We start from the raw sequence: 70,458 nt of genomic DNA, 5'->3' as shown, positions 1-70,458 counted from the left end.
ACCAGGACCAAATCACTGTCCGCTTTCTCACCTTGCTGCCTGTCTCCTCCTATGCTCCAACCACCCCGGCGGGCCCAGCTCTTAACAGATGGGGCACAAAGGGCCGTGGCCTTAATTCTCCTTCTATATGGTTGTTTATAAAGGGAGAATTTTTTAAAGAGTCCAAACCAAAAGGTGCATCTTAATTAGGGAAGACGTGCAGGGAGGCCAGACTGAGCCCTGCTGGGCACCAGCCCTCCACTCTGTGAGAACAAATGCTTTTAACGCAGCCCCGTTGCCATGGCGATCACCGCATCTCAGCCTTCTGAGGTGGCATTGCAAATCTGTGGGGAAAGAACAAATTATTCAATAAATGATGCCGGGACATTTGCTTCGCTATTCAGAAAGAAATAAAATTAGCTCCTTCCTTCACACCGCACTCCAATATGAATTCCAGGGGATTCAAAGAATTAAATGTAAGAGAGGAAATCATTAAAAACTAGAAGAAATTATAGACAAATATTTGATCTCTGGGTGAGGAAAGACCTTCTAAACATAAAAGCAGTGGGGGGAAATAACAAAGAATAAGATAAAATTTAATGCTTGAAAATTTAAATACCTTTATGTTTTTAAAAAGCCATTTAACTAAAGTTGTTGGAACTATAAGGATAACAGCTGCAACAAATATGACAAAGGGTTAATACTTCTAATATATAAAAAGCAATTACAAATCAATAAAATGAACATTCCAATAGAAAAACAGTCAACAAGAAATGTGCAACAGAAAATTAAAATATGTAATGGACATATTTTAAAATATTAGGCTTCGTTAGTAATCAAAGAAATGGCCATTAAAACAGTAATGAGATTTTCCCCTCTCATATTATCAAAAATTGTTTAAAATCATAATACCCAATCTTCTTGAGTAGAATGAAACTGCACATTTATTTTTATTTATTTATTTTCTTACTGTTTATTTATTTTAGAAGGAGTGAGAGAACGCATGAGCGAGGGAGACACAGAATCCAAAATTGGCTCCAGGCTCTGAGCTGTCAGCACAGAGCCCGATGAGAGGCTCAAACTCACAAACCCCAAGATCACTCATGACCTGAGCTGAAGTCGGACGCTTAACCGACTGAGCCACCCAGGCACCCCAAAACTGAACATTTTAAATTGTGAGGGTACAAATGTGAGAGTAGACATTGGTATACAATTTCTAGGGGAAAACTGGCTTTATACCAGAAAGTTCTAAAAGTGTTCATACCATTAACTTGGTACCCCCACCTCTAACACACTTGAAGAGGGTCACGATTGAACCTAAAATGTGAATGCAATAATATTTATTGTAAGTAATTAAGATAAATTTGTAATCCACTCAAACTCAAGGGCATGGCTAAATAAATTACAGTACATAAATATGAAATATTGGGCAGCTATTAAACTAATATTTTGAACATATTTAATGGCACAAAAATATGTCTAAGATATAATATTCAGTGGAAAATAGTATATCATGCAGCACCTGGCTGGCTCAGTTGGTGGAGCATGCAACTCTTGATCTTGGGGTTATGAGTCTGAACCCCATGTTGGGTATAGAGATTACTTTAAAATAAAATCCTTTTTGAAAACAAGAAAGAAAATAGTATATCAGTTGGAGTTCTTAACTGCTGGCATTCAGAACTCTCTCCATCTGGCTGGGTAAAGCAGAGAAGGAAATCACCGAGAGAATCTGGAATTGCTCAGAATCAGCAGGTACATGGGAGTGGGGGGTGGGTGGGGCTGGACTGAGAAAATAACCAGGGAGCAAGACAGGCACAAGCACAGCTCGAGTTGGAAGCTTCTGGTAAAGAAACTGCTCAGAGACTGCCCTGCACAGAATACTGCTTGCTGCAGTTGCCACTGCCTTCCCTGCGGTTCTGATTGGTCAAACCTCACCAGCAACGCGCCCATGATATGGTTACGTGTTCTATCCATGTCTGTTGGGTTACTAGTGTTGTTCATTAGACACAGTCCCCTTCGGTTTTTTGCACAGATTTATAATAGTGTATTTAAATTTTTTGAAATGTTTGTTTTTGAGAGAGAGAAAGACAGAGAGTGAGCGGGAGAGGACAGAGAGAGGAGACACACAATCCGAAGCAGGCTCCAAGCTCCAAGCTGTCAGCACAGAACCCGATGCGGGGCTCAAAACCACAAACCGTGAGACCATGACCTGAGCGGAAGTTGGACGCTCAACTGACGGAGCTACCCAGGCGCCCCTATAATAGTGTATTTAGTCTTTGTCTAGTTAAGTACAGTGTTTGGGGTCCCTTGGGAACAGGTTTGTGTCACTGGACCATACTTTCTTGTTTTATGCATGGGTCCTAAATTTTTGTTGAAAGTTGGACATTCAAATAACATAATGTTGCAAATCTGAAAGTGGATCTCCACTTCCCAAGAGTTTGTTGTTACTACAATTTGCTCTTGTCACTACTGCTGTTGGTTCTGTTAGTAACTTTCCTGGGTTAATTTTGTAAAGTTTGTGTTCTTTGCTGTGTTTAGCCACTGGAATTTCTACTCGGTTAGCTTACTGGTCAGCTACTAATTGGCTAGAGATTTCTTTAAATCCCTTAAACCAGTAAGTCTCAGCCCTTGTTAAGAGGCACTGTGTGGGGGCGCCTGGGTGGCTTAGTCGGTTAAGCGTCCGACTTTCGCTTAGGTCATGATCTCGCGGTTCGTGGGTTCGAGCCCCGCGTCGGGCTCTGTGCTGGCTGCCAGCTCAGAGCCTGGAGCCTGTTTCAGTCTGTGACTCCCTCTCTCTCTGACCCTCCCCTGCTCACGCTGTCTCTCTCTCTCTCCTAGAAATAAATAAAACATTAAAAAAAAAAATTAAAAAAAAAAAAAAAGAGGCACTGTGTGGATGTTGGGGTGTTTTCACTGCTCTAGCAAGGAACCAACAACTCTGTCCTAACCTTCACTTCCTACCCGTGCAGAGCCTCAAGGTCAGCCAGAGGTGACACATTCACATTTTCACAGATCTTTTTCAGGTGTGTGCACAGCTATGCACCTGTATGTGACCTTGGAGCCTTTTAAAGCCCCTGTGCACATCTCATTCTCTAATTTTTACTGAACCTCTCTTCAACCCCAGCTCATATCACCACTTCAGGAAGCTACAGTGTTAAACAGTTGTACCTAATTGTTTTTCACAAATGCTTTGGACTATTACTGTTCATACAAGTTCTAAGGCAGGTCAAGTAAAGACGATCCCAAGAATGGAGTATTTCAGGGAGTTGCCAGACAGGTCAAATGGCGACCTTGGGTATGGGCTTCTTTAGAAGCTCCAAACCTTTTCATTGTCTTCTAGTGGCTGCAGGGCTGCTGATTGTCCTGGTGACCATAGTTGTGAGGCTGTCATTTTTCAAGCCCACAGTGGAGCTGGGGAGAAGGAAATGGAAATAGGGGAAGTTAAAACTTCACAAAGCTTGGGGTGCCTGGGTGGCTCAGTCGGTTAGGGTTCCAACTTCGGCTCAGGTCATGATCTCGTGGTTCATGAGTTCAAACCCCACATGGGGCTCTGTGCTGACGGCTCATAACCTGGAAACTGCCTCGGACTCTGTGTTTCCCTCTCTCTTTGCCCCTCCTCTGCTTGCGCTCGCACTCTCTCTCTCTCAAAAGTAAATAAACATTTAAAAAAAATTTTTAATAAAAATGAACTGATCTTATTAAATAAAAAACTTCACAAAGCTTGCTGTTCTCACTACGACTCAGCCATATTTTAAAAAATAAATAAACACTCCCCATATTGTCACAAGCCTTTGGTTAATTTCCAAAGTCATTAAAAAGTTGATTCTGATCATTTTTGCCAGCATTCTCGTTGCTTTTACAACGAAGCATATTTTTGGAAGCCCGTACTCTGTCATTCTCGAAGTGCTTCGCCCCACCTGTTTGTATACAGAAAATTTTATTGGAATCCAGCCATGGCCCATTCATTTGTATATTGTCTATAGCTGCTTTCACACTACAATTGATGGGCTGAGTAGTTGCAACAGAAACCATATGGCCCGCAAAGTCTAAAATGAGTACTATCTGGCCTTTACCAAAAAAGTTCACCCAGCCCTACAGCAAAGGCAAGAAAATGATACAAGATCAGAGGAAGTAAACTGCCATTATTCATGGATGAAATTATTTTGCATTTAGAAGGCTTTAAAAATTTGTGAACGGCTTGTTAGGATTAATAAGTGCTTAGCAGGATAGGTGTTCCGGATTCAGTGAAGATAGCGTAAGCCCACTCCAGCCTACCTCTCCCACCAGTTACAGCTCAGATGCCCGGACAGGATACATATCTGGGGACTCTCCATATGTGAGGACTCTGAAAAATAAATCAGAGCAAGTGGATTGGGCAGGGGAAACCAGTTATTTTAATCTTACACGTTCATTGTGGGTTTTTTTTATTTTGCTCCACATTAAATTTGAGTATAGCTCAAATTCTGGAATGGTGAAGAGGGTGGAAACAGAATAAGCTCTAAGAAAAACCCTGTCTTTGTGACCAGAAGAATGGGGGTAGGACAGAGAACGTGGCAGGAAAGGCCCCCCCCTTTCTTTCATGTTGGACTGTCCCTGTCCTGAGGCAAGCCCCAGTCATGAGTCTGCATTCTTGGGGTGTCACCAGCCAATCCCACAAGCACCTAAAACTGAAAGAAAACATTGCTCTCTGTCTTTCAAAGATGGTGAGGAATCCCCATGTCCTTCTCTTTTTTCTGTTATCAGTATGGCCCAGGGACAGAAACCTGTCCCCGAGGGAGCCTAAAAGACTTCTCCCTGAGGTGACCCATTTGTAGGGAATGCCAGATCACACAGAGAGACTAAAACACTGGCTTCCCCCCCCCCTTTATTTGTTTATTTTTAAAATTTTATTCTCAAGTGAGCTAACATACAGTGAATCTTGGCTTCAAGAGTAGGTTCCCATGATTCATTATTTACATACAACACCCAGTGTTCATCCCAACAAGTGCCCTCCTCCATGCCCATCACCCATTTCACCCACCCTCCCCCTACCCTCCACTCCCATCAACCCTCAGTTCTCTGTATTTAAGAGTCTCTTATGGTTTGCCTTCCTCTCTGTTTTTATCTTATTTTTCCTTCCCTTCCCCTATGGTCATCTGTTAAGTTTCTCAAATTGAACATATGAGTGAAATCATATGATATCTGTCTTTCTCTGACTGACTTATTTTACTTAGCATAATACCCTCCAGTTCCGTCCATGTTACTGCAAATGTCAAGATTCCATTCTTTTTCATCACTGAGTAGTATTCCGTTGTATATATATACACCACCTTTTCCTTATCCATTCATTAGTTCAATGACATTTGGGCTCTTTCCATACTTTGGCTATTGTTGAGAGCGCTGCTATAAACATTGAGGTGCATGTGCTCCTTCGAATCAGTCACTCCTGTATCCTTTGGATAAATTCCTAGTAGTGCAATTGCTGGGTCATAGGGTAGTTCTATCTTTAATTTTTTGAGGAACCTCCACACTGTTTTCCAGAGGGGCTGCACCAGTTTGCATTCCCACCAGCAGTGCAAGAGGGTTCCCCTTTCTCCACATCCTTGCCAACATCCGTTGTTTCCTGAGTTGTTAACTTTAGCCACTCTGACCGATGTGAGGTGGTATCTCAGTGTAGTTTTGATTTGCATTTCCCTGATGATGAGTGACGTGGAGCATCTTTTCATGTGTCTGTTGGCCATCTGGATGTCTTCTTTGGAAAAATGTCTCCTCATGTCTTCGGCCCATTTCTTCACTGGATTATGTGTTTTTCGGGTGTTGAGTTTGTTAAGTTCTTTATAGATTTTTTAATACTTATCTTTTATCCCATATGTCATTTGCAAATATCTTCTCCCATTCCATCAGTTGCTTTTTAGTTTTGTTGATTGTTTCTTTTGCTGTGCTTTTTATCTTGATAAGGTCCCGATTGTTCATTTTTGCTTTTATTTCCCTTGCCTCCAGAGATGTGTCAAGTACGAAGTTGCTGTGGCCAAGGTCAGAGAGGTTGCTGCCTGTTTTCTCCTGTGGGATTTTGATGGTTTCCTGTCTCACATTTAGGTCTTTCATCCATTTTGAATTTATTTTTCTGTATGGTGTAGAAAGTGATCTAGTTTCATTCTTCTGCATGTTGCTGTCCAGTTTTCCTGGCACCATTTGCTAAAGAGACTGTCTTTATTCCATTGGATATTCTTTCCTGCTTTGTTGAAGATTAGTTGGCCATATATTTGTGGGTCCATTTCTGGGTTCTGTATTCTATTCCATTGGTCTATGTGTCTGTTTTTGTGCCAATACCATACTGTCTTGATGATGACAGCTTTGTAGTAGAGGTTAAAGTCTGGGATGGTGATACCTCCCGTTTTGGTTTTATTTTTCAGTATTACTTTGGCTATTCGGGGTCTTTTGTGGTTCCATACAAATCTTAGGATTGTTTGTTCTAGCTCTGAGAAGAATGCCGGTGCAATTTTGATTGGGATTGCATTGAATGTGTAGATTGCTTTGGGTAGTATTGACATTTTAACAATATTTATTCTTCCAATCCATGAGCATGGAATGTTTTTTCCATTTCTTTGTGTCTTCCATTTCTTTCATAACTTTTCTATAGTTTCCAGCATACTGCTCTTTTACCTCTTTGGTTAGGTTTACTCCTAGAAATTTTATGGTTTTTGGTACACTGGTAAATGGGATCAATTCCTTGACATCTCTTTCCATTGCTTCATTATTATTAGTGTATAGAAATGCAACCGATTTCAGCAACTTGATTTTATATCTTGTGATGTTGCTAAATTCATGTATCAGCTCTAGCAGTTTTTTGGTGGAGTCTTTCAGGTTTTCCATGTAGAGCATCATGTCACCTGCAAAGAGTGAAAGTTTGACTTCTTCTTTGCCAATTTGGACGCCTTTTATTTCATTTTGTTGTCTGATTGCTGACATCAATCCAATAGAGGTCTTCCAACACTATGTTAAACAACAGTGGTGAGAGTGGACATACCTGTTGCCTGATCATATTCCTGATCTCAGGGGGAAAGCTCTCAGTTTTCCCCCCTTGAGGATGATATTAGCTGTGGGCCTTTGATATATGGCTTTTATGATGTTCCTTCTATCCCAACTTTCTTGAGGGTTTGTATTAAGAATGGATGTTGTATTTTGTCAGTTGCTTTTTCTGCATCTATTGACTGGATCAAATGGTTCTTATCCTTTCTTCTATTAATGTGATGTATCACGTTAATTGATTTGTGAACATTGAACCAGCCCTGCAGTCCAGGAATGAATCCCACTTGATCATGGTGAATAATTCTCTTAATATACTGTTGAATTCAATTTGCTAGTATCTTACTGAGAATTTTTGCATCCATGTTCATCAGGGATATTGGCCTGTAATTCTCCTTTTTAGTGGGGTCTTTGTCTGGTTTGGGAATCGAGGTAATGCTGGCTTCAAAAAATGAATCTAGAAGCTTTCTTTCCATTTATATTTTTTGGAACAGGTTAAGAAGAATAGGTATTAACCCTGCTTTAAATGTCTGTTAGAATTCCATCTGGCCCAGGACTCTTATTTGTTGGGAGATTTTTGATAACTGTTTCAATTTCTTGGCTGGTTATGGGTCTGTCTGTTCAAACTTTCTATTTCTTCCCGTTTGAGTTTCGGTAGTGTGTGAGTGTCTAGGAACTTGCCCATTTCTTCTAGATTCTCCAGTCTGTTGGATACAGTTTTTCATAGTATTCCCTAATAATTGTATTTCTGTGCTGTTGATTGTGATCTCTCCTCTTTCATTCGTAATTTTATCTATTTGAGTCCTCTCTCTTCTTTTTGAGAAGTCTGGCTAGGGGGTTATCAATTTCGTTTATTCTTTCAAAAAACCAGCTCTTAAATGCATTGATCTGTTCTACTGTATTGGGGGGGTCTATATTGTTTATTTCTGCTCTTTTATTATTTCTCTTCTGCTGGCTTTGGGCTTTCTTTGCTGCTGCCTTTCTAGCTCCTTTAGATGTGAGGTTAGGTTGTATTTTGGGGTCTTTCTTGCTCCTTGAGATAGGCATGAATTGCAGTGTATTTCCCTCTTAGAACTGTTTTTGCTGCAGTCCCAAAGGGTTTGGACTGTTGTGTTTCCATTTTCATTTGCTTCCATATATTTTGAAATTTCTTCTTTAATTTCCTGGCTGACCTATTCATTCTTTTGTAGGATATTCTTTAACCTCTAGGTATTTGGGGACTTCCCAAATTTTTTCCTGTGGTTGATTTCACGATTCATAGCAATGTGATCTGAAAATATGCATGGTATGATCTATTTTGGAGAATGTTCCATGTGCACTCAAGAAGAATGTGTATTCTGCTTCTTTTAGATGAAAAGTTCTGAATATATCTGCTAAGTCCATCTGTTATTCAGAGTCATTGTTTCCTTGTTGATTTTCTGCCTAGACAATCTACCCATTGCAGTAAGTGGAGAATTAAAGTCCCCTACAATTATGTTATTATAACCTATACATTTATTTATGTTTGTGATTAATTGATTTATACATTTGGGTGTTTTCATGTTGGGGGCATAACCATTTACAATTGTTAGCTCTTCTTGATGGATAGACCCCTTAATTATTATATAGTGCCCTTCTTCATCTCTTGTTACAGTCTTTGTTTTAAAATCTAGTTTGTCTGGGGGTGCCTGGGTGGCTCAGTCGGTTGGGCGTCCGACTTCAGCTCAGGTCATGATCTCGCAGTCTGTGAGTTCGAGCCTCACATCAGGCTCTGTGCTGACAGCTCAGAGCCTGGAGCCTGCTTTGGATCCTATGTCTCCGTCTCTCTCTGCCCCTCGCTTGCTCACTCTCTGTCTCTCTCAAAAATAAATAAACACAAAAAATTTAAAAAAATATAAAATAAAATCTAGTTTGTCTGATAGAAGTATGGCTACTCCAGCTTTCTTTTGCTGTCCAGTAGCATGAAAGATGGTTCTCCATCCCCTCACTTTCAATCTGCATGTGTCCTCTGGTCTGAAATGAGTCTCTTGTTGGCAGCATATAGATCAATCTTGCCTTTTTTATCCATTCTGATTGGGACGTTTAGTCCATTTACATTCAGAGTGATTATTGAAAGATATGGATTTAGTGTCATTGTGTTATCTGTAGATTTTGTGTTTGTGGTGATATCTCTGGTCCTCTGTAGTCTCTGCTGCTTTCCACTCACAGAGTCCCTCTTAGGATCCCCTGCAGGGCTGATTTGATGGTCATGCACTCCTTTAGCTTTTTTTTTTGTCTGGAGAAGCCTTTATCCCTCCTTCTATTCTGAATGACAGCCTTGCTGGATAAAGGATTCTTGGCTGCATATTTTTCCTATTCAGCACACTTAACCTTGAAGGTTAAGACCCGTTTGTCCCTAGATGCTTTCAGAATTCTCCCTGTATCTTTGTATTTTGCCAGTTTCACTATGATATGTCATGGTGTTGACCTGTTTTTGTTGATTTTGAAGGGAGTTCTCTGTGCCTCTTGGACTTGGATGCCTGTTTCCTTCATCAAATGAGGGAAGTTCTCAGCTATAATTTGTTCAAGTAAACCTCCTGTCCCTTTCTCTCTCTTCTTCGTCTAGAACTCCTATGATATGGATATTGTTCATTTCATTGAATCACTTAGGTCTCTAATTCTCCCCTCATGGTCTAGTAATTTCCTTTCCCACTTTTTTTCAGCTTTACCATTTTCCATAATTTTATCTTCTATTTCACCTCCACCCTCATTGTCACTGTATCTAGTTTAGTTTGCATCTCATGTATAGCATTTCTTAACTCATCATGACTAGGTGTCTGTCTTTTATGTGTTATAACAGCTTGTTCTGTGTCTGTACCTGTGAGTACTACTATATTAAAATGGGGTCACAAGCTGTCCAGGAACGGGCACTTCAGAAAGTGTTTTCAGAGTGTGCTGTGTGCACTCCATTGTTGCATATCTGGCTGCTCTATCCCAGTGGTCAGTCCTCAGCAAAGCTACTCCTTGCTCGTTGTGGAGGATTGTTTGGACCTTCCACCAGATGTGCTTTGATTTGTTCATTGAAGTCACCCTGGAAAAAAGGAAAGGGGGGGAATATGAAGAGAAAATGAGAAAAATGAAAGGGAAGGATAAAAAGACCAAGCAGAGAATCGAAGAAACTATAAGGCTCACTTCAGAGAGAAATAAAGAAGAAGGAGATATAGAAAAGGTGTAAAAAGGATAGAGTAAAAAATGCCCGATTAAACAAACAAAAGAGAAAGAAAGAAAAAAATATATATATGATAAGAAAAATATATATATATATAAGAAAAAAAAAGGCCAAAAATCAAATCAGAAACTATGAGCTTGATTCCAAAGGGGAAAAAAAAGAGGGTAAAAAGAAAAAGAAGAGAAAAGAGAAGAAAACAGAGAAAATAAAAAGAAAGGAATAGACAAACATACAAAACCACAGGACAGTTGTCCGTGGTGCCTGGGATGGGTGTGTGGAGGAGAAACCGTCTGGTTCGGTCAGAGTCCATCCCGCTCCGGGAGGTAAGCAGTTTCTAGACACAGAGGGGTGGGGCTGGTGTAAGTGGGTCCTGCCTCCGCTGAGGGCCGCTGTCCTGTTCCCCAAAGCCCCACAGTGTGGGTGATCAGGAGAAAAATGGCAACACCCCAATCTCTCCTCCCCAGACCAGGCGTCTCAAACCATGCTGTTCATGCAGTTGACAGAGTAGCGCGGGTGGTCAGCTTGCCCTGCTCCAGTGTCCTGCGCCTCCTAAGTGATCGGCTGGGATTCAAAACTTGATGGTTTTTAATTTTTGTCAGAGAGAGGGAGAGCGCAAACAGGGGAAGGACAGAGACGGGGACAGGAAATCCGAAGCAGGCTATGCGCTGAGAGCAGGAAGCCCCATGTGGGGCTTGAACTCACAAACTGGAAGATCATGACCTGAGCTCAAGTCCAACGCTCAACTGACTGAGCCACCCAGGTGCCCCCAAAACCCGATGTCTTAAGTGGCCCTGCACCTCACAGATTCTGTTCTGGAGCGCCACCCCACCGAGGCGGCAAAGGGCCTCTGGCTGGTGCTTGCAGGGTCTTTTGTCCTGCGGGGGGGGAGAGGAGTAATAAACCCTCTTCCCATAGTGCTCAAGAAAGGGGGCTGTTCTCTCCCAGCACTCCCCCCGCCCCGAGATTGCTACTGCACCCTGGGGTCGTCGCCCCTTCCCCCCAGGTGTGGATGGCTGGGCTTTGGTCCGGAGAAAGTCTCGCACTTTGGAGAACTCCGATCTTCAGCTCCTGAAGCTGTTTGCAAAGAGGGACTGGTGCCTTCCATATTTCTCATCCCCCAGTACCTGATCTGGAGACGTCTTCCTCTTGGACCAGCACAGAACCGCTTTCCACAGCCTCTCTCTCTCTCCTTTGTTTCTCCACAGAAGGGGCTCCCTCCCCTCCGAGCCTACTGCACTGTTTCATCTCCCCCAGTTCACATACACCCACCTCTGTCACGCCAGCTGTCTCCCTCCACCAGTGGAGATTTGTCTCTGCAGCTGGGTTTCCTGGGTGTTCGGAGCATTCTGACCTCAACACAGCTGTGTTTGAGGGACGAGGGAAATCCCAGGCTCCCTACTTCTTCACCATCTCTGTTCTTCCCCAAACCCTGACTTTCTGGGGAGAGGACCAGGAAAAGGGGGTCTTGGAGATTTGGAGAGCATAGGGGAAGCCATGGAGAGCATGAGGCTGGGGAAAAGGATTCTTTAAATGTGTGCACGAAGTCCCAAGGCTTGCGCTGTGCTTGCGTGGAACTAACGTGAAACAGCCTAGCAGAGGCTTTGAGAACTGAGACGAGACAGTTTTCTCTGTAAAGGGCCAGATAGTAAATATTTTAGGCTTTGTGAGTAACATATGTTCTTTGTCACATGGTCTGTCTTTCATTTCATCTTTCCTTCCTTCCTTCTTCTCTCTCTCTGTCTCCTACAAATATAAAAACCAGTTTTATCTCATAGGCTGTTCCAAAACCAACCCACAGGCTGGATTTGGCTTGTGGGATGTAGGTGGATGCCAACCTCCAGTGTAGACCACATACCGTGGACCAAAGCAGTGTGGCAGAGGGTTTCCCAGTGGGATTTGCTTTGGAATCCTAGCTCAAAGGAGGAGGATCCCAACTTGGGGTCTGAACCTAGCCACAATGATGTCCTTCTTTTTAAAACAAAATCAATATTTATCAGGAGATTTTAATAGGACACAGAGTTTTATAACATAATACTCAAAATCCCAGGATAAGATCCAAATTTCCTCCACATACGAAGAACCAGGAAAATTTCAATAATTCTTAAGGGAAATGGTAATCAGTGAGCACTGCATCAGTCAGGGCTCTGCAGGAAGAAAGAGGCGGTAGGATATTAGATGTAGATCGGATATAGATATATTTATAGGTATAGATAGAGATGAAGAGGAGATTTGTTATAGGAATTGGTTCATGCAGCCATGGAGGCCCAGAAATCTCGCAGTCGGCCCTCTGTAAGCTGGGGACCCAGGAAAGCTAGTGGTTATAATTCAGTTCAGTGATCAGTTGAGATGAGCAGGTGGTTTTTGTGTTTTTCACTTTGCTCATGTGAGATATTACGCAGATTGATTTTGCTACATCGAAACATCCGTGTGGTTCCCAGAATAAATCCCACGTGGTCACGGCTTATGAGTCTTTTAATAGGCTGCCAAATTTGGTTGGCTAGTATTTTGATGAAGGTTTTTGCATTAAAGTTTGTAAGAAATATTGGTGTATAATTTTCCTGTAGTGTCTTTGTCTGGCTTTGGTATGGGGTAATTAATACTGGCTTCGTGCAGTGAGTGAGGAGGTTTTTCCCTCTGCTTCAATTTCTGGGAAAACTTTGAGAAGGATCGATATTGGGTCTTCTTTCAATGTTGGGAAGAATTAACTGGTGATGCCATCAGGTCCAGAATTTTCTTTGTGGGGAGATTTTTAACTACTGATTCAATCTCCTTACTAGTTACAGGTCTATTAAAAGCTTCTATTTGTGCACCATCATGTAATGCTGTTAGATTTTGTGTTTCCGGGAATTTGTCCCTTTTATCCGGGCTACTGTTGGGAGATGTCATCCAGCAGACGTGACCGCTGGTTGATCCATGAGCTGGACCCCAGCGATTGGAGGCTCCTCACCCCCTCCTTCCATCCTTGGAACATGGGTTCCCCTTGCCTTCTCTGCTCCCAGCGGCTGCTCAAGGACAGAGCCTTGAGATACTGGCTTTGCATCCAGACCGATATATGTGACTGCATGCAGTGAAGGCCTCTATATAAACTTTATTTTTTTAATTAATTTATTTTTTAAAGTTTACTTATTTTTGAGAGAGGGGGAGGGCGGGGGAGGGCAGACAGAGGGACCAATAAAAAAAAAAAGTCAGACTCTTGTAAACAGTTATATAATTGGATTATGTGTTTTTATCTGTTATGCTCTGTCTTTTGATTGGAGAGTTTAATTCCTTTACATTTTGCTACTTGTTTTCTATATGCTTTTTATAGCTTTTTTGTGTCGCTCGTTTCCTGCATCACCGTCTTCTTTGGCGTTTAGTTGAATTTTCTACTGAAATGTTGAAGTTTCTTTCTGATTTCCTTTTGTGTCGAGTCTACAGCTGTGTTCTTTGTGGTTGCTATGGGGATTATATGTAACATCCTAAAGTTATAACACTCGAATCTGAATTTATGCTGGTTTAACATCAATAAAATGCAAACATTCTGCTCTTTTACAGCTCTGGCCCCACCCCTTTCAGGTGCTGATGTCGGAAAATTACATCTTTATACTTTGTGTTTACAAAAAACATAAACTTGTAGTTTCTTTAAATGCATTAGTCTCCTGCATTATGTAGAAAACAAGATTTGGAGTTATAAACCAGAGTTACAGTAATACTAGTTCTTACACTAATTTTTTAAAAACTTCTTTTAATGTTTAATTTTGAGAGGCAAGCGGAGGAGGGGCAGAGAGAGACAGAGACACAGAATCCGAAGCAGGCTTCTGGCTCTGAGCTGTCAGCACAGAGCCTGATGTGGGGCTAGAACTCATGAACCATGAGCTCATGCCTTGAGCTGAAGTCAGCTGCTTAACCGACTGAGCCACCCCCACACTAGTGGTGTTTTTAAAAAATATATTAGTCTCTCTCTTTCTCCCTCTCTCTCTGTCTTTCTCTCTCTCTTTTAAATTCCAGTGTAGTTAGGGGCACCTGGGTGGCTCAGCAAGCATCTGACTTCTGCTCAGGTCATGATCTCACAGTTTGTGGATTTGAACCCCAAATTGGGCTCCTCACTGATAATGCAGAGCCTGCTTGCGATTCTCTCTCTTCCTCTCTCTCTCTGCCCCTCTTCCACTCGTGCTTCCTCTCTCAGAAAGAAAGAAAGAAAGAAAGAAAGAAAGAAAGAAAGAAAGAAAGAAAGAAAGAAAGAAATCTTAAAAAAAAAAAAAAAAACCTTCCAATGTAGTTAACACACGGTGTTACATTTGTTTCAAGGGTACAATATAGTGATTCAATAATTCTGTACATTACTCAGTCTCATCCTGATAAGTATACTCTTACTCCCCTTCACCTATTTCACCCAACCCTCCGCCCCCAAAATATATTAGTCTTTTAAATCGTGTAGAAAACAAACAAAAAATACACTTACGAGCTATTGTTACATTATAACTAGCTTTTATCATGTGCCAATGTTTATTTATCGAGATCTTTATTTCTCCATACATCCTCATGTTACTGTCTAGTGATCTTCAACTTCACCTTGTAGGACTCTCTTGAGCATTTCTTGCAGAGTGGGTTTTATGGCCATGAACTCTCTCAGACTCTTTTTATCTGGGAATGTCTTCATTTCTCTCTCACTTCTGAAGGACAGTTTTGCCAGACAGGATTCTCGGTCAATAGTTTTAGTCCTTTGGCTCCTTGAGTATATGAGCTCCTGGTCTTCTGGCCTCAAAGTTTCTGATGAGAAATCTGCTGACAATCTTACTAAGGACCATTCATGGGTGAAGAATCCCTTCTCTCTCACTTCTTCAAAGATCCTTTCTTTGTGGGCACCTGGGTGGCTCAGTCAGTTAAGTGTCCGACTCTTGGTTTTGGCTCATGTCATGATCTCACAGTTTCGTGAGCTTGAGCCTCGAGTCTCTCTCTCTCTCTCTTCCTCTCTCTCCATCCCTCCCCTGTTCACGCTGTCTCTTTCTCAAAATAAATAAACCTAAAAAACTGTCTCTCTGTCTTTGCCACACAAGGCTTGAACTCACAACCCTGAGATCAAGATATAGATCAAGAATTGGATGCTTAGCCAACTGAGCCACCCAGGTGCCTTCAGCTTTGTCTTTTGAAAGTCTGATTACAGTGTGTCTTGGTGTGGGTACCTTTGAGTTCGTCCTGCTTAAAGTTCGTAAAACTTCTTGGAAATTTAGTCATATCTTTCATCAAATTTGGGAAGTGAAGTTTCTAGCCATTATTTCTTCAAATATTCTCTGCCCCCTTCACTCTCTTCTCCTTCTGGGATTCCCACGGGGCAAATGTTGGTCCTTTGGATGGCGTGCTGCAGGTCCCGTGGCCTCCGGTTACTTTTGTGCAATCGTTTCTGTTGCTGTTCCTTGGCCTGAATATTTTCCACTGCCTCATCTTCAGGGTCTTTTCTTCTGCTTGCTCAAATCTGCTGTGAATCTCTCCAGTGAGTTTTTCTTCCCACTGTCGGACTTTTTAGCTCCAGAATTTCTTTCTGGTTTCTCTGAGGTTTTCTGTCTCCTTGCAGTACCTCCCCTTTGTTCACACTTTGTTGTTTTCTTTACTTTCTCTGCCTCTTGCTGTGGTTCGTTGAGCATCATTAAGACAGATGTTTTATTTTTTTTATTTTTTTTTAATGTTTTATTTATTTCTAGGAGAGAGAGAGAGAGACAGCGTGAGCAGGGGAGGGTCAGAGAGAGAGGGAGTCACAGACTGAAACAGGCTCCAGGCTCTGAGCTGGCAGTCAGCACAGAGCCTGACGCGGGGCTCGAACCCACGAACCGTGAGATCATGGCCTAAGCGAAAGTCGGACGCTTAACCAACTAAGCCACCCAGGCGCCCCAAGACAGATGTTTTAAAGTCTTTGTCTGGTATGTCTGCCATCAGGTCACTTTCAGGGACAGTTTCTGATGGCTTATTTTTTCCCCTTTGATCGGGCCACATTCTCCTGTTTCTTTGGGATGCCCTTAGATTTCTTGTCGTTGTTGAGAACTGGACATTTGAATCTAATCATGTGGTAACTCTGGAAATCTATTCACTCCCTTCCCCTGGGTTTGCTGGGTTTTTCTTTATAATTTATTGTCTTTGTTTTTTTCCCCTATTTTTATAGGCTATCTCTGTGCTGAAGATCAATTTGAAGTGTAAACTTAAAGTGTTTTCAGATCTTTTCTGAGCCTTTCTTTGTGCACGCTGTTCACTTTCTAATTTTCCCCAAATATGCAGTTGTTTTGAATGTCAGGATTTCTGCGCACTTCCACCTCTGGTCCCCAACAGTTATATGCCAGGAATACACGCATAGCTGCCTGGGGATGGGGTGGGGGATGGGTCACTGCTACTGTGCCAAGAGCTTAAAGTAACTAAAGCCAGGGCACCTGGGTGGCTTAGTCAGTGAAGCGTCTTGGCTTCAGCTCAGGTCATGATCTCACAATTAGTGAGTTCAAGCCCCACATCAAGCTCTCTGCTGTCAGCACAGAGCCTGCTTCAGACCTTCTGTCCCCCTCTCTCAGCCTCTCCCCTGCATGCACTCTCTCTCTCTCTCAAAAGCAAATAAACATTTATTTTTAAAGTAACTGAAGTCAACAGTGAAATTTTTTTTTAAAAAACAGCTTTATTGAGATATAATTTCCATGTCACACAACTCACCCACCTAAAGTGTAGAGTTCAGTGGCTTTTAGTCTATTCACGGTGTTGTACAACTATCAGGACAATCAACTTTAGAACATTCTCATCGCCCCCCCCTCACACACACATAAGCCCCTATCACTTATCCATCATCCCTAATCACTCCATACCCTCTGCACCGTCCCTCCCCCACCCCACTCCCAGACTGCTCATCTGCTTTTTGTCTCTAAATTTGTCGGTTCTGGATGCTTCACTTAAATGGAATCACACACTCTGGCTTCTCACTGAGCATCCTGTTGTCAAGGCTCATGCATGTTGTAGCAGGTGCCTCTGCTTTTTCCACTTCATGGTTTAAGAACATTCCGTTGTGCAGAAGAACCACATCTGGTTTATCATTCATCCTCAAATCAACAGCAATTTGCCATCTACACCTTCCCCTGGATGTTGAAGCCTTCAGTAAACACCAGAGCCCCCAAATGTCTACATCAGGCAGATTCTGTCCAGTGCAGTTGTTTTCTAGGCGGAGAGGGAGACTCCGGGTGCCTCCTACCCCATATTCTCCCAGAACCCCACATTAAACTTTTTAGAGATGACGGCTGTCCAGCACCTTGAAGACTCAGTGTCACAGTGGGCTTAATGTGGGCACAAACAGATCTGAGGGTTGCAAGGGGTGGACTGTAGCAGACGTTTTTTTGGGTGGCCCCCGTGTCACCCTCCCCCCACCTCTGATCGCAGCAGCAACTGGGTGGAGGGTTGTAGGCAAGCTTAGGCACTTACATAGTGTCCCATGTAAGCCTGTGACATGTGTCCTTCTGCTCTCTGGCTCAGGGTCCTCTCGCTGAGCAAACACTGCAGGCAGAATCACAGGAGAGTCAAAACTCCCAAGAGAAACACTCAGCCACTGGGGCACAGGAGGCAGCAGACAAGTGCTCCATCCTCCTTCTTCAGAAAAACAATTCCAGAAGGACATTCTGTACTCTTTTCAGGGGTCCCTACAGAACCATGCCCCCATTGCTGACAGCAGTTCTCTGCTGTTTTTCCTCCTTCTCCCTGACCCTCACCTGGCCCCTCCCACCCTGTCCTGAGATCCCTCTCAAATAAGCTCCCAAGACCTTGTCTTAGGCCCTGCTTTGTGGGCCATACAGACTAGGACGTCCCTTTCATCAAGGGGGTCCTGGTGTAGGGTCTCCGGTGTCCGGGCCAGCAAGGAAGTAACCTCCAGCGTGTATGGTGGCACGCTTACTGACACCTACGGAAGAGACTTTCTGCCAATGGGCACTTGGCAGCTCTTTTCAGTCTTGACAAGGTTCAGAGCTTAGCAACGTATCTGCGGGCCTGAGAGCCAAGCCAATGACGCCGTTGACGATCGTTTCTTTCACGGGTTCGTGAAGTCTCAAGAGAAACAGAGCTTTTAGGTGGTCATCTGATTGGGGGGGCCCCCTGGCGTCCAACACGGGCAAAGGAGGTAAGCAATCGTCCTTCGACTAAATGAAGCTTCAGCCGGAAATGTGTCTTGTGTGGTTAGGCCTGACGGTCACGTGGTACCAACATTACATAAGATGCTTCCGAGAATAACCACGGTGATAACAGAAAAATAACCCAACGCCCGTGAGCACTTCAGGAACGCCGGCCGCTGTGCTCCCCACTTCACATGCAGTGTCTCAGGTGCCTAATGACTCTCTGGGGTCCCCGTGGTGTTACTTCCATTTCCTGGGTGGGGAAACCGGGGCTCGGAGAGGTTAAGCCGCTTGCCCAGGAGCTGCCAGCAGTCACGTGACAGAGGCCGTATTCTCGCACTCCCTCTGTTCTTTAGTGTAACTGTGGGTTCTAGTGCCTGGCTCAGGACCTGGCACCCAGGGGTGCAAGCAAGGGCCTCGGAGATGGTTCAGTGCCACACACCGGCTCCAGTGCACTGCCGCGTCCGCCTCTTGAACCTGCGCATGCCCAAGTGAGACCAAGGCTGCCCCGCCCCCTGCCGGCCTCCCTGGGCGACCCGGAGCAGCCTTGAACTCCACTCTGGGTCAGCCACCCTCAATGCAGATGAACTGCTGTTGATGTTCTTCGGACATAATTTTCAGTGAGACAGAATCGTTGGGAAAGTCATAAATACACATTCAGATGCACGCGATGGATAATAAACTCGGCTCCAACGAGTCACTTGAGTCTCCATAAATCTTGGCTGCATTTTCTTCCCCGGTGCCTGTAAATCAGGCCCATCTCCTTCTTCTTCTCTGTCTTCCCGGCCGCCCCTACCACCCGCACCCTCATGCTGCAGGTGGAGCATCTGCGAGCAGGCCCCCTACACTACCCTTAACCCCCTCTCTCCCGCCCCCTGCACAAGCCTGCCACCGTCCTGGGGGGCCCAGGCGTCTCTCCCATTCAAGGCCTTTTTTGTGCTTTGTTAAACAGCCAGCCACACCACGGAGCATGGTTCACACCAGCCTGATGGGGTTTTAACAACATGCAATTCTTAAAAGCTGGTGGTAGGGTCCTGGCCTCTCCCCTCCCCTGGGCCTGGGGCTCTTGGGGCTGTTTCCAAACCGCCAACGACACAAGGGGCAGGGCAAATCTCGCGGGGTCTGGAGCTCCAGACACAGTGGACTGTCGAGGTTCTGTAACTGGGGATTGCAGCCCAGTCCCTCCACTGGGCTTCAGTATACACACCTGCAGGATGGAGACAGTCATCCCTACTTCCCACAGTGGTTTTATTCAGGATCCTAACTTAACCCAGGTAATCTGTATCAGAGAAAGCCTCAAATGTCAGCGGCTGAACCCAACACACAGGGTTTGTTTGTTTGTTTGCTTGGGTTTTTTCCCTTTAAATGTTTATTTATTTTTGAGAGAGAGAGAGAGAGAGCGTACGAACAGGAAAGGGACAGAGAGAGGGAGACAGAATCCCAAGCAGGCACCAGGATCCGAGCTGCCTACACAGAACTGGACACAGGGCTCCAACCCAGGAATCACGAGATCATGCATGACCTGAGCCGAAGCCGGATGCCTCACCAACTGAGCCACGCAGGCGCCCCGTCCCAAGACAAAAGGCTTAGTTTTTGTCCCGCCTGGAGGCTTTCCTCCACCCTTGAGCTTCATTATCTGGAATGTGTGTCCCTTGAAGCCTGCAGCTGGAGAAGAGAGAGATGGGGAGAGAGCACATTGCCTTGGAGCCACCACAAACCAAGCTGAGAAGTGAGGCGAGTTCCCTCACTCACATCCCTGATACAATGCATGCTTTCCGAAGGCCAGGCTCTCTTCCCTCTACTCCCCACCACCTAGCCCTCCCTTGGGCTGGCTGACAGCACCTATGGCCTTTCTTCCAGCCCCTGGCTCCTCCCGTCCTCTGTTGGGACTTCATTAGTCAAGAGGACTCGAGGAAGGTTCCCTGTCTGCAGCTGGGCCCCGCCTGCAGGAAGCCTTCTGTGATTTCCTGGCCTCTCGGAAGTGTGGGGAGAGAGGAGACTGCTGGCGCTCTCTGCACTGTGGCTGGACAGGGAGGAGACAGTCTGGCATAGGAGGGTCTCTCTCATCTCAGGGGCCCACCTGGCTGCCGAACAGCCTTCCCTGCTGCCACATGGTTTAACGGCTGAACTTGCCGTGCATGGTCTGTGCCCCTTGTCAAGCATAGACGCAGTGGGGACATGGTAAGGCTGGGAAGCAGGACATCCGAGAGGGCAGGACCCGGTGTGGTTGGAGGAAACAGACTGATAGAAAACCCTGCTATGAGGGCAAAGGGTCAGAGACCCCCCAGGACCACCAGGCCGCCAGGACTGGAGACCACTGCATTACAGTGAGTCAGTCTGAACTGTAGGGGCAGATGCCCTGAGTTCTAGTCTCGGCCTGGCTGCTAATTTAGCCTGTGGCCTTAAGCCAACCCTTTCATGCCTGAGCCTCAACTTGCACATCTGTAAAATGGGGCTGGTTTTCATCCCACCCACCTTATGAGGTTCTGCGTGGGGATGGGGAGGGGAGGCGTGGGAGGGCCGGACGGAACCCTCTGATAGGGTCTAAGCTCCTGCTTGTGACCAGCTCTGGGCTGTGGCAGCAAGTCCAGCTTCTCCGGAGTCTAGGCGTGGCCCAGAGGCCAGCACTGGACACCCGAGGGGCTATTGGTTCTCTCTCCTTCTTCCCACCCAAGGGTGAAATCTGTTGCTTGTCCTTCATGGAACTCTCTTTTTTCCATCTCCTATTCTCCAAAGTACCCCATAAAATACCAAAAATAAATGCTGTGCATGGCTTTCATTTGAAGAGGGCATGTCTTTCGCCTTTTATTACTTCTTACCACGACATAGCAGCCTTTCATCTTTGCGTGCCTGGGTCAGTGACCCCGGGAGGCCAGCCAAAGTCAGTGTGTTGGGTCTCTTTGGTCAAACGAGGACTTGCTTCTAGGAATGCTGGGGTGACCACAAGGGGCTGCCTGGATGAGGCAGCAAATGTGGAGCAGATGAGGGCACACTGGTTCTGGGTTTTGAAGGATGAGTAGGAGTCTGTCGGGTGGGAAGAAGTGGGGCGGGAGAGCATTCTCAGCAGAGGGAGCAGTGTGTGCAAAGGGATTGAGAAAAAAATGGACCAGCGTGATTTAGGAGCAAATGGAAGTTCAGCAGGGCTGGATTTCAGGGCGTCTGAGGGATGAGAGGGGGCCCAAAGAGGGCAGGAGGTCAGAGTGTAGAGGTCTTGAATGCCAGGCTAAGGAGCTCAGACTTTATCTTGAGGGCCGTGGGGAGCCAAGGAGGAAGGTACGTGAGGTGGGGACAACCAGGGACTGCACCCACCAGGACCCGCCACTTCCTTCCTTGTGGATGGGAGGCTGGAGGTGGGCAAGGTGACCCTTCTCCTGCCCCAATTCAAAGGACGCCTTGAAAAATGTCTAAAAGGAGCCTCCATATAAAACAACTCTTTAAAAAAGTCAACATTTCCGTGATTTTGTAGAAATTAATCAGGAACACATGTGTTCTATTTTTCATAAATTGCAAGAGATCAAAAGGGAAGGAAAAATCTCTTAGGCTAAAAGACAATGTGAGTTCCATCACCAGCCGAAACGCCCCACAGCCCTGCCTTTCCATCCGGCACTTCCCTCCACCCCACACCCCCTATGCCCTGCCCCCCACTCCGGGGGATGTGAGTCTCAGGCTCAGATGCAGCTCATACCCAGGGTGCTCAGAGGAGGCAGGAAGGGGCACCAGTGGTAAGGGGCGATGGCAGTTGCTTTAACTGGGGCTGGAAGGGAAAGTCTGGTGGGGGGGGGGGGAGCTGCAGGAGCCTCAAGCCCAGACAAGTGAGAAAACAGGACAAGGGACAGTTGGAGAAGAAATGAGATGTGGAGCTGGGAACAGATTACGATGGCCTGACAGCACTGCTAACGAATCTGGGTTTCCCTGTGCATTCTCCTTCCAGAGCTTTCTGAGGACCCAGGTTTGGGACGGAAACGCCAATCAGCCTCCCTCTTACTGTGAGACTTTGGCCCACCCCGAGCCTCAACCAGCCACCTGTAAAATGGGATGATGAGGAGACCTACTTCCCCCAGGGGAGCTGTGAGGGGCTGTGGACAGGCAGGCCCTTGCTGGGGCCTCTCTCTCACCACAGCCCAGTCTTTGCTGGCCTCGCCTGGCTTTGTCCTCTGTGGGGGCTACAGGAGAAGCAAGAGAGCAGTCCCGGGGGGCCCCCACGCTGCCAGTGCCCAGTGTGCCCAAGAAGAGGGGCCTAGGCCTCCTGGGGTCCTGACACTCCTGTGTCCAATTGGGTGGAGCGAGGTCAGGAGGCCCAACAGAGATGCGGAGCCTGGAAGGCCCCTTGTGCTTCAGCGTCTGTGCCCCAGAGCAAGGCTCCTCCCTCCCTCCCCGCCCCCACCCGGGGCACTCCCACCCCCCCAACCCCGAACTGAGCAGCACCCAGCCCGCCACCCCATCCGCCCCCGCAGTGGGCGCCGTGCCAGCCCTGCGGGCGGGTGGTGAAATAATCCGGCTAGACGGGCTGCCATCTTGGCACATCCCAAGGCGCCTGGGGCCGCGGGGAGCTTCAAAAGGAAAATTAATGTCTCTTACCAGCAATTAGAGGAAATTATTTAGATAGAAATCTTGTTTTATATCTCCCCATTCTTGTTTTTCAATCCCCAGCCTTTGATTTCTTTCTTCTTCGGGGATTCTCAGAAAGACGCAGAAAGCCTGGGCCGCGCACCGAGGCCTAATGAGCGCCGGGGCGCACCTGGCGTCGCGGCCTCACTCGTGGAGGCGGCTTCTGGGGCGCTGTGCCTCCTGAACCCATCCCTGGGGTCTTCCAGTGCAGCCGGCAGCCCCTTGGCAGCGAGGGCCGCACTCCTGGGGTGGGCAGTTGCGGGTGGGCCTCTGTTCCCGCTGCTTTTCCCTCTGCCCTCAGGGGGCGGGCAGCACCCGGGCCCAGATCTCAGAGTCTGGGGGTGGCTTGGTGCCAAGGGCAGGCCTGAGGGGCAAGGGTCTGAGGAGCAGCCCAGGTGAGGGGCCAACACACTTCTTCCGTCAGTGGGGAGATTCCCTCACACCTCCACTCTTCAGTATCACTCCGCTGCCTCAGATGAGGTCCCTGCTCCACCCTTGGGCATTCAGAGCCCTGCAGACCCAGCCTTGCCAGCTGCCCTGGCAGTACCCCTCTAGCCTCCACCCTTCATCGCCCCCTTCGGCTGCCCGTAATGCCCGGTTTGCCCCAGACTTGAGCCGAGCTGCTGCAAGCCTCGGCCTGAAATCAACTGCCTTATCTTTCTCTACCTGGGTGACTCTGGCGCCTCGTTCTAATTTCAGCCTTGCCTCAACCTCCTCAGAAACTCCAAGTCACCTCCCAGAAGAGTTGGTGTCCCCTGCATTTATAGCTCAGGCCTCCTGATCCTGTCACTATTTTTGGGCCTGGGAGCTCCTCGATGCCAGAGATAGGTCTGCTGTGTGCCTAGGTCCCCAGCACTGGGTGGCCCCCAAGGGGCTTCAGCAAGTGACAGCGACTGCCTGAACAAATGAATGGATGAGGGGATGAATGGAGGTTATTGGGAAAGACGCCAAGAACAGAGTGTCAAGAGACTAATATAGATATGTGTCCGTTGCTTCCTCCCCGTGTGACATGGAGCAAGTCACTTTACTTTCTTGAGACTCAAAGTTCAATTATGTAGAATGAGATTAACGGTGCTAGTCCTGCCTTCAAAACATAATTAGGAGGATAAACCAAAATAAAGAAGTTGAGATGCTTTGGAATTGTTTTAAAGCCATGCACCATCCCTCCTTCCCTGCACCCACCCAATCTGTCCAACGCATCCATTATCAACTCATCTGACCATCCAGTCATTCAATCCATCCACTCATCTATCCTACCACTCACCTGTCCACCCACACACCCATCAATCCTTTTACCCACCCATCTATGCACTCATCCATCCATCCATCCATCCATCCATCCATCCATCCATCCATCTGCCCATCCACCCATCTATCCATCCATCCATCCTTCATCCATTCATCCATCCATCATCCATCCATCCATCCATCCATCCATCTGTCCATCCACCCATCTATCCATCCATCCATCCTTCATCCATTAATCCATCCATCATCCATCATCCATCCATCCATCCATCCATCCATCCATCCATCTGTCCATCCACCCATCTATCCATCCATCCATCCATCATCCATTAATCCATCCATCATCCATCATCCATCCATCCATCCATCTATCCATCCATCCATCATGCATCCATCCATGCTTTTGTCCCTGTTCATTTAACAACCATTCACTGAGCCCTCCTGTGTGCCAAGCATGTGTTAGGATCTGAGGGATTGAGGGGGTCAGAAGCAAGAACTGCCTCCAGGACCCCCTCGCAGGGAGAGGCTGCTGACAGCAGCAGAGAGGCACAGGCAGGAGCTGAGGGAGGAAAAGAGCATAGGACCCAGGACTGCAACCCTAGAGCGCTAATGCTTCTTACCACCGCCGATGCGCCTTCTGCCCTCGGGCTCAGCTTGCTTGGGGACCCCCAGGAGACCAGGAAGATTTCCACCAGGAGTCTACCCAGAGGGCATGGACACGGAGGTGGAGGTGAGGAGGCAGGAAACCCAGGCACAGAGAGGCTAAGTCAAGACTCCATGACTAGGAAGCTGCTGAACTAGGATGTGGGCCCAGAGGCACATTCCTAACCTCTGCCTTGTGCCGATCTGTCAACAGCTTGCACTTAGGGCCCTCGAGTCGAATGCCCAGAAAAGTGCCATCCCGTGCCTGTTCTGCACCTGCTCACACACCTTCCCTGACAAGAAGCTCACTCCATTCCCAGGCAGCAAGGCTCCTCCACCAATATAGCTCTGACTGTGAGCTGTTCTTTCGTGGATGGGGGTCCACATTGGCCCCGGTCTGCCCCTGGATCCTGTATATTCCTGCTGCCCCAGAATGTCTCTGCAAGATAGCGGTGGGATTGCTGAGCCCTCTCTTTCCCTCTCTGCTTCCCCATCCCATGTCCTCCCAGCTGTCAGTCTGGCACAGAAGGCCAAGTGCATCCAGGCCACAAGAGAGGGGAGGCAGCCCCGGACAGCAGAGGGAGGAATGTACGTGGCCACATCCATTTGGATCTTAACCTTGTTCTTGGCTTTGTTCCCACCGAATCCTCACGACACCAGGGCCCATTTTACAGATGTGAAAACTGCTGGCCCTCAAACACCAAGGGAGTATTTCCTGTCTGTCTAGCATCAGACGCTCCAAAATAAAAGTGGCGGTGATTTTTTTTTTCTTGTTTGACCTTTACCACAGCTCTGAGAGGAAGCCATCATTTGCTCTATTTGCCAGTGAGGAAACGGAAGCTCAGAGAAGTCAACCGATCCACCTTGCACATCTGAGTACAAATGCAGAATCCTCTCCCTGAGTCTGGGGAGGGAGGCAAAGTGAGCCCTCCTCGCAGGGGACAAGGAGAGAGCTTCAGGTCCTGTGTCTGTTCCACTCGTGACAACAGGGTGACCCTGGACAAGTCACTTCCCCTCAGCTATGCCATTCTGCCTCTAATGGCCTAGGCCCTGGCATCTCTACTACCTGGACTTTGTCCTGCAGCGTCCCATGGACTCCAGCCCGTCCCAGGTGGGCTCTATTTTCTTCTCTGTGAAATCAGACAAATGACAGTTTCCACTTTACATATTAGGATATTAATGAGGTACAACATCATAGTTCTAACAAGTCCGTTGTAGGTGCCCAATAAATCTTAGCCACTAGGTGGCTAGGAGCATGTCCCCGTGGACCGCTGGCTGTGGTGTTCATGCGTGTCGTCCCTGAACATTCAAGCATCTGACAACCCCTTGAAATCCATAGCAGTTCATCCATCGACCTGTTGACCTTGGCGGCTGGCCTGGTGGATTAAAGACAGCCACAGATTTTTTTGTCACTTCCTTCAAGAGATGGATTTCTTCTCCCTTAGAGTCTGGGCTGGCCTTGTGACGGCTTAACCCACAGAACGCAATGGAATGGACACTGTGCTGGCCCCAGTCTCAGCCTTTAAGAAGACAGGCAGCTTTGGGGCACCTGGGTGTCTCAATTGGTTAAGCGTCCGATTCTTGGGTTTGGCTTAGGTCACGATTTCATGGTTCGTGAGTTCGAGGCCCGCATCAGGCTCTGTGCTGGCAGTACGGAGCCTGCTTGAGATTCTCTCTTTCTGTCTCTCTCTCTCTCTCAAAATAAATAAAAATAAACTTAAAAATAAAAGACCAGCAGCTTCTGATTTCTCCTTCTCAGATGCTCCCTCTTAGAATCTAGCCATCTTGCTCCAAAAATGAGTGGAGAAGCCACATGCAGGCACTCTGTGTGACAACACCCGCTGAGGTTCCAGCCGACAGCCAGCATCAGTCACTGGTCGCGTGAATGAGCCATCTGGGGTGTTCCAGCCCCTAGGGCCCCACATGGCTACAGCTCCAGCTGAACACCGGCCACACTGCACAAAGCAGGAGACCTTCTCAGCTGAGCGTGGTCAGCTCATGGAATCTTGAGATTTAGTGACATTCTTAATGCTGTATTTACCACCTAACATGTGGATGGCTCCGGCAGCCAAAACCTACTGTATACCAATTCGCAACATGTAAAACCTTGGTTTGCGAACATAATTTGTTTTGGAAACATGCTTGTAATCCAAAGCACTAATATAACAAAGCAAATTTTAAGAACCAGTTGTGATCATGTGACATTCCGTGGCAAGTACTGCACATATTTGCAAGTTACAGACCAAGTTACTCCTAGCCCAAGGTTTTACTGTATTTATTTACTAGTTTTTGTTTTTTAATTTTATTTATTTGGGGGTTTTTTAGTGTTTATTTTTGGAAGAGACAGAGCATGAGCAGGGGAAGGGGAGAGAGAGAGAGAGAGAGAGGGAGGGACAGAATCTGAAGCAGGCTCCAGGCTCTGAGCTGTTAGCACAGACCCAACACGGGGCTCGAACTCATGGATTGCAAGATCATAACCTGAGCCTAAGTCAGACACTTAACCGACGAAGACACCCAGGCACCCCTATTTACTATTTCTTAAAAAAGTAACCACTCATGGGGCTCCTGGGTGGTTTAGTCGGTTAAGCCTCCGACTTTGGCTCAGCTCTTGATCTCACGGTTCGTGGGTTCGAGCCCTGCATCGGGCTCTGTGCTGACAGCTCAGAGCCTGGAGCCTGTTTCAGTCTGTGACTCCCTCTCTCTCTGACCCTCCCCTGCTCACGCTGTCTCTCTCTCTCTCTCCTAGAAATAAATAAAACATTTTTTTAAAAATAATAACATAAAAAATAAACATAAAATAAAGTAGGAACCACTCTCTGTATTGAACAGGAGTCAGAAAACTACAGAAAACACCCAGCTGCCCGTTTGTACATATACGCCCTCCAAGGTAAAAATGATTTGGTGACTGGTGAATGAAGATTATATGAAATTCAAAATCCAGTCTCTATCGGCGAGAGGCACGGGCATCGGTGTATGCACAGTCCATGCCCGTCCACACTGCCTTCGTACAAGGGCAGACCCGTATGGTTACAGGCAGAGGCCTGACAGTGGCAGATTTAGTAGCTGGCCCTTTATAGGAAGTGTGCCAGTTCTGCTTCAGAACATTAAATATGTATCACCGTTCCGAACTTAAAACACTACAGGAAAGGATTTGTGTGTGTTTCTGGGCGTTTTATTCACTTTGTCTGCTCAGTAAAAAGAGCAACAGAAAGAACTCACTGTGGACTTTTTTTGCTTACTTGTTTGTTTGTTTCTTTCTTTCAAAGTTTGCAAGTTTTGGGGGCGCCTGGGTGGCTCAGTCATTTAAGCGTCTGACTCTTGATTTCGGCTCAGGTCACGATCTCACGGTTTGTGGGTTTAGGCCCCACATCGGGCTCTGTGCCGACAGCACTAGAAGCCTGCTTAGAATTCTCTCTCTCCTCTCTCTCTGCCCCTCCCCTTGCTCGCAAGTGCACTTTCTCTCTCTCTTTCTGAAAATAAATGAAAAAAGAGTTTGCAAGATTTAAGTTTAGAAATGGGCAGAGGGCAAAAAACCGTAACTGACTGTGGGAGGAATGTGAAGACAGCAGCTCAGGAGAGATCAAATGGAAACTTTCTGATGATGAAGGAAGAGAACAAAGATGGGCAGCTGCACCTCACAGCCTGCCTCACCGGCCCCCAGTGTCCGCTGCCCTGCCCTGGGGGGCTACAACCACCATGTCCCTTTTTGTCCCCAACCAGCTTACCACTAGTGCCTTGGCTCCTAACAGTGGCCTCGTAGGCCTTTGAGTGGGCCAGCCCCCCATCCCCAACCCCCTTCCCACACACACTCCTTACCCATCCATCCCTTTGCCCTCCTGCCTGTTTTTTTCCTGCCCAAAGTCTAGACGGTGCTTGGGCCCCACACTCCGCGAGGTCTTTCCCTACCCACAAGCCCTCATTCATTCCCTTCTGCTCCCGAGGCCGTGGAAGTCCCCCTAAGAGCCCACCTGCATGTCAGATTGCTGAGACCCACTTACTTGTCCCTCGCCCTGGGCTGGAAGCACCTGGAAGGCAGTGATGGGGCAGCAGGGGATGCGTCAGAGCCCAGCTGCTGAACAAAGGAGCCCCAAAGCCCTTGCTGAGCGTTTGGGTACCTGGGAACAGTAGGGCTGACCAAACAGAGCTCGTCTCTGTGATGAGGCAGCCCCTCCCCTCTCCTGCCCCCTGGGGACCGGGGGGTCCCCGACTGGTGGGCACGCTTGGGGCCGAGCCTGAGCTGCCCCCACCCTCCCCTGGCCTCTGGCAGGGCCTCTGGCTCCCCTAAGCAAGCTGCGGGCTGACAACTGGGTCCTGGAGAACAAGAAACCCTTTCAGGGTACAGAGCAGGGTGGGCCCCACTTTCAGGTGTGAGATCTCACCTCACGGAAACCCAGTGGGGCTGCCAGAGTGCCTCATAAAGCCTTTCATGGCGCAGTGTAGATGACACAAGTCACAGGTCACCGGGCCTCCCAGGCCTGGCCAGCACCCCGCTCCAGGGGCAAACAGCTGAGTCCTGAAAGGGGTACAGGTAGATGGGACCGCAGGGTGCTCAGGATGACGCAGGGCCGCCCAACCCCTCAGGGCCTGCTCCCTGCGACCCAGCGGCCTGCGTGCCTTGGCCAGGCAGTGCTGGCAAGGCCAGCTGCTGTCATCAGGCCGAGACACACGCCACTGCAGACTGGTGGCCTCAACATACCGGGTGCAGCCGGGGGCTGGTGCTAACAGGATCTGGGCTTTGTCCCTTGCTGGCTGCCTGGTCCCTGTGGGGAGAGGCACCAACGAGGGGAGTAGTGGCTCCACCTTGGATGGAACCTGCTGAAACTCCTTAGCCTGCAGCTCCCCGGAGGCCCTACTTTCTGTGAGCGCCTGGAACAATGGCCTGGGAGCCAAAACTGACCCAGTACAAATGGAGTTCAGATGGCCAGAGAAGCAATGCCTCCTGCCCTCCCAGCGCGCCCTGCGGGCTCTACTCGAGAAGATGGGGCACGTCCCCGGCTGCTCCAGGCATTCCTGGGACAGGAGCCCAGGGCTGGGCTCACCCCCCCCCAACTGTGCGGGCCCCACGTGTCACCACAGACTGTCACAGGTTACACAGCAGGTGGCCCAGGCCCCTCCGCTGTTGGGCTGTTGGTGACGGGGAGTGCACCCCACCGCTGGCAGGTTTGCCCGGAGACGGCCCCCGACAAGGAATGCCTTCAGGGTTGGTGGTCCCGTGAGCATCGTCAGCCTCCAGTCAGGGCTACTCTGGGTCCAACTTGATCTGTGGTCTCGTCCCAAAGTCTCTGGGCTGGACAGTGGGTTTCTGGGGTGTCTGCTTCCCTTTCCATTTTACTTGGATGTGCTCAAGCCAGCCCGGGGCCTCCAGCTTTTTACAATAGGCTCCTGTCTGCCGGCAGAAGCTTCACGAAGCTTGGGGGTGGGGACGGAAGACGAACTGGTAATTACAGAGCGGATGAGGGCATTTCTGGGACTGGCGCTGCACTGAGTGGGCAGCTCATGGAGAAAGGGCAGAGACTGCACGGACAGGGCCCTCCCTCCCCAGTGGAGGTGTCTCTGGAGGCCAAGAACTGTGTCCCTGGCTAATCCACCCCTCTAATGGGGCACAGTGGGGGGGGGGGGGTGTGACGACTAGAGCCGGAAATGGCTGGAGGGACAAAGTAACCCCATTTGCAGGCCAGGAAGCCAGGGGTCGCAGAGCAGATCACGCGACAGGTGGTGGCAGGCATTTATTTCCTCTCCCCTCCACTGTTGTCCCAGGAGGTGCCCCAAACAGGGTCCCAAGCGGGTGGAAGGGTCAGGGTGAGGCCTCTCCAGGGGCTCAGGCAGCCTCAGTTTACTTTCCTGGACACAGGGGCTCAGGCAGCCTCAGTTTACTTTCCTGGACACAGGAACCAGGACAAAGGTCGCTTCCCCCTGAACACCGAGCCCTTTCCCAATCGCAGACCTTTCTGGTGCTGCAGAGTCACAGGGCAGTGGCAGTGTGAGCATTGGTCCGTGGACCATCTCTGGGCACACGGGAACCTTCCGGGGCCACCTGCTGGGAGCAAGGACATCACTGGTATGTGAGAACCACGGAGAGCTCACTGTCGCGGGCTCCAGGTATCCCTTCTGAGCTTCACCTCTGACCCTTGCGCCAAGCCGTCGAAGAGGACACAGAGGCACCTAGCTCTGGGCAGACAAATTACATTTTTAACCTTGTGCCCAAGCCTCCCAGAAGACGCTGGGGCCCTGAGGAAGCTAGAACTGGGCACAGCTGCTCAACTGTCAGTAGATGGCGCTGTGGGGCCACAAGGGCCACCTCCGAGCCAAAAGCGTGTGTTTGCACATCAGGTCTTGACCAGACTGGGGTCCTCCCAACCCCGGGACCGTACCCTACACAAGGTGGTGCCCTGGAGGGAGGTACCATTTACCCTGTTTCTCTGATAAGGCCAACGAGGAGCCAGAGAGAGTAAGCCACTGGCCCAAGGACACATAGCCTTAAGGGTGGGGGCTCCTCCACCCCAGATGCACCCACTGAGATCCCCAGCCCTGCCTTCATGACACCCACCCCACCTTCACGGGCCCCAAGAGGCCACAGTTACTCTCCGGAGCTTGATGGGAACCAGGCATCCCCCTTTCACCCCCACCACGGCTGGACATTCCAACAAAGCTGAAGCCGCCAGCTTTGAAGTCAGAGCTAAGCCCCAGATTAGGGTGGCTCCAGGCTGGCCTGTCCCTCCCAGCCCCGTCGCCGCGCCCACGCCCACATGCCCCCCCAACACAGTCCAGCGTCCTCTTGGCACAGAAAGGTCTGGGGCCCAGCAAAGGAAGGGACTGCCTAGCAAGACACAGCCCCTCTGCTGGATGCCCTATCCCTGCTAAGGAGCCCCAGGTCCCCCTACGGCCTGCCACAGGCCTGAAGTCCCAGCCCCCTATCAGCGCGCCCCAGGGATCTCATGTTAACGTGTCGTCCCTCTTCCTGGCCCCACTGACTCACGTGCATCAGCACCTCTCACCCCGATAAAGTATCTTGGACAAGACTGTGATCCTGAATACATGCAGAGGTGTGGGGCAACTTGAGGGGGGTGACTGTGCGAGGTCTGGAACTGGGTCTCAGCTTCTTCATCCGCTCACAGTGGCCCTGGAGGGTCCTTCCGGCTCAGCCTGCCGCGGGCACTTTGGCTGGGCCAGAACCATGCCTGGCCACAGGCGTGGGAGAGGAGGGGCACCCACACAGCTTACGCGGCCACAGGCTGGGTGCTTTGCAGACCCTCATTTTTCTGTCCGGAGGAGTGACTGGGTTTCTAGAAGCCGGCCAGTCCCATCCCTGCTGCGTGGCCCACAATGGTCCCAAGTAAACGAAGAATGGAGACGTGACAACCCATCCACTCCATCCTCGCCAAGCAGGTACCAGGCAAGGCCACGAGCAGAGAGTCCCATGTGGGGGGTGGGGCAGGTGGGGTGAGGGAGGTGGGTGCCACTCCGGGCGGCCTTTAGGAGAGCAACAGATGCAAAGTGCCCCAGGACACCGCATCAGTGGGACTGAGCTGGCGCCTGAATCACCCATGGAGTTTGGCTTCAAGACAATGAACTCTGAGCTCATGTGCGTGCCTGGCAACACACTCTCATGTGGCTGAGAGCCCGTCTGCCTGTCTGTCTGTCTGTCTGTCAGCAAGCAGCCACACTCCCTTGGCCCCACCCTGCTGGTTTGGGGTCCCAGATGGAGCCTCTTTGTTTAAGGGGATTTGAAGTCACGACTGAAAGCTAATGCTTTCAGCATAAGGGTTCTAGAACTTGTGTTCCAGAGAGTTTCGGAACATTCGCTTTCAGAATAGTCTCTCCACAGTCTCTTGAATGCATCTCTTACCAAAGCTCAGCGATTCCCACCCCCCATTTATGATTTTTGCCCTTCAATACTGTCTACATTGTCTTCTGTACATTAACTCACGTACCTACATTTCTTTTGAACAAAGGTTCTCTAAAAAAAGAATGCTCACTACCGAAAGTGAGAAGTACCCTAAACAGATAACCATAAAAATACAGGGAGTGGACAGAACCATGTTGCTCAGTTCTAGCATGGCTGCTGTGGCTGAAGGAAGGCTCTTGGCCTGTCATCTGCTCCCTGATTGTGAAGAAGGACAGTGGGCTGGTCAGACACCCGCCAATATCAACCGAGCCTCTTCGCTTGATGCAATCAGGGCAGGCTTCTCTGGAGAAAGACTCCCTTTTTCCATCTCCCATCTGAAAGAGGGCTACCATCATCTTCTTTGTCTGTGTTTCTCCTAACCACTCTTCAGGTCATCACCTCCTCCAGGAAGCCTTCCAGGCTGGATTGGGGCTCACCTCTGTGCTTTCTCAATTCCACAAGCCTTTCCTGACTTTGCACTTGGCACCCTGGGTTATTAAATTGCACTTGTGCCCGTGTTGCTCCCACTAACAGGGAAGTGTCCCTACTCTTAGGACACGACTTTACCGTGACCTGCTGGGGGGGGGGGGGCTGCTACCTCCCCACCTGCCCCTTGCCCACCCACCCCTGGACCACCCTGAGTCCTTTTTATATCATGACGTCATTATTGGCTTTGGTGTCTGCCCTCCCCTGGGTGTGGGCTCGGTGGGGGCCTGGATGATAGCCGCCTGTCCACCACTGGATCCCTAAGCCCGGTCTGCATGAAGCAAGGAGCCCTCCTGTGAAGTTAGCGCTGTCATGATCTTCATTTCCCAAATAGGGAAACTGAGTCACGGTGGGGCTAGTGACTTGCCAAGGGTCACCCACCTGGTGAATTGGATAGAAACTCAGGTGGCCGGGCTTTGGAGCCTAGCAAGATCATTCACTACCTTCTTCCTTGGCAAGACTTTTCTTCACCTTGGTCGGGTGAGGCCTGAAGGCTTTGTGTGTGACTCACGCAGACAGACGCTTAGGGGTCCCCAAGGGCCCAGACTCACCCTCAGCCAGACAGAAATCTTGGCCCAGCCCAGGGCTTAGCTCACAGCGGGAACGGGGTAGCATTTCCCACCAAACAGCCTTTGTGGCTACTGGGATGTCTCCTCGAAACCCCACCACCTGCCTTCACCACCCCTGACACCCGGAATTCTACCAGGATGTCTCATTGCTCCGAGGGCTCGCGTCCCTGGCCCAGGAGAGATGCCGTGGGCTCCCCCATCCCCTCTCCTGCCACTTCCTGGTTGTGAGAAAGGTGCAGCCAGGGTTGCCAGGAGACAGCCAGCTCAGGCAGAGTCTGGCAGGGGCCCTCCAGCAGCCACCGGCCCCCAGAGGGGCCCCCGCCCCCCCTTCCCCACGGTCAGCAGGGGCTCCCTGGGACATTCCCGCCCAGGCGGCTCCAAGCCCCTGGGGACCGTCCTGGAAAGACCTTCAAAGGACTTGGCCATTCTTGAGCGGGCGCCAGGAGGGAATCTGCTCTCCGAGTCAATTTAGTCAGCCGCACGGGTGGAAGGAATTTGCTGTTTCTCTTAACAGCGACCCCCTCGTGAGTTACACGGGGCCACTGTCCGAAGGCCCCAGCTGCCAGATCACAGCTGAAAATCAAATGCCAAGACCCAGGAGGCTCATTGGGCTAATTACCCTCAATGAGACCCAGCCAGCCGAGGGAGGCGGCGGGGCAGGCAGGGCAAGAGCCCGGCACCCCGCTCCCTGGAGGTATGAAGGCCATGGCTGTGCCTGGGCTCGCTGCCCGTTGCCGAGCGGGCTGGGGCTGGGGCCACCGATAATTCCAGGAGAGCCAGCCCGGCCAGCTCTGGAGACAGGTGACCTTCAGTGTGGCACAGCCAGGCAGGCACAGGGATGCCGACGGCCTCAGGGTCTGCTGGAGATCCCTGAGACTCTAGGAGCCGTTGGGTCCCATTCTGTTCGTGGGGACACTGAGGCCCAGACAGATGGGCAATGCCCCATAGAGCTCTGGGGATGGCTCTGGACCAGCTGCAGGCTGTGGCCATAACCTCTGGCCCATAGTGTCTTCTAGGAGACCCAGAGCCCACAGCAGTGGCCACAGATTCTGCCTCCGGAGGCTGCGTGCAGTTCAGGCCAGCTCTCCAGGCCTCCTGGGTGGGTTAGTATTTCCCAAGAGTCTACAGTGTGCCAGCCCTGTGCAGGGTGCTAAGAGAACAGTGGGGGACAGAAGCCAACCTGATCCCAGGCTTAAAGCCCTATGGCAAAGGGCACTTACACCTCCCTGGCAAACGTGCCCGGTGCCATGGAAATGCCCTGGAGGGACCGCGACCCAGTCCAGGCCACAGAGACCAGGGATGTGATGCGGAGCTGAGAACAGAAAGCTGAGCAGGGTAAGCGGACAAAGAGGGGATGGTACCAGGTGGAAGAGTTCTCCAGACAGAAGGAACAGCATGTACAAAGGCCCTGTGGCAGTAGGAAATGGAGGGGATACTCAAGAAACGAGATGAGGTTGTGCAGCTGGAGCCCAGAGCCAAGAGGAGCACCGTCCTCTGTGCAGGGGGAGGTTAGGGAGGCCACAAGGACTTCTTGTACCTTTAAAAAGCCATCCCAGATATGACTCAGGAGACACGATGATTCCATCCACGTTCGAGTTCCTCCCAATTTCTCTCTGGCTTTTAAGACACTCAACCCCCACCCTGGAAGCTCCAGCTCCCTAGAGCACAGGAAGACCCAGGGGGGCCCATCCGGGATTTGTACGGGGCCAACCCAAGTGTCCCACAAGAACTAGATGGAGAGTCAGAGAGATGAATGGGCCCTGGTTGTGGGCTCAGGTCAAGGGCAGCTGAGATCACTGACGAACCTCAGTGGAAGGAGAGGGGCCATGAATAAGCCATGCTGTGGAGATGCCGAGAAAGACCGAGACCTGTGCGACAGAGCCACAGCAGACTCACAGCCCACAGCCGTCCTGCCCCACTCATCTGCCTTCTTTGTCCAAGGCTGCTGGAGCCCACGCCCATGCCTGTGGCCCCAGAGACCTTTGAAGACAGAGGTGGGCCCTTGAAGAAGGGGCGTGTAAGTGGATGGGTGTCGGAAGGAAGGAGGGATGAATGAGCTGAGAACAGCCTCCAGGCCCCTCTTTGGCCTTCCCCAGGAGCCACTTTGGCCTTCCCTGCTGGCGCGCCTGTGTCATTAGGGAGCCGGGCCACCACGGGGCAGGCAGACGCGGCTGTCGCAGAGCAGGGCAGCCTGAAGCAGCCAGGAGGGCGAGCAGGGGCCCATGCGCCTGTCCCTTCCAGCTTGGCTCTGGCCTGGTTCCTCAGGGCACAAACAGGTCTGACAAGTTCCTCCGCAGCTGAATCCTTGACTTCCAGGAAAGCCAAACTCTTAGAGAGCAGAAGGAAGGAGAGTTCTTTTGGAGTATCGCCCCTCCTCTACCCTTCGCCTCCTCCTGGGGACCCGTTCGCAGACCTTGCCCTTGTGGCTGAGCTGGAGAGCTCCAGGCTGTTGGGCACCCCTCTCTCCCCACCTCACCCAGGAGCAACAGGTAGCTTTGAATGGTGAGGGACAAGGAAAGGGATCTCTTTGTTGTGACCCCAAACTGTGCTCCCGTCACCACATCCCACCGCATTGGGTGGGAGTGTGGGGTAGCTCTTACCCGCTCCGGCTCAGAGGCTAGCTACCTGGGCTCCACCCCCAGCTCCACCACCGACCTTGGACAAGCTCGGTGCCCCCTGCCCTGCCCTGTGCTCCCAGGGCTGAGACGCCTAAGAACACACGTGGACCTTGACCTTAGGCCTTGGGCACTTGGGATCCGACGTTGCTGGCGCTTCTCCACCCGATGTTGCACCTCAGGCCTCACCTCCCAGCCTGTGGACTGCCAGTCTCTGCCTGCTCCTCCTTCTACTCTGAGGGCTCAGGGTTACCCGTGGCTTCTTGTCCCTCTGCCGGCTGACTGTTCACAGGCTAGCCCAGGTCCTGGGTCTGTGTCGCACGCCGGCCACTGTCTCCCAGAGCCGTAGACATAGCATCTGGCTGCCCCCAGAGTCTCGCTGCTCACACTCAACAGTCCCAAACTGAACTCAGTCTCTCTCCCCGGAGCCACTTTCCCCAGGCATGGGGCCACCGGTCAGCAAAGCCATGTCCCCATGGATTTCTCTGATTCCCATCTGTCTATCTCTCAACCAAGCTGTCTTTTCTCTTTCCCTCCCTCCCTCCCCCTCTTACTTTCCTTCTTTCCTCTCTCTTTCCCTTGCCTTCTTTTTCCTTTTCTTGTTCCCTTCCTTCCTGTTGGGATATAACACAAATACGGGAAAGCGCGTTGACTGTGTGAATCTTAATGACACCATTCGATCATCTTTCATGTCTATACCCAAGTGCCTGCCATCCGGATCAAGACACAGAGCATTTTCATCTCCCCCAAGTTTCTCTCCTGACCCCTCCCCACCCAGAAATAACCACCATTCTGCCTTCTACCTCTGTAAATTAGTTTCACCTGATTTTGAACTCCACAGAGGGGGGTCAAAAGGTATGCAATCTTAGACATGGAGGTTGATGATTTGGAAATGAGAGTCCACATATAAACGTGTACAACTCTGTGGTCAGTTTATCTTTGACAAGGATGCCAAAACCCCTCAATGGGGGGGGGGGGGGATACAGTCTCACTAACAAACGGTGCTGGAGGAACTAGATACATATATTGGCAAAGAATGAAGCTGGACCCCTTCCTCACACCATATACAACAATAGCAAAACCTTCAAGATTCTCAGTGTCTTCAAGATGAAAGCTGAAATTATCAAACTCTTAGAGGAAAAAATAGGCATAAAATAATACTGTCAAGACAATGAAAAGATGACACACAGATTTGGAGAAAATTTTTGCAAAGCATATATCTAAAAAGTCTATAGGGGCACCTGGATGGCTCAGTTGGTTAAGCGTCTCACTTCGGTTCAGGTCATGATCTTGAGGTTCATGAGTTCAAGCCCCACGTCGGGCTCTGTGCTGACAGCTCAGAGCCTGGAGTCTGCTTCGGATTCTGTGTCTCTCTCTCTCTCTGTCCCTCCCCTGCTTACACTCTGTCTCTTTCTCAAAAAATGAATAAACATTAAAAAAAGAAATTAAATAAATAACAACAACGAAGCACCCAGCTGGCTCAGCTGGTAGAGCGTGCAACTCTTGATCTTGGGCTGTGAGTTCAAGCCCTGCATTGGGTGTAGAGCTTACTTTAAAACCATAAAAATTAAAACATTTTTTGAAAAGCCCACAGGAAATAACAGTTCTGGTGAGGATGTGAAGAAAGTCGAAGAACCTTCGAACACTGCTGGTGGGAATGTAAAACGGTGCAGTCACTTTGAAATGATGTTTAGTGGTTCCTGTAAAAGTTACCAGGGGACCCATCAACCATAGTCCTAGGTGTTTGCCCAAGAGAATCAAAAACACGCTCACACAAAAACTCGCATGTGAATGTTCACAGCACTGTCATAACAGCCCCAGAGTGGGAGTATCCCTCACCTCCAGTGGGAGATGAATGGATAAACAAAATGCCATCTAGCCACACGATGGAATGTTATTCAGTTATAAGAAGGAATAAAGTACCACGACACAAGTGAACCATGGAAGCATTGTGCTAAGAAGCCAGACACAAAAGGTCATATATTGCACGACTCCATCTATGTGAAATGTCTACAGGAGGCAAATCCATAAAGAAAGGAGATTGGCATTTGCCGGAGTAGCTTGGCCCGGGAACGGATGAGGAACGATTGCCAACGAGTTTCTTTCTGGGGGCAATGATAATGTTCTAGATACAGACAGCGGTGGTGGTCGCACAGCCTTGTGAGTGTACTAACAGCCCCTGAAGGAGATACTTTCAAATGGTAGATTTTTGGGTACATGAATTATATCTCAGTAAGAAAGCTGTTTTTAAATATACTCTCATTAAAGTAAGTTAAAGAAGTACGCTTTCTTTTGCTTGTGTGTCTTGTTCTTTTTAAAAAAGACTTTAAGTAATCTCTACGCCCAATATGGGGCTCAAACTCACAACCCCAAGACCAAGAGCTGTACGCTCATCCGACTGAGCCAGCCAGGTGCCCCCTTGGTGCGTCTTCTTCCACACCATGTCGTAGAGCAGAGTCACCTCGTTATGATACATGTCAGCTTACTTTTACAGCTGTGTGGTGTTCCAAAGCATGGATGTCTTACCATTTATTTATTTTAATGTGTATTTATTTTTGAGAGAGAGGAAGAGCACAAGCGGGGGAGGGGCAGAGAGAGAGAGAGGGAGACACAAGGTCCAAAGCAGGCTCCACGGTCTGAGCTCTCAGCACAGAGCCTGACGCTGGGCTCGAACACATGAACTGTGAGATCATGACCTGAGCTGAAGTCAGACGTTCAACTGACTGAGCCCCACGGGCACCCCAACATCTTACCATTGAATTGATCACTTCTCCTCTTGCTGGACATTTGTCTTGCTTCCAATTTAGGACTCTTATAAATCTGTGAGTTCTTGCACTTGTCTTTCAAAGGATGCTTGCTAGACATTTCTAGTAGTATCCATGTCGGAATGGCAGTGCTGTGTCAGGACTAGGCATACATGTTAACCTCAGGAAGTTAACCACTGCAGTTGGCCAAAGCAGGTGACCCACTTCCTGCTCCTGCGACCAAACTCTGAGAGTTCTGTCTGTTCCACATCCTCACCAACACTTGACCTTCTCAGTCTTTTTAATTTTAGCCATTCCGGAGAGTGTGTTCCTTAGGGAGGTTCTCATTTGCCTTTTCCTATGAGCATTGAGGTTGAGCATCTTTTTAGGTCTTTCTTGGTCATTTGGAGACCCTTTATTTGTCCCCTACGTGTGTGTGTATGTGAGTGTGTATGTGTGTGTGTGACTGTGTGGTTGTTAGCTTTCCATTATTGATGTGTCAGATTTTTAAAAAAATTTTAATGTTTATTTACTTTTGAGGGACAGAAAGGCAGAGACTGAGCATGAGTGGGGGAGGAGCAGAGAGAGAAGGAGACACAGAACCGGAAGCAGGCTCCAGGCTCTGAGCTGTCGGCACAGAGCCTGACATGGGGCTCGAATCCATGAACCGCGAGATCATCACCTGAGCCAAAGTTGGACACTTCACCAACGGAGCCACTCAGGTGTCCCGAATTTTTTTAAAGTATAATTGGATTATAAGATCTTTGTCCAAATCTATTCCCAACACTGGGCTTTGCCTTTGCACACTCTTCAAGGTGTCTTTTGCTGAGTGGAAGTTGTTACTTTTGATGATGTCCAATGTATGTGCTTTTATTTTATTGTTGGTGCTGCGTGCGTCCTGTTCAAGGAGGTCCTCGCCTGCCCCTGATGCGTCCCTCGGATCCACTCCTTCGTCTCCACCTTCTTGGCCTCTGCCCAGCTCCTAGCTGCCGGGTCCCCGCTGGGCTGCTCTGACCCCTGTCCCCGTGTCACCAACCCCAATTCTTGTCTTCCTCACAGCGTGCCCTTCTGGCCTGGGACAGGGCCGGGTCGTCCACTGTGCCCCCCCGACTTGGCACTGGGTCTGGCACGCCCTAGGTGCTCAACCACAGTTCCATAAATGAAGGCAATGTCCTGTGGCCCAGCTGGGGACCCTTAAAACTGTCAATGAGCTCTACACTCAGCCCATCAGGAACATTTGAGCAAAGCCGGGGAAGTAAAAAGTGTCGGAAAAACCAACAACACAGGACTTTTCTCTTTCTCCCCAGCCGGGGCATTCATCACAGAAACTCGAGCCTTGTTCGCAAGCTTTATTCTTGTTTTGCCCCTGATCCACCCACGGGGCGAGGGGAGCCTTTTCTTTACACATGTTGGCTGCAGGGGTTCCCCGACAGTCGCCCCCATAACACCGCTGGCATTGGCTGCCTCGGAAGGTGGGGACTTCTAGTCCTTCTCTTCGCCGTGCGTGATGATGTAGCACAGACTTCTGTAGTCCAAGTTACCGCACATGTCTGGAGGGAAAGCCGTGAACATCTGCTTGACCTGGGGAGGGAGGAGGGAGTCAGCCGGGATGAAGGTCAAAAGCAGGGGATCCCCCTGAGGCCTTCAGGAAGAATGTTGCCCCTCTCTCTGCAGCTGGGGGCAAGGCTCAGAGCCCAGGGTCCCATGGCCACCCCTACTCCTCCTTGTTCTCATCCAAGGAGTTGAGGGGGTCATCACCTCCGTATCTGAGGAAGAGCAATCGCGAGGAGGGGTTGCAGAGAAGGGCCTGGCCCCCCCCCACGCCTCCCCGAAAGACTCAGCATCGCCCCGAAAAGTCCATGCTTACCTCCTCCTCACTGAACCGGTCCGCCTGGGTCATGAGCTTCTCTTTGATGCTGCTCAAGGAAGAAGGAGGGTCACGTTCTGGGGCAGGGCCACCCCGGGCATGTGCACCCAGAATCCGGGGGTGATAGGGCAGTTAGGGTGTGGGGAGGGGCCTGCCCCAGGAGGACACCGACCAGATGTCTTTTTGGCCTCAGGTGGACCCCTCGCCCCTCAGCCTCAGTTTCCTCCTTTGTAATACAGACTCTCCTCCAAACATCGGGCGGGGGCCAAATGGAGTGAACTTGGGACTCTGACATGACCTCGGGGCCCACTCTGACGTCCCATCATGCACCACCAATCAACCTCCGGGTCACTGAGCGGAGCCCCTCTGCCTCGGTTTTAGACGGACGCCAGTGCAGCTGGCGTTGCCTTTCACCTACATCTACAGCGAGCTTTCTAGAGTACAAGGTGGTTGCAGCCAAGGGCCAGGGAGGCCCACCTGGGTCGGTGTCCTGCCTGGGTCTCGTTTGCTCCTCCTGGCCCTGGGAAGTGAGTGCTAGCTGTCCCCCATCACTGAGGGAAACCTGGGTTCCGGAAGGGTAAGGATTTGTGGCGGCAGGTGGGACCCGTGTCCCTGGGTGGTCCCGGGTAGCAGCTGCCCATGGGCCCTGGGGCTGGAGCAGAGGCAGGAGGGGACTAGATGGCCTCTCTGGGACGTGGCCGACAGGGAAGGGATCCCAGGGCTGAGCCCCAAGCGTCCCGTGGCGCCGGCGGTGGAGAGCGTGCTGAAGACCGACGCACATTTTCCATTATTTATGTTACTGCGGGACAGTCAGTTTCCAGCTCCCTGGGCCGGGGACTGTTCACAGACTCCGTCACAGCCAGAGCCTCTGCTGTGGCCTGCCTGGCGGACAGCCACGTCCTCCGGGTCCCACACTCTGGGGGGCGGGGCCTTCAGTTCCCGAACTGGGTCCCTAAAGCGTTCCTGGCTTTGCACTGGTGGGAGCGAAGGTGTGTGGCAGTGGAGGGGTCGATGCAGACCACCGTGGGGGTGGCCCTCAGTACCTTCGGGGGGCCCCCAAGACGGTGTGGGAACCATGGAGCCCTGGAGGAGGGGTGCAGGAGAGGGTCCCAGCTTGCAGGAACCCTGAACAACCCCTTGTCTACCCATGGGGAGCATGTGACTCACGATTTTGGGGACCGGGTTGGTGAGACAGTGTGAGAGAGAAGACAGAATATTGCCCCTGCACCTGCACCCCCCCCCCCCCCCCCCCCCCCCCCCCCCCCCCCGTTTATGTGCGATTCTAACAGGCAGCAAATCTAGCCTCAAAGTCAAGTCAAGGCTTCAAGCATCGTAGTAATCAGCCAGAAAGCCTGTGCCTGGGGGCGGGAAACTTGCCTCTGTCCAGGCTCCCCACAGGTCCAGCGAGACCTCGGAGGCTCTGCAGGGACCGCCCAGGGACAGTTCCTTGTCCTAACCCTTGGCAGGCCGCCCCTGCTCACACAGCCCTTAGCTCTCTACTCAGTGCTCTCACTGGGCCGAGAAATAGTGGGCATCTGAGCCCCCACCTCTACGATGCTGGCCCAGTGGCCCGACAGACAGCTGTGCTTGGCCCCTCACTCTGTGCATCCCCAGCCGAGCCGGTCCCTTCCCACGGCCCCTCCTCTGTACCTCTCCCCAGAGCCTGGATCCCATCGGCACCGGCCTCTAGTGTGTCAGTGACCCATCGGTTCCCCTCTGTCCCCACGGCCAGGACCCTCGTGGTGACCATAACCCTTCCTCCACCAGGCTGGGTGCCATGTCGCCCCATCTAACTCCACCCCAGGCTCTCCCATGCCCCCAGGGCGGACCCGGAGTCCAGCCAATCCAGCCAACCCCTCACCAAACCCGCAGATGCCAAGCCTCGGCCCTTCACCACTGTGTTCCTGCATCTAGAATGTTCCCTCCCTCAGCCGAGGCAACCTGTAGTTGCCCTTCAAGGCCCCCCTCTGCTCTCATTCCCCCTCTGGAAATGTATCCCAGGTGACTCCATACTCCCTGCACACTTGCACACAGAAATGGGGACACTGAGGCCCAGACAGGGGAAGGGATACATTGAGTGATGGCTCAGCTGGGCAGGGCAACACCCTCCTGGCTCCCGGTCAGACGGTGCCTGAGCATTGGGGTAGGGAGGAGACTGACCCACCATCTAGCCTGACTTCTCCCCAGCTCACTTGTCACCTGAGCCTTCCGGGACAGAGGGGACTTACAAGTCAGCCTTGACAAAACCTTTCCCTTCAGTGTCAAACACCTTGAAGGCATGGAGAATGGTCTCCTCTGGGTCCGTACCTAGAAGCAGGACACACAAGGCAGAGAGAGAGCTAGGATCATGAGGAATGGCCGGGGCTGGGCAGGGGCTGGGGGTGGTGGGTGCTTCCTCCCCTCTGCAGTGGGGGCCACGCCCAGTGGAAGCAAGAGAAGGGGGATTTCGGAGCAACAAGGAATAGCGTTGTGAACAGCCTGCACCACTGTACATGGACACCCCAACTGAGCACTTAGTACATGGTTCACCCTCCTGACGACTGGCCAGATTTTATAGATGAAGAAACTGAATCTCTGAGGTCATGGTTAGGGAGGTAGGGGGCCGGGCACAGCCAGAGCAGCTCTAGTTGATCACCTCCAGTGTGGGCTTGGGGGAAAGATGGCATCAGAAGTGTGTCTACTGCCCCAACAGGGTCGAACACCTAGCCCCCCCATTGTACAGATGGGGAAACTGAGGTCCAGAGAGACTCAGGGTCTCGCATAAGGCCTCACAGGTTATGAATGACAGCAGGTGACCTGGTGACCCTTGCCTAGTACCCCTTCCCCTCTCACTGCTACCCTACTCACTGCAGCTCAGGAATGTCCCTTTCCTTCTTCAAGGCTCAGCTATGTCATCAGTGAAATGGAGGCAAAGGCGGTGTTTGCTGCCCCCCTCCCAGAATCCTTTAACAAAAACGGGTCATTAATGGTAAAGATGTCAAACATTGACTACTGACGGTCACAAGCCCCTCTTTGTGCCCTGGGCCATTTCACCTCCTGGAGCCCCAAAACACCCCGTGTGTAGGTGGTCATGTCCTCAGTTTGTCAGAGGAAACTGAGGTCGAGGGAGGCTCTGAGCTTACCGAGGTCCCCATTAATAAGTGAGGGGAAGGGTTTGAAGCCACGTCTTGGGACTCCAGAGCCCCCTGCCTGTGGGGCTACTCTGTGCTCCGGCCTGGCCAACGGAGCCCTGTCTAGGACAGAACACCTGCCGTCCAAGTCACTCGGTGCCTCTGGGACTGACTGAGTCACCGGGCCTGGCACAGTGTTGGCATCGCTGGCCCAGGGGCTTGTGGAGGGCACGGCCGTGGGCTTCCTCTGGGGAGGGCAGCAGGGAGCAGTGTGCCCCGTCCAGAGGCTCAGCCCAGGATCCAGCTGGGGAGAACCCAGGCCCTCACTGCCGGGCCTCACGAGGCCAGCAGGGGTGCCCGAGGGATCATGGTGGGGGCCAGGGGGAGCTCTTGGCTTCCCAGGGTTTTTGAAGAGGGCTCACTGCCAGGGCAGGCTGGGTCCGCCCACCTTCCTGAGGACTGGCTGCCCCGGCCTCAGGCCCAGTGGTCGGCCAGAGACCACAGCCCAATCCTCCCAGAAGGAGGCAGGCTGCAAAGCACACCAGACGGACTGCAGAGTGGCCGTTGGGACCAAGTGTCCGGCCCCAATTAGAGATGGGGCGGTGCCTGCTCCAGCCCCTGGCTCCCGTCCCCACCTCTGGCCAAGTGTGCAGGCTTGGCCAAGTTCACATGACAGGCTCAGGTGGAGCCCCAGTTCTGCCCTCCCTGCAGAACTAAGAAAAAGCTGCCGGCGCTCCGCCCCGCTGGGGCCTGGGTTATAGCTGTCAGCTCAGCCGTGCACAGACATGAGCTTCAGGCCTCCCTGTAGAATCACTGGCCGGGGCCATGTGTGTCTTTCCCAAGAGCAGACCCCCGCCCCAGTCCCCCAGGGCCCCCTAACAGCTACCTGGAAAGGGCCAGGCCCAGGCTCCCCACTCGCCCAGGTCCCGCCCTCGGTTTCCTCGTCGCTAACATGGTAGTGTGGGGCTATTAGGTCACAGGTCACAGGCTGGCCTTCTGGCTCCAGAATCAGCCGGGACAGGAGGACAGTGTGTGTGTGGAGGCTACTGTACCTACGACGGTGTTATGGTTTCCTGCCAAACGCAACCTGTGATGTTGCTAGGGGTCCACGCCTGTCGTGGGGCTGATGGTGGCCCCCAAAACACGCCCATGTCCTCAGCTCCGGCACCTGGAAATGTCACCTGACTTGGGAAAAAGGGCCTTTGAGGCTGTAAGGAAATGATGTTGAGATGGGCGGTCACCCTGGACCGCCCAGTGGGCCCTAAATCATGTGACAGGTGTCCTACTGACAGTGAGGGGCAGAGGGAGACAGACAGACCGGAGAGGAAGGGGCAGTGTGACCACAGAGGCAGGGGTGGGAGCGAGGCAGCCACCAGAAGCCAGAAAAGGAAAAAAAAAAAAAAAAAAAGAGGCTTTCCCCTGGAGCCGCTGACAGAGCCTCTTGCCAGATCACAGCCTTCTAGACTCCAGAACTGAGGGCGCAGTTGCTGCTTTTTGTGGGTGTTGGCTAGAGCGGCCTCAGGAAACGGACATAATCCCCACTGTACAAACAAGGTGCAAAGCAGACAAGCCAGACCCAGGGTCACCCCGGGGGGTCAGCCAGAGGGCATCAGGCAGCCTGAGGGCAGGGGGGGTGACGAGGCTCACCTCCCAGGGCAGCCACAGCCCAGACTGGCCATATTCTGTCCGGCCGTGGGAGCCTCGAGCCCGGGAAAAACGTTCCTGAGGGGCAGAGGGTAGCTGGCTGGGCCCTGAGAGAAAGGGACAGAGTTGCCCTGACCCCACACCCCAGGCCAGGTGCTGTATCTCAGGAGGATAGGCAGTAAGAGCTGGAGTCCTGGTTAGGGCTCTCTCCCCGCCACTTTGTTGCTAGAACACCTGCGGCAGGGGTGGTGACACCCCTGAGCCCCTGGAGGCTGTGCCAGTGTCCTGTCCAGCCCTGGGGTAGGCCACAGTAACTTCCAGAACCCCCCTCTGGTGCCCCTCCTGCAGTGGGTAATGAGGCAGAGCAGGTGCGATGAGCCGAGGGTAGGGAAGCAGGGCCGGGCCCCGCGTCCTGATGGTGGGTGGGGGGGCTTTCTCGAAAACTGTCCCGCTGGCCCCCCACCCCCTCAGCTACTCTGTGGTGTAGACACCCCTGGGGCGGGGTGAGTGCACCCAGCGGGCTGGCCTCCGGGGGCTACACCACCCTCCCAGCTGCCTGCACACGTAGCCGGGCTGCCCAGACGCTCCCCGGGGCCACCCGGGGCCCCACTCACCCTTCAGCTTCTCCCCGAACATGGTCAGGAAGACGGTGAAGTTGATGGGCCCGGGGGCCTCCTTCACCATGGCCTCCAGCTCCTCGTTCTTCACATTGATGCGGCCTGGAGGAGGGGAGGAGCGGGGACACTCAGGAGCATAGTGAGGACCGAGGGGGGGGCCCTGCCCGCAGGCAGTTCCAGGAGAGCAGAGCTCTGGACCAGGGGGCGTCCTACAGGGTCGCCCAGCTCCACTGTCCTTAGGCCCTGCCGACCTGCTGGAGGACCTCAGGAAAGGCGACAGGCTCGGCCACAGTCAGCGCTGGGCTGCCCCCAGCCTCCTTAGAAAGGAGAACAAGCTGGTGATTATCCCCATTTCACAGATGAAGGAACCGAGGCCCAAAGAAGGTGGAGCTGAGGTGCATAGGGGCCAGAAGCCCTGAGCCTTGGGGCTCATGTGCCCTAGGATGAGGTCACCTGGAGGTGGGGACGCAGGTTCCCCATGGTCACAGGGGACAATCACATCTCCAGGAGCTCCAAGTTCAATTTAGACATGCCCTCTCCCCAGCCCCCGCCTGAACCCCCACCCCATCCATGCCTGAAGGCCTCTCCCTGGGCCCTTAAGGCAAAACCCTCCCCTGGCAACTGAAGCTCAGTGGCCTTGAACCCTGCGGATGCTTCCATTCTCTTTCTTAGCATCTCCCACTGCTCTCTTGACCCTGACCCCACCAGGGCCTTCCAGACCAGGCCTTAGCACAGGCCATTCCTGCACCTGGTGCCTTCCTGGCGCCCCGGCCTTGGCCTCCTCTGGCACCAAGGAGGCCCCCTCAACCTTCCAGCCACCGGCTGCCCCTCCCCTGTGCCCCCATGGCACCCAAGCCCCTGCTGTCCCCAGCCGCCCACTCCTTCTGGAAGGCCCCAAGCCCAGAGCCTCCACAGCTGCTGGTCACCCACCCAGGGCAGCAAAGGTGTCCCTCAGGTCCTCCTTGTCGATGAAGCCATCCCGGTTCTGGTCCATGATGGTGAAGGCCTGGCGGAGACGTGGGTACTGAATGGCCAGCGACCCCCCAAGCTGAGCCCAGGCTCCTCCCTCGAACTGTCCCCCCTCACAAGGGGCTGTCCTCCTGCAAACCGCTGCCTGGGTAACCGCAGTGCAGACCCCTCTGGCCACTGCTGTCTTGCTCAGACGGCACGAGCGTGAGAGCGTTGGCTCAGCCACTCGGCCCCCACTGTGTGCTGAGCGCCAGGCCCATCCCTCCCCTCATGCTCACAGCAACCCCATTTTACAGAGAGGGAAGCTGAGGCTCAAAGAGCAGGACTCGCCCGAGGTCACACAGCAAGCAAAGACTCGGTGTGGGGGGAGGGGGAAGGATGGCCAAGGAAGGCAAGTCACCTCTCCAGGCGCAGGGCACACTGGGATGGCCTCTAAGAAGGGTGACATCACCACTCCCAGGGCCTTGCCGGCCCCCTGGGTGCTTCCCATGCATTGTATTAACTCTCCCAGTGGCCCCAGAGGGCACTGACCAACCTCTTTGAACTCCTGGATCTGGGACTGATCAAACATGGAGAAGACATTGGAGCTGGCTCCGCCTTCCGCTCTCTTGCGGGCTCTTCTTGGTGCCTGTGACGTGCCGGGGCAGGGGTGGGGGGACATTGCAGAAACCCTTCCTCTGGAGGTCAGCCACGCACCCTGACCGCCCCCTCACCCCACCTCCCAGGGTGTCATAGTCCCAAACGCCATAGCCACTCTCAGCTGCGGAGTGCAGCAGACAGACAGGGCTCCTAAGGAATCCTTGCAGATAAGCTGAGGCCAGAGACCTGGGGACCCTCTCCTCCCCACCCTACAGGTCGGTCAGTGGCTTCCTGACCTGGAGGTGGGGGCCTAGGCAGGGTAGCAGAGAGGACAGGGTCTGGCCACAGCTTTCTGTGTCCACTCCATCCCTGGGCTCCCCTGCGCCCACCCAGGGCCTGCTCAGAGTGTGGATCCATTGGGAAACGGCTGCCCAGAGCTCAGGCCCCGTCTTTGCAGCAGGTGACCACCCACGTGGATGGTCTCTGGCCGGCCTTCCTGCCTCCACTTGCTTCTTTCAGGATATCAGGTGCCTGAGAGCCCACTACTGAGCATTCCCAAAAAGCTCTAGGTCCCCAAGATGCCCCCAGGGGACCTCTCCCTCAGCAGCCATCACCAGGGCTGATGTGTGCAAAGAGTCTCAGACTTGGCTGGTGATGCTAGAGGGGGAAGAAGGGGGGGTTCCCCCCGGACACCGGCTTCCCGCTCCCAGCCCCCCACCCCCAGCCCCTGCCTCCATCTCAGTGGGCACCAGCCTCTTGGCCAAGCCCCCTGCCCACCCCACTCCAGCCCCTGTGTGGTCTCCCCTCCCCGAGCTCAGTCCATCCCCCTCACCCCCACCCCGCCCCCAGCCTCCCGCCCCCTCCGGCTCCCAGGCCGACTTATAATTAGCTTTTACTGGGTGCTTTGTCTCCACTAATCCTTTGAAAGGGGGCTAGCAGGGCCTGCAGGACGTTATGATGCTGTAAAACCTCTGTAATATTTATAAATCCCTTCAGACATCATAAAGAAACCTACCTCCCTGAGGAGCTCATCTCGCATAATTACATATACATTTCCCTCTGATTAATAAAACACAATCACTTCCGTCTGCGGGAGATTCTGCCCTTTCTCTCCTCAGACCTGCCCTCGGCCTCGGCCGCCCCCATGGCTCCCTCCGCCAGCCTTTCGTGTCCTTCTTGTGGACTGACCGTCGCCCCACTGCGTGCCTGGCCCTCTCCCGGAAGCCCCAAGAGGGGACGGGACCCTGAGCCCCAGAGCCCTGATCGACCTTCTGATCTCCCAGCTGGGACCCAGTCTAGCCCAGCTGTCTTGGAGATTGCCTTTTGTGATGAGCCCCGACAAAAATAAAAAATCTTCCAAGAGGAACACCCCAGGACAGAAGGGGGTTGCTGGGACCTGAGTTCTAATCCTGCCTCTGCTGCTCACAGCCCTGCGATACTGAGAAAATCAGTTGCCTGCATGGAGCCTCAGTGTCCCCACTTATAAAACCAAGGGTAATGCTCCCTTCAGAGTAGCAGGACATTTATTAGGCACCTGCTGACCTCCGGCCAGGCCCTGTGCCCTGTCCCAGGGACCCAGAGCTGAATCATGCCCTGCCTTGTCCCCAAGGAGCCCCCAGTCCCGCTGGGAGACAGATGATCAGTGGAGAGTGATGGAGGGAGGGGCAGACACTGAAGACACAGAGAAGCCCTTATGCCACTGGGCTACTCAGGGCAGACCTCCCGGAGGAGGTGGCTTCTGAGCTGAGGCTTGACAGCCAGGTCAGAGTTCTCAGGCCAAGAGGGAGAGCGAAGGTGTGAGAAACAGAGACATGAGAGAGCCGTGCCGTTGAGACTCCGTAGGGACACCCAGGGGGCTGGAGACCAGGGGCCAGGGGAGGCAGCAGGACAGACCCCAGTCTGCATGGGAACCGTGTCCTCTCTCAGTGGGAGCAGAGCCCTGCTTCTGCCATGAAATCTCTAAGCCCAGCCCCCCCTTCTTCTACCCTCCTCTTCCTTGTTCCTATCACCCCCCCCAACTTCACCTTGGCAGACCCTACCGAGTCCAGGAAGCAGAGACCCAAATTAGGACCTACACAGATAGACTGGCCGCCCGTGAAGGACCGTCCAGGGTGGGCCAGGTGCGGGGAGAACATCAAGGGTGAAGAAAAGGTCAGGACTAGGGATATCAGGTCAAGGTCGAGGATGTCAGTGAGAGGAGCAAGGTCAAGGTCAGGGTGAGTTCAGGCATGAGGTGAAGGTCAAAATCACAAATGAAATCAAGGTCCCAGGACGAGGTCAGAGTTGAGGAATGAGGTCAAGGGCAGAAGGCAGGGCAGCACCAGCCTACCATGGTCTGGAGTGCTCCTTCTCGACGCAGCAGGGCTGTGGGTTCTCAGGGGTGGCTCTTTAAATAGTGCTCCAGGTCCGGACAATAGTCTGGAAGGTGATGAAGGACAGGATGGAGGCCTCCCTGCCAGGCACCTGTCTGGGGCCACTTGGAGTGGGTGGGCCAAACCGCAGGATCTCCGCCTGAACTGGGCCAGCCGGATCTCGGCACCTAAGGGACAAAGGCCCAGGAAGGGGCACTCTGCCGAGGACACACAGCATGCCGAGGCCTGGACTCAGCTGGGAAGACTTGGCCTCAGGCCATTTGAGGTCAGGAGAGCTTCCAAAGCAGGGCCACCAGCACCAGCTGAGGAAACTCAGGCTGCAACGTGGCCCCACCCCTTGAGCTCTGGTGACAGTGGGTCACCAATCCCCGGTGAAAAGTAGCAACCAAGAGCGTGTCACCCCCAGCCAGCCTGCGGAGAGGGTTTCTGCCTTAGCCTGACCCACAGGGCCCCTCCGCCAAGGCTGCCTTGTGGCTACCAGTGCCACCATCACCCACTCCAGCCCTCGGTCTGTTGACAATGTCCAGGGAGCTGAAAAAGCAAAGAGACAGACAAAACAAAAGTGGAGGTGACCCCAGCGGGGGAGAACTGGAAAATCTGGCCACACACACCCCCGGACATGGCCCACCTCCATCAGGCCCAACCAGCCCAAGGATTGTCCAGGAGCCATGCCGGGCCGAGTCCACACCTGTCCCTGGCAGGGGCCCATGGGTCCAGTGCAGCCCAGCAGCCCCCGTCTGCCCAGCCAAGCTGGCTCTCGCGCGGGACCCACTGCGTCTGATCAGCTGCCGGGGCCGGCAGTGCTGGGCTCAGGCGGTGAGGCCACCCACTTCCCGGCACTGCCCAGCTTAACTGTCCCCGGAGCTGCTCTCTGTGCCTCCGGACCCCATTACGGCTGATCCCTGCCTTGGGGGAGGGGGTGTGATGATCCCAATAAGAAGAGTCACTACCATTTATAAAACACAGAAGGACAGGCCGTGTTCTAAAACATGTGTCCTTACAGTGAATCCTCACCCGTTTTCCAGGTGAGGAAACTGAGGCTCACATGGGCTGAAGTCACTCATCCAAGGCTGATGAGTGGTGGTACCAGAATGAGTCTCTCTTTCTAGTGGTTCCAGAAGGGTGCTTCTGGAAGGTTCTGCCCATCCCAATGCTCCCCTTCCTGACCTCCCTGAGATCTATGATGGAATCCTCTGCCTTGAGCCGGGGCCAGAACTACCTTGCTGTCCCCTGGCAGGGATCAACCACACGCTCCACAGATGTTCAGCGGGCCAGGGTGAAGAGCCCGAGGTTCAAGGTTCCCGTCCTGATGTGACTGGTCAGCGGGAGGCAGGCAGTGTGAGTGTGGCAAGGTGCCTGCTGCTTTCTGTGTCCGTGTGGAAGGGCAGGTGGCCACTGTCCATGCCAGCTACATGGAGCCCCCTTTCCTTGCTGAGTCCCTGAGCCTGGCCCCTGGGGCTTCCTGGCCCTGGGCTTGCTGAGCAGGGACACACTTGCCGGAGGCTTGATACCACCTGCTTCCTGCTGGCCAGAAGCCTCCTCATGCAAGGGCTTGATGTCCCTGAGCTCCTGCCTCTGGGGATCACCACCCAGGAGGGGCTCCGGACAGTCCTGAGCGAGCAGGGAGCCACCCACCCAGCCTGCCGGGAGGAGGGAAATGCCAGAAGGAATCGCAGAGAGATGCGGCTAAGTCACAACAGAGGTTACAAGCACTTAGCAAACAGGTTCTGATGCTTTCCTTCCCTGGCCTCCTGCTCCGTGTTACAAAAGCAGGGAGAGCTGATCAGAAATTTGGGTGGGACTGTGAAAACTTACAGCAATCTGACCCCCTAGAAGCTGCCCCTGGGCAGCCCAGAGGCGTGAAAAGGAGGTGGCCTCCGGAACCCAGGGTGCGGTTTGGAAGGCAGATTCCCGCACTGACAAAACTGGCAGCCTCGTCAGCCAGGTGGGGCGTGTCGCTGCCATTGCTGGATCACATTGTTTGGCCCAACTGACCGCGGGATGATGGCCCATTCTGGGGGGCCCCAGAGACCGCTGAAGGGTCTGTACTGCCAGTCAGGGGACTCCTGGGAGTGAGCAGCCACAGAACTGGAATCCCAGGTTGATTCGGGGAAGTCAGGAGTATTTAGCCCCTTGTGAACAGCACCCCATTTCCCAGAGCACAACTCATGGTCCCGGGGGCCACCAAATGTGGAAGGGAGCCTGAAAGACATCGACTGCCTTCGGACTTGGCCTTCCCCGTGCAAGGGTGAAGCTGTCACTCACGCTGCAAAGTGGGCCAGGGGACCTCGCCTTGTCACTCCTCACCCCTAACTTCTCTCAGCAGATCAGCGACTCCCCACCTTTCCCTTGGCCTTGGGGCTTCTCCATCATTGCTCCTTGGCCCCCAGCCACTTGGCCTCTAAGGGCACAGTGAGGGCTCGGGAACGTCGGCTCCCCGTGGCTGTTCATACATAACCTTCCATGTGGGGCGTCACCGGCCCGTTCAGTGTAGCTCATCTAGCTGTGCTAGACGCTGAGCGTGCTTTGCAGACTCTCTCAAGTGGCCCTCGCTTGCACACCATCTGTGATGGGGAACTCACCACTCCCCCAAGCAAAGGCAACTCAAATTGGCAAACCATCGTGGATGACTGACCGTGGCCCTACCCTGGTGTTCTGCAGGCACTCAACACACATCCTTCGCAATCCCTGGGTTTGAATTATTTTAGTAACAGTCAGACGCTGTTATGCTGTACGCTGAGTTTATTCATTCACTCATCAAATATTTATGGAGTACTTATGAATGCTGAGCGTGGCAGACATAGAGGTGAAGAAAAAAAAAACAAAAGCAGGTGTGGCTCCCAGAGAGAAGGGGCCCAGACAGAGTGCCGTCACCCATTCAGAGGAGGTGTCATGGCCTGGGGTCCATCAAATTGGGCCTTGAAGGACGAGGACAAAATGGGCGTGTAGAGGATCCCAGAGCACTCATAGAGGTGCCCAGATATGAAGGAACATAATGTGAGGGACCAGGGCTGGGCAGGAGAGGGGAGCAGAGGGGCCAGAGCTGCTCAGAGGTGGCGGCCGAACCATCCAGAGGTGACCCAAGCAGGACCAGGTGGAGACTTCCCAGACCCGGTGTGGAGGCTCCCTCTTCTGGTTTAGGGTGACTCCCAGCCCTCCGGGCAGAGAATCCCACCCCTTTCTCCCCTCCTCAACCATCAAACCCACAGCTATTTTTACAGCAGGATGCTGTAGCCACAGGCCCCTTGAACAGGACGCATCATTCGTGCTTCTGCAGAGGGAGTGGATTTGCCAGCCTGCTCTGCCGCAGCCATAAAACAGGCAGGAGGCATTCCAGGAGACATTCTTCTCGGCTTTAAAGTTTCCTTGTCTTTCCTAAGTGGCTCCAAATTAGAGGAAGGCTCCAGACAGGGGCAGGCCTGGGGCGGAGGGGACACCAGGGAGTTTGGGAAAAGACAGACCTCCCCCTAATTGTCTTCAAAATCCTGGTCGTCCCATCTGGTAATTAGGGAGTTGACGGTGTAAAAGGCAATTTCCTTTGGGGTAAGAGGGAGAAAACAGCTAATTGGCTCTGAGTCTGGGTTTTGCCTGAAATATGAACTACAGGGTGGTGGGCGGCTCTGGCCTGACCCACACACTGGCCCCGGCCCTGCGAGAGTAGGGATCAGGGAGCCCGGGAGTCATGCTGCCTCAGACAGGTCAGAGAGGGCACGCGGTGGGGTCCCTGGAACCTGTCCGGGGTCCGGGCCTGTTTCGGGCTCCAGGCTACTGTGCCAGCAGCACATGTTGGATGTCCCCGGCTCAACGCCAGATATATCCTGGTTTCTGAGTGGGGAGGGTGGTCCTCAAGGAGGCTGCACTTTCCTGGTATTGGCACCCTGCCTTCTAGAGCTAAATTTGGAGAGAGTCTCAGAGGAGCAGGGGTGGGGGGAAGGGTGGTGGGGAACTGCCCCTCTGCCCAATCTCTGATTTCATTACTGAGGAGGAGATAGGGAGGTGAAGACAGTGAGAAGCGAGTATCGGAATCCAGACCTCCTGACCTTCGTTCGTTTGTGGGAGACCCTCCCACACACTCCCATCTCCTTTCTCCGACCCCAGCATCTTTGGATGTGAACAGGGCTGGCCTGGGGACCAGGTCACAGCCAAGACAATTCAGTGGCCCAGCAGGGGAAGCACGGGGCTCTCAGTGCAGCATCACCTGCCCAGAGAATGACAGTGACATGTCTTCCCAGCCGTGGTCGTCACAAGGCAGGTGGGACCAAGCACCAGCTCGTGCTGAGTTGCTGCAGAGGCTCACCAGCACAGGAGCCACCGAGACACTGTAGTTCATAGTCAGCTCACAGTCAGACATGTTGTTATAAAAGTGAAAATATTCCTGGGCTGCATTAATAGAGGTCTAAGTCCTCAATCCAAGGAGGTGACAGCGCTACCTTCCACTGATCTACACTTACGACAGAAGACTTGTGCTTGATCTTAGTCCTGTGCTTTAGGGAGAGTGGTTTTTGGAGGATAGCAGCATGTAGTCATATGAATTGTAGCTGAGGGGCTAGGGGCTCTCAGCTGGAGAGAAGCAGCTTTAGTGGGGAGCATCACTGTGGCAGCTTTGTTAGTTTATCACCTGGACCGAGGCCTGCACACTCACCCAGCTGGACCAGCACTCAGCTCTAAGAGCCATCATCTTCCTCCTGGTGTTTGCAGCCAGACTCACCACGCTTCTCCGAGCTTGGCCCCTTGGGAAGAACTTTCCCTTGGCTACCCCCATTTAAATCCCGCAATTTGGGTTATTAGCGATTGCTATGTAAAGAATCACCCCCAAATTACTGCTTTTACACTGGCGCAGAAGGAGAGACGGTATAGACCCAGCCTCCTGACGGAATGTGCCAAGGAAGTGGCAGACACGTTTTGCTCCTGCGGGTCCCACCCAGCCTGGGCCCAGGGGAGCTCAGGAAGTGGCCTGAGGTCACAGACTGAATTCAGATCGAGTCCAGAGGGACTCTGTCCCACAGACAAGTACGTGGGCCCAGGAAGGCCAGGGAGCACACCTGGGGGCGGTGTGGCAGGTGCTCACTCTGTCTCCACAGCCGGAAGGCCTGAGTTTAGAAAGGGGCCAGAGCAGGTAGGAGAGGCCAGGCCTTCAGGCTCACAAGGAGGCGGTCAGCCCTCATCCCACTGGGCAGCTCTGGAAACTGAGGCCTGGAGCAGGGAAGAGCTGGGTCAAGGCAACTCTGAGACTTACACCTCGCCCCCCGAGGGCTACCCGGGAGCAGAACAGGGAGATGGGAGTGAGTTCTCCCTTGAGATGCGGGACAGCGCGGCAGCAGATGGCGGCTCGGCAAGTGCTCGCCTCCCAGGGGCCCCGAGGCAGCCAAACAGGCCCAATTTGCTGCACTAATATGTGCTTTCTGCTGCTTGAAGCGTCCTCACACCCTCTCCTGTGAGCCGGGCCAGCGGCAACGGAGCAAGCTATAATTATGTGAGGCCACACCCGGCTACCCTAGCTCAGCAATTAGCCAGGTTACCCGGCATCCAACGACTTCCACCCCACCCTGGCTCCAGGAGGGCGGATCTGAAGCTGGTGGGGGGAGGAATGGGCCGATTCTTAAAGCTTCCCCCCCACCTCCCCTCCCCCAGAAATGAACCTGCAAATGGGGCCTCCTTCCCCAGCGGGCCAGCCATGGCTCCAGCCGGCCCTCAATCACACTCCGAGGGAGATCGCGGAGCCAAGACCCCCACCGCACCCCACGGGCAGGGGACTCAGTGGAGGGGACAGTGGAGGGGACAGTGGAGAGCAGAGGCCTCCCTGGAAGACATCCCTCCCGGGTGCCCAGGCTTATGGGCTGATCTGTGGGGGGACCGGCAGTAAAGCCACAGACTGAAACAGACCTGGGGGCAAGGCCTGCTAGGCGGCATCTGCGTTCTGTGACCTCAAGGTCACCCCAAGATCACCGTGTCTTCACCTGTAACACGGAGTGAGTCTCGTTCCCTTCGGTCACTAGGGTTAAAGCACTGTGCCTGGAACATGAAGGGCATTTATCCGCTGTGTTTGGTCGTTGGCGGGGGGCGTGGTTGTCCGTGACAAGGTCCCACCCCCACCCCAAGCCCCGCCCCGTTTCAAGACAGCGAGGCCCAACCCCCCTGGGCCTCAATGTAGAATTCCCAAGGAAGGCTCAGTCTGCCTCGCCCTAGAATGGGCGCGCACCCCGGCCCCAAGCTTGGGACTCAGAACACAGCAGACGTCTGGCATCGACATCTGTGGCCTACATGTGGAGTGGGTCCCTTCCACAAACACCGGCTCACCCACTTAGGCCAGGTCCCGCACCCGCCTCTGCTCAAGAATCCAATCAGCTTCGGACTTGTCCCAGTTGTGAGAAAACTGTTCACTGATACCTTCTGGTAAGATCCAGGAGCGCCAGCATCTTAGATTGAATGGGGCGTGGGTGGGTTCCGGACGTCGGTGTGTTGGGAAATTTGGGGAGTGGGAGGAGGGTGCACGCGCGTGCGCATGCGTGCGCAAAGAGCTGAACTCCCACTTCCCGTGGCGGGAAGTGTGTAGGATCCTGTGAACGCGGAGGGGCCAACCAGTAGCAACGCAAGCGTGCCATTTAGTGCCGGGGTGGGGGTGGGGGCGGGGGCGTGGGGGGGCCCCGGGGGCGTGGGGGGGCCCCTGGAAAGACTCAGCTAGAACTCGGTGTAGCCGCCCCGGCGGGAGGGGAGCAGCGGGACAGGAGGAGGCGTGAGCTCTTGCTCTACACAACTCTTAATAGGCTCTAACGAAGGTGCGCGCTGGTGTGGGACCGATTTACGATGAAGTAGTGTGCACGCTCCGCCAGCCTCTGGCTGGGGCGTGGGGGGAGGTGAGGATGGAGTCGGGGCAGGGCTGCCTTCCGCCTGGTGCAGCCGCGGCGTGGGGGAGGGCAGCAGGGCCTGACCTCACTCAGGGGCCTCGTCTGCTCATGGGCCTGTGCACCTGGAGGAAGTCGGAGCTGTTCTGAGGGCCGCTCCTGGGGGCTGCAAACGCTCCAGACCCCGAGCTCCCCTGAGGAGACCGTGCCTCACCCCTTGATCCCTGGCGTATCAGTTCACGTGGCTCCTGGGTAGGCCGGAGCCCCCCTGCCCCAGAGGAGCCCCTGAAAGTGGGCACCCCAAGTAAATTTCCAGAGAGACCCGGCCTGCCCCTGCCTCACCATCCCCAACACTCAGCCTGGCTGGGGTGAAGGCTCAGGGAATGGGGGCTGCCTGACTCCCCTCGGTGGGGCCCCCAGTCCAGCAAGGCCCCGGCTTCTTTATGCCTTATTCTCTGCCTGCCTCTCCCCACCACTTTCAAGGGGACTGGTGTGTTCCGCAGGCAGAGTTCCAGCTTCAGGGAGGGATAGCAGAAGAGGAGGCTGAGGGGCTCACCGGGACCTGGCGTTAGGCCTCCGCCTTTCACCTCTCCCCTGCCTGTGCCTGAGCCCTGGCTTCCCTTTGTGGCCTCTGTCTGGCTCCAGGCCTCAATCTGGCCAAACCCTTTTGATGCAGAATCTCAGGTGTCCAGTGATTCTGAATGTTGCCTCTGCTGCAAGAGACAGGGCTCCTTGGACATGGCCCGCAATGATTCTCATGCTTCCGTCTCTCATCCAGGCCCAGTTACCAAGGATGCCAGCTCCAGGATACAGCTCCAGGACACAGCCCCAGGGGGTTGCTCACATATGCTGCAACCACCTAGAATCTAGACTACAATGGAAATGGTGGCCTCTGCAGTTGAGTAGTGCACAAACTGAATGGCTGCACATGGCAACCCTTCTCCAAGGCATATGCTCTCAATTCCTTCTCTCAACCTGGGCACAGGCCCAGACACCCAGCTGATCTCCCCTGTGAGTCTGCTATCCCAGAAGGGTGATGTTCTCTATGAAGTAGAGGAAAGACTCCCTTCTCCACTTTCTTCTGGGCTGGTGCTAACCTAGAGTTCTGAAGTACAGCTCTGGCCTACTTTGAGGGAGAAACAGACATACTGGAAGAGAGATTGCTGGAACTGAGGAGATGGTAAGGACCCAGACTCACATTGTCGGGGTCCGGCTGGGGCCATGGGTCAGCAGATGGCCCAGCAGGACTTCCCAGACCTCAGATGGTCATGGTCCTTGTTCATAGGACACCCTCCTCTCTGGCTCATGCTTGGCCTTTTCTTTTTCCCCATTTAATGGACTGACTGATTGGTTGATACAATGATTACCCATGAACCCATCATCTGACCTAGTAACTAGAACATCCCCATAACTTATAGACCCTAACCATCTAGCAAAAACCATCCAGAATTTTGTGTTTATCATTCTTTGCTTATTTTTGTTTCACTGCATATGCATGTGTGTTTACATTATATATTGTTTAGCTTTGCTTATTTTTATTTATGTTTTATTATTATTTTTTTAAATATTTTTATTTATTTCTAGGAGAGAGAGAGACAGCCTGAGCAGGGGAGGGTCAGAGAGAGAGGGAGACACAGACTCTGAAACAGGCTCCAGGCTCTGAGCTAGCTGTCAGCACAGAGCCCGATGCGGGGCTTGAACCCACGAACCACGAGATCATGACCTAAGCGAAAGTCGGATGCTTAACCGACTAAGCCACCCAGGCGCCCCTGTTTTATTATTTTTTTAAAGTAGGTTCCACACTCATTGTGGGACTTGAACTCATGACCCTGAGATCAAGAGCTGTACTCTCTACCAGCTGAGCCAGCCTGGTGCTTTGGTTTGCTTATTTAATTTAATTTTTTAATTTAATTTATTTTTTTAATTAAAAAAATGTTTAATGTTTATTTTTGAGAGAGAGAGAGAGAGACAGTGAGAGCAAGAGAGGAGCAGAGAGAGAGAGGGAGACACAGAACCCAAATCAGGCTCCAGGCTCTGAGCTGTCAGCACAGAGCCCAATGTGGGGCTTGAACCCATGAACTGTGAGATCATGACCTGAGCCAAAGTTGGATGCTCAACAGACTAAGCTACCCAGGCGCCCCAGTTTTTTTGTTTGTTTGTTTGCTTGTTTTAGAGAGAGAAAATATGAGCAGGGGAGAGGGGCAGGGGGAGAGTGAGAGAGAGAGAGAGAATCTTAAGCCAGCCCCCCACTCAGGGTAGGGTCCGATGCAAGGCTCAATCCCACAACTCTGTGATCATGACCTGAGCCTAAATCAAGAGTCAGACCCTCAACTGACTGAGCCAGCCAGGCGCCCCTCCTAGTTTTGAACTTTAATTCAAAAGTGCAGCAAAAAGTCTTCTGGGACTTGCTTTTTCCCTCCACATTATATTCCTCGCTACAGAAAATTGAATGATTGGCTCCAGTCTTTCTCACCTCCCAGCTCAGCATCCCCGCCGTGGCCTTACCATGGGCAGGTGTTTCCCTGTCCTGAGAATTTGTGCTTGGCCATGTCATGATGTAAGGTTTAAACATTCAAGTACTGCCTTGACATCTTTGAGTAGAGCAGTGCTCATCAATCCACACACCTTCGGCTGAGGCAGGGCTGCTGGCCGAGCTCAGTCTACGTCAGCCTAGATCAGCAAGCCCCAGGCAAGTTGAAGATCCATGAGAATGAAGGACTGTCACTGTCACCATTGAAATCACTTGGAATGATTTATTATGCAGCATTATTGTGTCGATAGCTAACCATTACACCAAGATTCATCCATGTTGTGATAGGAAGCTCTATGTGGCTTATTGTCAATCATGTGACCATGATCACCCTTTTGCTGTCATGGACTATGCTGCCTTGGACAGTCTTTTTTTTTTTTTTTTTTTTTAATGTTTGAGATTGAGAAACAGCACAAGCAGGCGAGGCGCAGAGAGAGAGGGAGACACAGAATCCGAAGCAGGCTCCAGGCTCTGAGCTGTCAGCACAGAGCCCGACACGGGGCTCAAGCCCAAGAACAATGAGATCATGACCTGAGCTGAAGCTGGGCACTCAACCGACTGAGCCCCCCAGGCACCCGGGAAGGAAGGGCTTTGAATTAAAGCCCAATTCAGAGAACAAATGTCCTGATTTCTCTACACTGTCTGTTTCAGGTGGCTGGGCCGGGGGAGTTGCGGGGGGGTGGGCAGGGGCACCCAGACAGGCCGGAGTGAGAGGTAAAGAACCCTGAAGCCCTCACTTGTGCCATGTCTGGTCTAGAGCCAGAAGGTGGGAGTTTTTTTCTCCAGAACAGCAGGCCCAGGATGCACCAGACAGGATTCAAGGGGAGCCACAAGGGGAGAGGGGAACAGCTAGAGAGAGGGTGGGGAGAGGGCCCTTCTCCTTAAGGAGGACACCTTCCTACCCACGATGAATTGCACAAAGTTTCATGTGCTTCATGCTTTCTCCCTCCACACCATCCTGCCGTCCTGTGGCCCCAACCTCTGGGGAGGGCGGTATCTCCGGCCTGCATGTCCCACCTCACCGCCCACCAGCCTGGGGAATTGTGACATTTAATTTCACACATCGTGTTGGCTAGGCCAGGGTACCCAGACACTTGGTGTGAAATGTTATTCTGGATGTTTCTGTGAATGTGTGTCTTGGCTGAGATAAAATCGGTGCACTCTAAGTAAAGCGGATGCCCTCCAAGGTGTGGGTGGGCCTCACCCAGTCAGTTGAAGGCCATAATGGAACAAAAAATCACCCCCCCCACCTCAGCAAAAAGGAATTCTGCCAACAGACTGCCTTTGGAATCAGACTAACTTTTTCCCCGGGTCTGGAGCTGCTGGCCTACCCTGCGGGCTTGGGACTTACAACCACCATGATAGCATAGGCCTAGTCCTTAAAATAAATCTCAGGTTCTCTTTCTCTCTCAGCTAACTACGCCCTGTAGGAGGAACACCTGCAGGAATCAGGTGAGCCTGGGCTGACTTGAGGCAGAGGGGCCATCAGGCTTCCATCCGCCTAGGCAGGGGTACAGGGTAGTGAGTTCCCCCATTAGTCCTACAGGTAGATAGTAAGTGCTCAGTTAATATCGTCAGATGAGTGGTGAGTGAACGAAGGTTGTGGATGGGTCTCCAGCCCTGGGGGATCGGGCGAGCAGGGGGATGCATATGAGACTGAACTCTTGGAGACAAAGGCAGAGAAGGGCCTTTCCCCACCCCCTGCCCCGCCTCGGGGCCCTGAGCAGCTCTGGGCACATTAGGATTGTAGTGAACCCTCCAGAGGTCACGATCCTGCCCGCATTCGACCCTGGGGCCCAGAGGCACCACAGACGCCTTACATGGACCTCGGGGCGCTCACGCTGTGGGGAGCCTGCGAGGCGCCCCGAAGAACCAGGGATACCGTTTGAAGTCTCGGCGCCTTCTAAGGGTTCAGTTTAACAAGCTGGGCGCTGCGGGCACCTGGATGAAAGACGCTGTATAAAAACATGAGATAATTACCAATTAAAGCCATTTTCTTAGAAACAGGAAGTTCCCATGTGCCAAGAGTAAACAGTGGGGGCCCGGTGCTGCCCGGGCGGAGGACCCAACAAAGGCCAGGAATGGCAGTTTGGGTGGGCGCGGGAGCCAGTGTGAGTCAGAGCGCGGGGTCACGTGGGGCCAGAACTCCCCCGCCTGAACCCCGCAGGTGAGGAGTCAGCAGAGATGCAGCAGCAGGGCCCCCACCCTGCAGCCCTCCTCCCTGCCCGGCAGAAGTACAGGAATGACCACACTAGCCCGCTTGCTGGGGCCTCTCCATCACGTAGGGTCACCCGACGTCCTCTGCGGGATGTAACCTCCCTGGAGCGACAGACAGACAAGGGAGGAGGAGGGCAGGCTGGCCCTGTGGCTCCCGTTTCATTAATGTCGCAAATATCTACTGAGCACCTCCTGTGTGAAGCTGTGTGCTTGGACTGTGGGCAAGAGATCGACGGGCATGCCCACTGCCCCAGGGCAACCTCAGGGGCACCCGGTGCTTACGATGGACCAGGTACATGTCCGGTGCTTTCCCCGGGATGGCCCATCGAAGCTGCACCCCAGCCCCAGAGAGTTGGGGTCCCCACTTACGAAGGAGACTATGTGACTTCCCCAGGTCGCCCCAAGCACAAATGAGCTGCTCCAGGCTCTGAGCGAGTGGCCGCTGCCTAGCACTGCCCGTCCCCAAGTTCCCCAGCATCTGTCCTGTCCGCAGCCCGGAGGCTAGTGAATGGGATCCTCAGAAGATTCCCTGGGATCCATCCCTCAATGGGCAGCCGCATCTGGCAGACTCCCCACCTCCAGGGTGCCAGGAGGTCCCCAGCTTCTCCCCTGCAGGCCCTCTGGGCCAGATCGGGAAGTCAGGCTCTTGCTCTGCAAGCTGGCACTGGCCGTAGCCCTGTTCTGAGAACCATCCGTCCATCCTTCCAAGCCGGTGAGCAGGGAGCCAGCTCTGACCTCCCCTCTGCCCGTTCTCTGCTTTCCATTCACACACAGAGGTCAGAGGCTGCATGTCTCTCACGGGCCTGGTGCAGCCCAGAGCCGGGACCTGCTGCCCAAAGCCGATCCAAGAAGAGCCTCGGCTGTTTCCCACCGGCCCTGGTGACCCCGTTACCCAGTCACCCTTCGCTGCTGGGGAATTCCTGCTTCCTGGCCCAGGGGCAAAGTTCCTGGTGAACTATAACGTCACCAACAATGGAAGTGAGTCTGAAAATAGTCTTAAAACTCTGGAGGCAAATGTAGAGGCTTAGTCCAGTTTCCCAAATTCGCAAGGCACCCAGGAGGGGTGTGGTCAACATTTCCCACGGGAAGCGACCTGGCGCATCTGACACCTGTCACACAGCAGCTGCCTTGCCGAGCGGATCTCAGATCTCAGCTGCCTCCTGGAGCTCTAACCACCCCCGCCCCTTACAGGTGAGGAACCGGACCCTCAAGGAAGTGGGGGGGCGGTGCCGTCTTGGTGAGAGATCAGCTCTTTCTTCAACGCCTCCTGAGTTCGTTTGTATTGCTGCATAAAACGAAACCATAGATCTAGTGACTTGACAACACATTTTTGGCTTTGTTTTTTTAGAGAGAATGCCAGTGAGAGAGAGGGGTGGAGGCAAAGAGAGAGAGAGAGAGAGAGAGAGAGAGAATCCCAAGCAGGTCTGTACTGTCAGTGTGGAGCCCAACTCGGAGCTCGATCTCATTTACTGTTGGGTTCATGACTTGAGCTGAAATCAAGAGCTAGACACTCAACCCACTGAGCCACCGAGGCGTCCCTCAACCCAGACACTCCTGCAGGAAGCCCTCCATGATTGCAGTGGCCTATCCTGACACAATCAGATTAGCTGCCCTGAACTGAGGGTCTGGGACTTGCATATATTTTCACTAGGAACAAAAGCCTGGGTAGGAGTTACTTTCCCCATATTGCAGATGAGGCAACCGAGGCTCCGAAAAGCTAAGGAATTCGTCCAAGTTCAGTACCTCCATGTCATACTCCATGGCAAAAGGCTGAAACTCCTTCATCTAAGATCAGGAATAAGACAAAGATGCTCACTCTCACTCCTTGTTAACACAGCACTGGAAACCCCAGCCGGAGCAGACAGGCAAGAAAAAGAAATACAAGCTGTCAGAATAGAAAAGGAAGAAGTAAAAACGTCTATTTGAGGGGCACCTGCGGGGCTCAGTAGTTGAGGGTCCACCTCTTGATTTCGGTTCAGGGCATGATCTCACAGTTCGTGAGCTCGAGCCCCACATCAGGCTCTGCGCTGTCAGCTTGGAGCCTGCTTCAGATCCTCTGTATCCCCCGTCTCTCTGCCCCTCCCCTGCTGGCACGTGCATGCACTCTCTCTCTCTCTCTAAAATAAACATTAAAAAAAAGAGGTATCTGCACCCACACATTCATAGCAGCATTATTACAACAGCCAAGATAACCTCTGTGTCCACCGATGGGGGGGAGAAAAATGTGGTGGATATAAATATATATGCAAACGAATATCATTCAGCAATTAAAAAAAAAAAAAAGAACCCCCTGCCATCGGTGACACCGCGGCTGGACCTTGAGGGCATTGTGCTGGGTGAAATAAGTCAGGCAGAGAAAGACAAATACCATATGATCTCTCTGATACGTGGAATTTAAAATAAGAATAAAAACCAATCTCATAGAAAATCTCAGATGAGGTCTGCAGTTACTAGAAGCCCTTTATTATTATGTGTCGGGTATATCTCAATAAAGCTGGTTGAGAACAAAATCCTGGGGGAGGGAAGAGTGGTCTCACCTGGGGCCAGCCCCCACCCCAACCCCCCCACGCCCCAGGCCTGGGCCTAGAAGGTTTCTCCAGTGTTTGGTTTCTCCTTCTTCCATTTCCTCGTGGGCATTTCCGCTCCAGGTAAACTGAGCCGCAGAAAAGCCAGAAGCAGAAAAGCCAGAAGAAGGAAGCGTGCGGGAGGGTGACTGGCCGTCCCACCTCCCCCGGACCGAGGGGTGTCCCAGAATGGGGTTTGTAGGGCTGGTGGCCCAGTGTGACCACGCGCTGCCCCATGGGAGGAGCTGGCCACGGCCTGCAGGGCGGGCATGGGGCGACCGCAGGAGTCCCCCGCAAGAAGAGGCAGGAAGGGCTCAGGGAGTGGCCGCCCCAGGGGAGTCCCCCGAGCGTGTCAGAGAAGCTCTCTCTCTTTCCTTCGCTGGAGCCCTCCTCATCCTCAGACTCCCCCCAGGGACACCGAAGTCACCCAGCTGGGCAACAACGGGGCTGGGATTCAAACCCAGGCAGCCTAGTTCTGTAGGCCCTGCACTTCCGGCCTCTCTGTCCTTCTCTGACCGGAACCAGGGAGTGGGTGCCTCATCACCCACCCACTCAGTCACCTGCCACTCCTGTGGGGACCAGGTGCTGCCCTCCGAGTGGAGGACTCTAGAAAAGCCCCACACCCCTTCTGCCTCAGGAAGCTGCCCCTCCCAGGAGCTGGGAACAAGGTGGGTCTGGGGGCCCTGCACTAGCCTAGGCTTGAGGAGGGTGGGCTGGGCACTGCTGGCTGCCCACCCAGTGCCCCTTCTCCTCTCCTTCCTTCCTACAGAACCCCGACTCTGTGCTAGTCAGGGTGCTACGTTTTTCAGTCTCCCTTGAAGACGGGGGTAATCATGTCACTAAAATCTTACCTGAGACATGTGAAAGGCACTGAGTGTTGTTTCTAGGAAAATACCGCATTTGGAGGGAGGCATGGACCCAACTTGTACTTCCCACTTCCTCCTTTGTGCCACCAAGGATGGATATGTGATGGCTGGAGCAGCAGCAGCTATCTCATGGCCAGGAGGGGGCTCTGGTGAATGGAAGGCAGGCAGGGAGGATGGTGAAGGGAGAGGAAAAAGGGAACCAGGGATATTGAGAACATCGTAGAGTTCTGGCACCAGCCCTGAACCTCCTGTTTGTTACATGTTAACCCCCTAGTTTGTTTAGGCTGCATGTGGGGGACAGGCTCTGTGACACACAGCCAGACACAGTCCCTACCTGGTAAGAGATACTTTTTGGAAGAGGTAATGCCCGAGTTTGGTCTTAAAGGAAGCAGTTCAGGGGTAGACTGAGCGCAGGTAACACCAGCACCTTCCTGGCCTCAAAACAGCTTTTTTTTTTTAACCCATTGCTCCTGGAAGTCCTCATGAGGTCCCCTGAGTGGGAAGCAAGACAGAGGTCACCAACCCTTTGTGGGCCCGAGGAGCCATGGCTCCCAGAGGGTCTGTGACCACACTGTCCCCAGGCCACCTGCCTCTGCCCAGCTCTCCTGCCCCACCTCTCACTGCTCCAGGCTCCGCCTCACCCCTGCACCCACCTCTCCCTGCCCTGTAGGGACCACTTTCCGGCAAGTGTGTCTCCATAGCCCGGTTTACAGTGGCTGAACTACTTTCGTCAAGTTAATTAAATACATGCTAAATCATCTCCAATTTGTTGTGCGATAAATTAGCAATGCTGAGATTGTCAAGTGCACAACCAAACCTGTTTCTTAGGTAAAAGCCCACACAGGAGCCCATGTCGAACGTCAGACAGTCCAGAATCTGCTCCTACCGTGGCTTCATCCGAGTGGGGTTTCGGGCTTCCAGGCCCCCTCAGCAGCCAGGGTCCCCTCGGCCCCTCGTGGCTGCCTGACATGGTGACTCGAAGCACAAGAGGGAGGGGCCCCTGTGTATGACCAAGAGCCGCAGAGAGATCTGGGGCAGAGAGAGATAAGAGCGATGCCTGGCCACAGACATGGAACTAGACCAGAACTAGAAAGCCAGGCGTCCGTGATGAAATGGTGCAGGTGAGCAGGAAGATGCCTGGACTGGGGGGAGCCTCAGCAGGAAGGGCACTGATTCGGGGGTCAATAGAGGGGTGAAGCCAACAGGGGTGGTCTGCGAGCAGCGGAGGGGGGGCGGGCATCGGGCTGCCCCCCCCTTGCTCTGACCCCGGTGACAGGGTGCATACATTCGGGCTCAATCAGGGAAGCAGAATCACTGTGAGTTTCATAGCACAGGAATCAGCCCCAGTGGCCCCTGGAGAGGGTCTGGGAAGCAAAGGTCCAAAGCAGGAAGTTGTACGGGCCCCAGGGGACAGTCACCTGCCAGCCCTCTCGAGGAAGAGGTACGAGCGGAGCTTGTGGAGAAGCAGGAAGTGAGGCAGGTCCAGCCGCTGGGGCAGGAGACGGGGGCCAGTCTGGATGCCGACAGAAGTCCAGGGAAGGCCGCCTTGTCTTTGCGGCCTCCCCTCCGTGAGCTCACAGCTGAGCATCCTGTGGAAACACTGGGTCACTGTGAGTCAGCAGGGCCAGCAGTCTGGGGGCAGCACCGACCGGGGGGTCGGGAGGAGGACGTGCAGAAAGAAGAAACGAGGACAAACCGGCCCCCGCTGGCACTCCTGCGTCTGTCCCTCCCGGCTCTGGCCATGGCGCCCTCGAAGCACAAATGTCTCTGTCAGCTGATTCTAACTCCGACTCATAGAGGAGAGGAGATTCCAGGAAGCGAATTTCCTGCCAGGCTACTTGACTCAGCACAAACCACCATGGAGGAAAGACAGCCACTTGCTGAGACCAGGCATCTGGTTGGGGCGGGGGGGGGGAGGGGAGGGGGGAGTTGCAGGTACAAGGCCATGAGGCCACGGTATGGTTGCGTATGTTGTTCACTGCTCAAGTGCCCTTGGCTAAGGGATCAGTGGAGGCTGAATCCCTACCCATAGCATGATGCCGCTTCTACCTGGAGGAAGGGGCATCTTTTTCTAATTGACATGAGATGCCCTGGGAGCCTGGGCAGGGGTGGGGGAAGAGTGTGGATGAGACGTGTAGGAGCATCCGTGGCCTTGAGCTGCTCCCGGTGCTGGTCTTTCCCAACTGCAGCCAACAGGAAGGGGCACACAGGTTGGATTAAGGGTTAGATGAACCAGTAACAGTCTCAGGATGAGGGTCCTACAGTCCCCAGAGGGCAGGGCTAGGCCCAGAAGAGGCTTACAGAAGGGGATAGAGGCTGACTTCCTCCGAGGGAGAATTTTGCTGTAGGCAGACTATCTCAGCTAGCCCGGGCTGCCACTGGAGGTGATGAGCTCCCGATCCCTGGAGAAGTGCAAGCAGGGCCAGACAGGCGCTCGGTGGGCTGGGTCCAGGAGATGTTATGAAACGCCAAGTGGCCGATCCGCCACCTGCCCCTCTGGGGACCGTGAGTCAGTAAGAAGCAAAGCCTCGGAGGATGGGAGGTGGGGCTCCCCCCAAGCCCTCCCCCCACCCTTTTCCCTGCTCACTTCTCCCTGGAACCAGCTTGGGTATTTAGAAGATTAATTTCATGTTTGTGCAAAGCAGGGGATTAGGAGGGGAGGAGACTGAAGTCCTCTGTAGGTTGTTAAGAAAACATCATCTAAAAAAAGACTCTGGCAAAATTGCCGTGGATACCAGTCACAGCTGAATGCGCCACTTACCTCCAACAACCCAGGGCTTTTAGCTGGTAATTTGCTGTCATTCTCTGCAGTTTCAAAACCCTCGGGCTCTGGGACGTTAAAACACAGAGCCTGATAGGGGTGCTTCCTCCCTCGGAGCGGGAAGAGCTCTGGGGACCCGACCACCACCGCTGTCCGGCCAGGGCCCGGGCCACAGACCTCACACGGGATTCTGCCACGGGCTGTCCCGGCCCCTCTGTGCACTGCCGCCGCCTCCTGCCTCACATCTCAGCGCTCCTGGGAATGAGGCTCAGAGAGGGCCTAGGTTTGCTCCAGCACACACAGCAAGCCACTGACTCCGGTCCAAAGCTCCTCCTCTGAGCTGCCACTTGCACGAGAGATGGAGGCCATGGGAGCCACTTCTGCACAAGCAGGCCTTTCCCAGGGCCCAGTGGGCACAGCCACTGCCACCCATGTCCTATTCCCGCCCCCCCCCGGAAACAGCTTTATTGAGATATAATTCACATACCACACACTTCACTTGTTTAAAGTGTACACCTTGGGGCGCCTAGGGGGCTCAGTCGATTAACCATCTGACTTCAGCTCAGGTCTTGATCTTGCCGTTTCTGGGTTTGAGCCCTGTGTCGGGCTCTGTGCTGACAGCTCAGAGCCTGAAGCCTGCTTCAGATTCTGTGTCTCCCTCTCTCTCTGCCCCTCCCCTGCTCGTGCTCTGTCTCTCTCTCTCTCAAAAACAATCAATCAATCAATAAACAAATAAATAAAAAGAAGAGGAAAGAGAATTCTCAGTCCAGAGAAGAAAACTCCCAGCACCTTCTGTGTTAGCACATGGCTCAGTACTGTTGGAAGGGGCCTGGCCGGTGACCGAGAGGTGGACTGGGTGGTCAGTGCGTCCTAAGGAGCCGAACCCTGGAGACAGAGCAGACCATGGCGGGAAAAACAGTCCCTGTCCCAAAAGTGATGAGAAGCCACAGAGGTCTTTAGGCTGGAGCCAGAGTGACTAGATTTGCATTTTTAAAAGATTGTGCTTGCTCTGACAAGGGGCGGGAGTCGGTGGGAGGTGGCCATGGCTGGAAGAGAGGCTGGTGTGGACGTCGCAGAAATTGCTGGGTGTTCACCAAAGCCACTTCCTTGCCTCCCGGGGCTCATGACTATGTTTCCCAGAGCTGCTGGCCGTTAGGTATAGTCGTGTGACTGTGTTCTGGCCCATCCACATGACACGAGGTGACGGGCACCCTCCAAGGCCTGGTCCATACCAATCACCCGCGGGCAGTTCTCTGCATGCGTTCTCTCTCCTCTAGCTGAAAGTCGATGCCCACGCAGAGCTCCGTGATCCCGTGAACAAGGGGTCGGATGTGGGGCACGCAGAAGGAATGACAGCTTGGGGCCGACTGCCACATAGACACAGCTGGGGAAACGTCCAGAATGAAACAAGCCAGAAAGAAGGAAGCCTCAGAAAGAAGCCACAGCAGGGGTTTACTTGTTACAGAGGCTAACTGTGACCATGCTGACTAGTACTGGATGGAAGCGGAGCGGCACAGCGGCGAGGACAATCAGAAACATGACACTGGCTTAGGAAATGGGTGGCAGATGATAAGGAAAGAGGCTTATCAGGCTGGGGAGGCTGGGGACAAAACTTTGGGTTTGGGAAACACTGTAAAGTTTGGATCTGCAGTAACCGCTGTTACCAGAAAGCACACCATGCCCCCTCTGAGCCCGTAGCTTTAGGGAAGGTGGCTGGAAAGAGGCAGTGTGACGTGTGTGCACTGCGAAGGACTGACATTAATAAGACATTGCAGGAAATAGAGGAGCTCAGGAAAGACGGAACCAGTTTATAAACACAAATAGAAGGGAATCGAGAGATTCCAGAAGTGTGGGGCTTCTCAGGGTTTGAAAAACCAACTGCTCCTGGCTTTTAACTTTACCTGTGTTATATGTCAAAATTTGCCCTGAAAAATTGCCTCCAAGGAAGACCACCTAATTCAGGGGTAAGAGAATCACTTTAACAAAACCTCCAATTAACAGTCCCAGGGGATTCAATAAGAAAAGGAAAAAAGAATTGGAGGAAATTTAAAATGTTTTTTGCATGGCGCCTGGGTGGCTCAGTCACTTAAGTGCCCAACTGCGGCTCAGGTCATGATCTCATGGTCTGTGGGTTCAAGCCCTGTGGCGGGTCCTGTGCTGACAGCTCAGAGCCTGGAGTCTGTCTTCGGATTCTATGTCTCCTTCCCTCTCTGCCCCTCCCCTGACCATGATCGCTTTCTCTCTCTCTCTCTCTCAAAAATAAATAAACATTAAAAAAAAGAATGCACATATTTTCGACCACAAAAAAGGGTGGAAACAGACACAAGGCGGCTGTAGAGAGGCGAGAAGGGGGAAGGGAGCGGGCATCAATGGGAGAGGGGTCCCTTATGGTTTGCAGCAGGTTGCCAATAATTGAGGAAACAAAGATCTGAAGATAAATAATAATTATA

At 52.7% G+C, this 70,458-nt stretch overlaps 1 protein-coding gene across 1 annotated transcript; it reads right to left on the bottom strand.

Annotated features, from left to right (window-relative positions):
- Nucleotides 1–40,404: 40,404 nt before the first annotated feature.
- MYL10 (myosin light chain 10) lies at nt 40,405–50,227 on the bottom strand. Its single transcript, XM_039243527.1, has 7 exons — nt 50,186–50,227; nt 47,813–47,905; nt 47,239–47,314; nt 46,306–46,410; nt 43,166–43,244; nt 40,938–40,986; nt 40,405–40,651 (listed from the first exon to the last, which is right to left on the bottom strand). Exons 1-7 carry the CDS (start codon nt 50,186–50,188, stop codon nt 40,553–40,555), a joined length of 504 nt encoding a protein of 167 aa, XP_039099458.1. The 5' UTR covers nt 50,189–50,227; the 3' UTR covers nt 40,405–40,552.
- Nucleotides 50,228–70,458: the final 20,231 nt, after the last annotated feature.

The sequence above is a fragment of the Hyaena hyaena genome, unplaced genomic scaffold, assembly GCF_003009895.1.
Source record: "Hyaena hyaena isolate Hyena2069 unplaced genomic scaffold, ASM300989v1 scaffold_228, whole genome shotgun sequence".
In the NCBI taxonomy this organism is placed as follows: Eukaryota; Metazoa; Chordata; class Mammalia; order Carnivora; family Hyaenidae; genus Hyaena; species Hyaena hyaena.
This window is presented reverse-complemented; position numbering and strand designations above follow the sequence as displayed.

Coding starts and splice junctions, on each gene's coding strand:
- MYL10 (XM_039243527.1), bottom strand. Junction 40,987..43,165: donor GGTTTTGTCAAGGCTGACTT/GTAAGTCCCCTC, acceptor TTCCTTGAGCAG/CATCAAAGAGAAGCTCATGA. Junction 40,652..40,937: donor ACCGGTTCAGTGAGGAGGAG/GTAAGCATGGAC, acceptor CTCCCTCCCCAG/GTCAAGCAGATGTTCACGGC.